The sequence below is a fragment of the Macaca fascicularis genome, chromosome X (genome assembly GCF_037993035.2).
Source record: "Macaca fascicularis isolate 582-1 chromosome X, T2T-MFA8v1.1".
Lineage (NCBI taxonomy): Eukaryota > Metazoa > Chordata > Mammalia > Primates > Cercopithecidae > Macaca > Macaca fascicularis.
In genome coordinates, this window is record NC_088395.1 from 55,878,147 (window position 1) to 55,939,094 (window position 60,948).

The 60,948-nt window shown below is 39.6% G+C and overlaps 1 protein-coding gene and 1 long non-coding RNA gene across 18 annotated transcripts; one reads left to right on the forward strand and one right to left on the reverse strand.

Annotated features, from left to right (window-relative positions):
- The first annotated feature begins 5,661 nt into the window (after positions 1-5,661).
- On the forward strand, positions 5,662-43,921 carry RRAGB (Ras related GTP binding B). Of its 17 annotated transcripts, none has more exons than XR_012430394.1 (12): positions 5,662-6,323; positions 7,231-7,264; positions 10,074-10,173; positions 15,162-15,245; positions 17,153-17,219; positions 19,413-19,635; positions 36,241-36,336; positions 37,383-37,538; positions 38,530-38,652; positions 40,984-41,075; positions 42,354-42,469; positions 43,393-43,921. XR_012430394.1 is itself a non-coding variant. In XM_015443267.2 (11 exons), the coding sequence occupies exons 1-11, from the start codon at positions 6,232-6,234 to the stop codon at positions 43,488-43,490; spliced, it is 1,125 nt and encodes a 374-aa protein (XP_015298753.1). In that variant the 5' UTR covers positions 5,662-6,231; the 3' UTR covers positions 43,491-43,921. The 17 variants fall into 17 exon arrangements, 7 of the variants coding, with proteins under 7 accessions (XP_015298753.1, XP_045240364.1, XP_045240363.1 ...); XR_012430395.1 differs by having other exon boundaries at positions 37,383-37,490; XR_012430401.1 differs by lacking the exon at positions 15,162-15,245 and having other exon boundaries at positions 37,378-37,538.
- Positions 43,922-51,664: 7,743 nt separating this feature from the next.
- LOC123571395 (uncharacterized) lies at positions 51,665-60,483 on the reverse strand. The gene is made up of 3 exons (XR_006695547.3): positions 60,354-60,483; positions 52,178-52,215; positions 51,665-51,801 (listed from the first exon to the last, which is right to left on the reverse strand). It is a non-coding gene; the product is annotated as an uncharacterized lncRNA (long non-coding RNA).
- Between the last annotated feature and the right edge of the window lie 465 nt (positions 60,484-60,948).

The following is a 60,948-nucleotide window of genomic DNA, read 5'->3' on the forward strand; positions in this document are numbered from 1 at the left end:
CACTGGTTGCCCATTTTTATGGTTATTTCTTGATGATATGCTAAACAAGGGGTGGATTATTCATGCATCCCCTGTTTAGACCTTATAGGGTAACTTCCTGACATTGCCATGACATTTGTAAGCTGTCATGGTGCTGGTGGGAGTGTAGCAGTGAGGGCAACCAGAGGTCACTCTCGTCACCATCTTTGTTTTGGTGAGTTTTAGCTGGCTTCTTTAATGCCACCTGTTTTATCAGCAAGGTCTTTATGACCCATATCTTGTGCTGACCTTGTATCTCATCCTGTAACTTAGAATGCCTTGTCTGGGAATGCAGCCCAGCAGGTCTCAGCCTTATTTTACCCAGCCCCTAGTAAAGATGGAGTTGCTGTGGTTCAAACACCTCTGACAGTTCAGGTTTTTCTACCTAGGTAATGGTTCCCAGGGAGGCTTCTGCTCTGGAAACTTGTCATTATCTGTATTTGCCTCTCTCCCCAATTCTGGCAGCAGCTGTTTGTCCTGTGGCCTCACTTCTCTAAAGGATTTAAGAATAATTGTTGATTTCTCAGTTTGTTCGGTTTTTTACTTATTGTTAACATGGAGTGTTGACTTCTAAGCTCCTTATACGTAGGATTGGAAACTGAAAGGCCCCACCTTAAGTTTTCATCAATCAAGTCCTTAAATCTTGTTAAATAGAACACTTTGTGACATTTTAAGCCATGATGTGGGAATGGGGAGAAAAGAGTTGCTAGCAGTATGTAGGCGTAAACTTAAGGTGCTCTGGGAAGTAGCAGTGAGCTATGGAAAAAGAGGAAGAAGGGAAGGGTGGAGTAGGAGAAGGGCAGGCAACTTACAAGTGACAGTTTGAGTACTGGAGACTCAGGAGCATGTTTGCAGATACAGGTAACTAGATTGAATTTAGGGCATAAAAGGAAAGTTATTAAAGGATTTGTCGGGGGCCTGTATTACTTTTTCTTGCTGAGATGGATGGTTAAAAAAATATACGTGTTGGGATCTAGACAAAGGGAATGCTGATGTTCGTGTGCATATAGTGGAGCTGAAGTGTTAAGACAGAAGCATCTGACAGGCAGTGGAACCTGAAATAGAGTGATGTTTGTATCCCTGTTGTCCAACACAGTTCCTGGCACTGAATGGTTGCTCAATAAACATTTGTTGAATGAATGTGTGAGTAATAGAGTTTAGTTCACTCTTTCTGAAAGGAACCTATAATTAAAAGTTTAAAAATTAATTCTACAAAAATAAAAAGTGACCTCTGCTTCCTGTGTATGTAAGGTTTCTTTTTTAAGAATAAAAACGTGAAAAATAAGTAGCCAAAGGTACCTGGGTAGAAACCAGAATCTTAACTGATAGACTACATAGTGTCAATAAAAAGAGTCAAACTCTGGAAAATATTTGATGAGATTTATTCTGAGCCAAATAGGAGTGACCATGGCCTGTGACAAAGTCCTCAGGAGATCCTGAGAACAAGTGCCCAAGGTGGTTGGGGAGCAGCTTGGTTTTATACATTTTAGGGATACAAGAGGCTTCAGTCAAATACATGTAAGAAATACATGGGTTTGGCCCAGAAAGGTGGGACAACTCCAAGTGGGGTAGGAGGGGGCCTTCCAGCTTATAGGTAGATTGAAAAAATTTCTGACTGATAATTGGTTGAGTTTAAAGAACTGGGATCAATAGAAAGGAATGTCTGGGTTAAGATAAGAGGTTGTGGAGACTAAAGTTTAAATCATGCAGATGAAGCCTGCAGGTTCCGAGAGAATAGAATGTAAATGCTTCTTATCAGATCTAAAGGTCTGTGTTGATGTTAAAGCTGGAGAAATATAATGAGGCATGTTCGATCCCTACTTCCTGTCATGGCCAGAAAGTCTCTCAGTTTACATTTTTAAAGAGCGCCCTGGCCGAGGTGAAAGTACATTCAAATGGTTGAGGAACCTTGGTATTTTATTTTTGATTTACAATAGGAATGCATTGCACATTGGCCCTATTCACCATTATTTGGAATCTATACTTATTTGATTTAGTTCCTCAATCTTTTTCCACTACCTTTCTTCCATTCCCCTCCTCCTATCCCTATTCCTCCTTTTTCCTCTTCTCCTTACCCCTCTATTCCTTTCCTCTTTCCAATCTCCCCACTTCTCCCCCTTTTCTTCTTCATCCCTCCCCTCCCCTCCCCTTCATCTGTTCCCTCCTCTTCTTACTTCTTGCCTCTTGGCACTTTGAGGCAACTACCAGCAGTTCCTTATGAGGCTTGTGAGGTAGTGAATGTGGGTAGAGAAATATAGCTGATGAGTTGCTATAGGCCAGATCTTGAAGGTCCTTGTGTTGACACACTTTTTCCTTAAGTTATGGGAGGATTTTAAAGTACAGAAGTAGTCTCCTCTGATTTGTGGTTTAAAAGAGTACTTAAGTTGAGGTTGCAGTGAGCCATGATTGTGCCACTACTCCAGCTTGGGTCATAGAGCAAAACCCTGTTTCAAAAACAACAACAACAACTACAAAGACGACAATAAGAAATTTTATCACACCTTTAATCCCAGCACCTTGGGAGGCCAAGGCGGGCAGATCCCTTGAGACCAGGAGTTTGAGTCTGGCAACAAAGTGAGACCCCAGTCTCAACAAAAACTAATTAATTAATTAATTAAAATAAAGGATCACTTGAGCAGCTTTTAGGGAGGATGGATGGTTTGAAGGAGGGGGAAAAGGATACTGGCAGCAACAGGGAGACAGTAAATTTGTTTTTAACTTGCTTTGTTGTGCAGGTTGGAGTGCAGTGGCACGATCTTGGCTCACTGCAACCTCCGCCTCCTGAGTTCAAGTGATTCTCCTGCCTCGGCCTCCTGAGTAGCTGGGATTATAGGTGCATGCCACCACATCTGGCTAATTTTTGTATTTTTAGTACAGATGAGGTTTCACTATGTTGGCCAGGCTGGTATCAAACTCCTGACCTCAGGTGATCACCCCACATCGGCTTCCCAAAGTGCTGGGAATACAGGCGTGAGCCACCATGCCTAGCCGAGACAGTAAATTTTTATAAAAGAGTGGTTTAAGGGACCAGTTTGGCTGGTGAAGCCTGGGGGCAGTAGGTGTTGGAAGACATATTTAAAAGCTGCCTTTAGAAAGCAAGCACATATTAATTACATCAAATTTTCGGGGGGATGAGATGATTAATGAAGATCAACTCACTCACTCCCAATCCCTTCGGAGCTGCCACTGTGGGAAAATCACTTAGCAGGCTATTGTGGATGTCTAGGCCAGAGATTATGATAGCTGGAACAAAAAGAGCAACAGTAAGAATAAGAGCAGGCAGACAGTAGAAAACAGACTGATCATGACCTGGTCTCATTGACACATATGGAGGATAGTGAATCTAAAGTGACTTCCTGATTTTGGCCTCAGGATCTTTCATCAGACAAGGAAAGCCAGATGGAAGCTTGTTTGGGGGTAGTTGGTTGGAAGGAAACAAAAAATTAGCTAGTGATAGAGTGAAGGATCACTAATCCGTGTAGAATAGCTTTTTTCTTGAGGCAAGGCAGTTGTGGAGAAAACGAATCACACAGGACCTCAAGTGGAAAGTGTGGGAGCAGACAGTGTAACTGCCCAACGGATTCACCTTGCCTGCCGCTTAGACAGAGCTGATTATCAAGACAGGGGAATTGCAATGGAGAAAGAGTAATTCATGCAGAGCCAGCTGTGTGTGAGACTGCAGTTTTATTATTCAAATCAGTCTCGGGGCATTGAAATTTTTAAGAATAATTTGGTGGGTAGGGGCTTGGGAAGTAGGGAGTGTTGACTGGTTGAGTTGGATATGGAATCATAGGGGGCTCTAACTGAGTTTTTCTTGCTATCCTCTGTTCCTGGGTGGGTTCACAGAACTGTCTGGGCCAGATTACTGGTCTGAGTGCTGTAAGTGAAATGGGGAAAGTTCCCCTATCCCCCTTGCAGGGCATGCCACAGGGGGAATGGCTCGCTTCTTCAGAACCTCTAGGGGGAGCATGCAGACAGGCAGGCTGTGGGGCTCTGACCCCATGGCAACATCTAGGGGTGAAAATAACATTTGGGTGGGAAGGCAGGAGTGCCTATCCTCACCTAGGTCCCTGGGCACAGACTCGAGGGTGGAGCCCTAGCCAGGGACCCGCCTTTCTCTGCCCAGCACTTCCCTACCCCGCTCGTGTATCACAAGCTGGTGCATCAGAATGCAGGGGCTGCAAAATATATCAAACAGTGATCTTAAGTTTTACAACAGTGATGTTATTCCCGGGAGCAATCTGGGGAGGTTCAGACCCTTGCAACTGGAGGCTGCATGGCCCCTAAACTGTAATTTCTAATCTTGTAGTTAATTTGTTAGTCCTGCAAAGGCTGACTGGTTCCCAGGTAAGAAGGTTTTTTTTTTTTTTTTTTTTTTTTTGGGTGGGAGGAGACTGAAGGGCTATTATCAATTTTGTATCAGAGTTAAACTATAAACTAAATTCCTTCCCAAGGTTAGTTCGGCCTATACACAGGCATGAACAAGGACACCTTAAAGGTTAGATGTAAGATAGAGTCGGTTAGGTCTGATCTCTTTCGCTGTCATAATTTCCTCAGTTACAGTTTTTGCAAAGGCAGTTTCAATAATAGTACCCTTCTCTTCCTTCCTTCCCATTTTTTCTTCTCAAAGTAATATATGTACACAGTTATGTATAAATAATACATGTAGTATATCATATATATTAATTATAAATAATATAATTAACAAACTACACATGTATTAAAAATAGCATCTATAACATATTAAGTATTAATTATATTAAATATAATTGTCATATTATCTTATTATATATCATTTATACATTATAGAAACATATATAGCACAGAAGGGCTTCAGATAAAAAATAATAGTCCCCTGATATATCACATCCTATCCCCTACCCCACTCTCCAAAAGCAACATCTTTGAACCCCTTTGGGCATTTTTCCTGGTGTGCATATCCCTACCAGTAGTCTTTCTGTTATCAATTCTAGACTTTACTTATTTATAGATGGGGTCTCGCTATGTTGGCCAGGTTGGTCTTGAACTCCTGGCCTCAAGTGATCCTCCCTCCTCAGCCTCTCAAAGTGCTGGGATTAAAGGCATGAACCACCACCCCCTGCCCTAGACTTTATTTATTGACTTCTTACTATGGTATTTTCTGTACTTCCTGTTTTAAACAAGTGGGAAGATGAATGCATGTGTTAAAATTCCTGATGAATCCCTGGTTTCAGCAATAACGATAATTTATACGGCACTTGCTATGTGGAAGACAGAGTTCTTAGCGCTTTGGATGTATTAATCATTTAATTACAAACTCGATTGCAAGAATTAATAAAAAGCGGGAAGGCAAAGAATGCTGAGTCTTCCCCGTCAAAAACCATTACCGGTAACCAGCAGTAAAAGAGAGAAGCTCAGAGGCACTGAAATTGCCAGCGGCTCCTTTAATTCTCCATAGCGGCTGAGTGGTGCCAGGCCCACCCACATGAAACAGGCTGAAGGCTCCCTGCGCCCTACCCCGCCCGAGGCGCGTAGCCTGAGCCAAGGCCACGTGACGATGACAGACGGCACTCTGGCTTTCCCGGAGCAGTCTCTATGGTATTCTTCCCAGCCCACCCATCCCTTTGGTAGCGTCAGTCACGTGACAGACTCCGGGTTTACGGCAGATGCCCACGTGATCCTGGCCTGCAGTGGGGTGGCTGCGGTGAGATACCTGGGTTCCTGAAGGGCGAGCGGTTAGGTCGTAACTACCGCCTCCGCTGGCCGACTCTCCGAGCGGCCGGGCTCGGAAGCAACGAGCCAGCTCAGGCTTTCACCGCTTAGTGCCTACGGCACGTGTCAGCTCTTTCTGCCTCCTCCGCCTTCGCGGTCTTCACCTCTTTGCGGGTGAAGTTACCTTTGGGTTGCCAGACCTTGGGGCCTGAGGCCCAAACTCGGGACGAACCCCAACCCACCTCTCTTTTCCTGTCATTCTCCAACTCTTACTTTGTACCACGGAATCACTTGGCCTTAGAGCTAGCCAGCTCGGCTGTGCCTTGAGGCCAGGTTTGGGGAGATAAAGGTAACCGTGGGGAAAGCGGCCCCCCAGTGGACAAAGGCGGAGGCAAGAATAGAGCAAGCCTGAGGGCCATAGGGATGAGAATACGCGGTTGAGGGGTGAAAAAGAAAACAAACAACAAAAAACCCTAAAGACTACTGAAGATTTAGAAGGGACTGGAAAGGACTTGTTGCGCAATGGAAGAATCTGACTCTGAGAAAACGATGGAGAAAGAAAATGTGGGGCCGAGAATGGATCCACCACTAGGGGAACCGGAAGGATCGCTTGGGTGGGTGAAGGGTATTATGTCAAACTTGGAAGTGGGGGTGTTCAAATTGAAGAGAGTATTGTGAATTAGAACACTTCTCCCCATCCCCCCCATGATAAATTGCTTTGATTTACCAGTAATGTTGATTGGTATTATGCTTTGGACGATAGGATAAACTGGAAAGCGAATTGGTGCTAACTGGGCAGAAACAACCCTTGGGAAGGGGCTGATACTCCTGGTGGTGGTGCTGGGGGAGTGTTCTAATTAAAGCAGTTCTGAGTTGCTTTGAATTATCAGTAAAGGAGATTTGCTGTCACCAGGTTGGGGATGGAAAGACTAGGAAGAAGATTTGCATTTCCAGGTCAGAGACCAGTGGCTTGAGGGTGCTTTCTGTGCCAATTTGTACCTGAATTTGAGACTTATGTTATGTCTACTTTGTGCCTGTGATGAGTGAAATAGGGCTTGGAAGGACAGCTGAAGGACTAAAAAGATACTTCCAGCTTTTAAAATTAGGAGGCTGAATGCTTTTTATAAATAGAGGATATTCAATATTCAGTCCTCAAATAGAGGATATCAATATACTCTATTTTTTAGAAATAGAAAATATTGTTTGATTAAGGCAGCTGCATTGTTTTGATTAATTTAAGATGATGAAAAATTGAATCTTGAATTTTAATGACTGATTTGTATTCCTAAATACATCTTCCTAGGAGTTCTCTCTTGAACTTCTACTTAGGAGATAGGGAGCATACACACAGTTTTATAATTTAGGAAAATGAGGCCTCTATTCATCTCAGGTCCCACACAGCTGTACTCAGCTGTTGTACTAAACATGCTCTTTTGTACCTCCATATTTATTTATATTTCATTAATTTCAATTTCTAAGGGAATTGGATCATAGAAACTGTTTTTTGGTTTATATCTGCAGGTGGGTGCTACCAAATACAGCCATGAAGAAAAAGGTAAGACGTGTTAGATACGCCAAAACCATGAAGGTAAAGGTAAGAAGTTGATATTCAGGAAGTTTGTGATATATATACACCATCTTTTCTGGACTATTGCAGGAGCCTTCTATGTGGTCTCTCTGACTCTCTTCCCCTTGTATGCTATTTGGTTTAATTTTTCTAATATGAAAATCTGACTGAGTCATCTACATACTTAAGAACCTTTAGTAACTTCTTTAAGCCCGTGGAATAAAATCCAAATGATTTCATGGTCCTTTAAAAATCTGTTCCTGACCAAACCCTCTGCCACACTTACGCACCCTTTCGCAGCCATACAGAATTTATTGTTCTCCAGATTTACAAATTAATTTGCACTTTGTGTAAGCCATATACCACACACCATACAGGCCTTTGTCTGCACATTTATTTTTAATCTAACTCAAATGTTACCACTATAAGGTCTTATGTGAGTTCTTCAGATGGAATTGGACACACCTTCCTTTGTGCTGTCATAGTACTGTGCCCTACGTTGGGATTTAGGCAGAATTGCTAAGAGTGCAGCTCAAGCTAATTTCTTAACCTTTTGGGGCTTCAGTTTCCTAATTTGTAAAATGGTAGTAATAATATTAACTGTATCATAGGATTGTTGTGACGTTTAAGTTAGTAAATGCCTGTAGAACACTTAGATCAGTACCTAACATGATTAGCCTTGGTAAGTCTTTCATAGGCAATTAAAAGAGGTACATTGTATAAATTAATAACTGAAGGAAATGTACCATATTTTGCCTTAGCTTCATCTAATAATTCAGTTCTGTAACTACAGTTTGCTAAGGGAGTGTTCTTGATGAGCCTGTCTCAAGTTGCTTTCATCGAGAATGCCTAAAAATACCAGAAATTTCTACATGATTAAGAACAAAAATCAGTTTGATTTAATCATTCTGCATTGTATACATGTATCAAAACATCGCGTTGTACCTCCTAAATATATTGTTTTTCAATTAACATTTTAAAGAACAAAAGCAAACTTTTTGTGGCAACTTTAGACTGGCTCAGCAGTGACATTTCCTTAGTGAGATAAAGTTATGTAGCTAAAATTGTTAGATGAAATCAAGCCTGAGTGTAGTATATTTCATCAATACTCCTTATATTTGTAATTAAAAAATTTAATAAAATATCTTAGGATTGAAGGTGGAATATAGATTCCCTTCATTTGAAAAGCAAGGTAAGGCTGAGCACGGTGGTTCATGCCTGTAATCCCTGCACTGTGGGAGACTGAGGCGGGTGCATTGCTTGAGGCCAGGAGTTCAAGATCAGCCTGGTCAACATGGCAAAACCCTGTCTGTACTAAATATACAAAAAAAACTAGCTGGACGTGATGGTGCGTGCCTGGAATCCCAGGCATGGGATGGCTGAAGTGGGGTGGCTGAGGCACGAGAATCACTTGAACCTGGGAGGCGGAGGTTGCAGTGAGCCGAGATCATGCCGCTGCACTCCAGCCTGGATGATAGAGCGAGGCTTGGTCTCAAAAAAAAATAAAAAGAAAGAAAGAAAAGGAAAGCAAGGTAATTGGAAGTATATTTCGTAAATTCTAGATTTGAAAGGACTCTCAAAAGTCACTTTACTAAATTTCCTTTTAGTATAAGAGTATACAGCATCTTTGACAAGTGCTCTCTGTGTGAGATGCTGACATTGACAGGAAGGCTGCTTACCTTCATGAGGCTACCCTTGCCCTTGGACAATTCTCACTGTCAGATACTCTCTTGCTTTATATATTTGTTTTGATAACTTGCTTGTCCTTTTGATGTACATACTTGGAGCATCTGTTGTATGTTAGGCACTGGAGGTATGAGGGGACTCTCTCTCCCCTTGCAGAGCTCAGAGTCTTCTGAGAGAGAGGGACAGACCCCCCCAAAATAAGTAACTGCAGTGCATTATAATCTTTGCAATGAAATAACAGTGCCATGGAAGGACAGAGGTAAGACACTTAAGTCAGCCTAGAGCATTGGACTCAGAATATCTTCTTGCAAAAATGATTACTGAACCAAGTCTTGAAGGGTAACTGCAATTTAGCTGAAGGAAGAAGGAGAATGGATAGTTTACTGGCAGATAGTACTGTGTGAAACAATGGCACAGATGCAGGACCTTCCAGAGGGTTGGGAGCAATCAGAGGGACTACCAGCAGTTCAATTAAGTGTGGCTGTAAGCTAAAACTTTCAGGCCAAGAGGGACAGGAGATGAGGGATGAGAAGTAGATAGACTAGATCAAGGAGGGTCTTATATGTAGTCTGAGGACTTCATCCTGCAGGCCATGGGAAGCTTTTGAAAAGAAAAAGGAGGGATAGTAATAAATGGAACAAGAGCATAGCGGTAAGTGGAAGGGATGAGATCAAAGGCAGAGGTGGAAAGATTGACCTTGAGCAGGAGGAGGAAGAACTTTCAGTTATATTGCAATCCTCTGCTAGGTAATTCAGATAACAAAACATTGGGTTATGATAGAACAGGGTTTAGTTTCCTCTAAACGTGGTATTTTTCTAATGTGTTTCTGAACATATTAACAGTGCATCTTAATAGCATAGAGTCAGTGTAATTCTGTCACCTAAAGGATGTGTGTCCTGTGACAGGTAAGTGTCTGGCTTCTGGAATTCTAAGTATCTCTGCATTCACCCTTGGTTGGGAAGAGTTTAGTTAGTTGTGAGTATCCACACCAGGTTGTTGGTACTGTCAGTTCAGGAAAATATCAAATCCAGGAGAGAAATAGATCCCTTTAGACTTGATTTGCTCTAGATTGCTAACTTTTTTCCTTTCCTTTTCCCTACTTTGTCCTTAGGTGCTGTTGATGGGTAAAAGTGGATCTGGTAAGACCAGCATGAGGTCTATTATCTTTGCAAATTATATTGCCAGAGACACACGTCGCCTTGGCGCAACAAGTAAGATGTTTTATCTTATCGTAAAGTCAGGTGATCTTAACTCTTAATAATCTGCATAACACACTTGTTTGCAGTAGCTTGGGGATGCAGAAAGGTTGGGGGATTTGTTATGGAGCATGTTTACCCTTTTTGCATTGGTTCTCAAAGAGGTATGGCCTAATTCCAGTTACTGCTGCTTGCTCTCTTCAGGGAGGTTCTTTTCTTTCTAGGTTGTTTATGAAGTGGATTGCCCTTATCCAACTTTTTGTTTATCCTGCTATTTCTTAAACAAGCATTGTTTGTTCGTCTTGTGGGGAGAGTGTTTTTAACTCTTATACAAAGGGAAATTCATAGGTATTAACAAGCATAACAGTAAAATATCCTAAGATTTTTCAAAGCAGTAGTTACACTTTGTCTTCGTTAAAAGGTAAATTACGGTGGTGGGAAGGAAAGAGGTTAACTTGATCTGTACTCTGCTACTTCTTTTCCTGGATACACATAGATGATCTCATTAGAGTTTTGGTTCTGATTTAGGGAATATGTTGTTGCCTTTTATAGTTTGAGTGTTAGTATGTACTAATTGGGCTGCCATGGACAGTGAATGTAGGATCCTGGGAGAGCCCTTCTGTCTCTGGGTTGTACTGCCATTTCCTTCTGCAGCATTCAAGCATTTCTGGATTCTGCTTGGTCCTTTATTTTTAGGGACAGGCCACCCACTACTCTATACAGTTCCTGAAGTTTCAAAAACAACAGCATTTTAAAAACACAGTATGTTTCAGACCCTAGGAAATAAAAGAGAAGGAAACCTCATTTCTGTTCTTATCGTGCTTGGAGTGTAAGTGTAGACTCTCATAATTGGGGCAGCTTTGATGACTAGAAAGCTGTTTCTTGAATGTATTTTTTGTTGTTGTTTAAGATGGAGTCTTGCACTCTCTTGCCCAGTCTGGAGTGCAGTGGTGCAGTCTTACCTCCTGGGTTCAAGTGATTCTTGTGCCTCAGCCTCACGAGTAGCTGGAATTACAGGCACCCACAACCACGCCCAGCTAATTTTATATTTTTACCAGAGACAAGGTTTCACCGTGTTGGCCAGGCTGATCTCTAACTCCTGACCTCAAGTGATCTGCTTGCCTCTGCTTCTCAAAGTGCTGGGATTACAGGTGTGAGCCACCGTGCCTGGCCTCTTTCTTTTTTTTTTTCTGTTAGCTTGTTCTCTTTCTGTTCTCTTAAGCCTCTACAAAAATTTGAGGATAGTCATTGTCTCAGTTTGTCCAAGCCATCTCTTGCCTCACAAATCTTTTTTTTTTTTTTTTTTTTCTTTTTGGAGACAGAGTCTTGCTCTATCATCCAGGCTGGAGTGCAGTGGCATGATCTCAGCTCACTGCAGCCTCCTCCTCCTGGTTCAAGGGATTCTCCTGAATCAGCCTCCCAAGTAGCTGGGACTACAGGTGTGTACCACCACATCCAGCTAATTTTTTTTATTTTTAGTAGAGATGGGGTTTCACCATGTTGGCCAAGCTAGTCTCGAACTCCTGACCTCAGGTGATCCTCCCGCCTTGGCCTCCCAAAGTGCTGGGACTACAGGTGTGAGCCACCATGCCTGGCCATCTTGCTTCACAAATCATGTCTTCCTTAAGTTAAAAATGTCCAGCTCTTCCATCTATTTCTCATTTGACATATTTTGAAACATTTTTAAGGACTTGTTCAAACTTGTCTACATTTTTCTTATGGTACTGAGACTTGGATGCAGGTGGAGTCTGATCAGGGCGGAGTGGGCCTATCACATCTGTTATTCTGGACATTACATTGCTGTTAGCACAGTCTAACATGTATCCTCCTTTTCTGGAGTAAGTTTTGTTATGAGGAGTCTTACCAAAAAACCCTTTCAAATATATTCAAATTCCCTTTCAAATATGTTGTTATTAAAACACATACCCTTCTGGCTTTTGGGCAATTAATATTTTAAACCAAAGAATAAATGCTTTCTTCTATTAAATTATTTAGTTTTGTTTGTTTTAGCCCATGATATGTTCCTGTACCCTTTGTTTGTTAACTGTGAAATTCAGAACAAGTCCAATCCCTTTTTTCTCATCCATGAAAAAAGGGATTGGATCCTATTTTCATTTTAGCTACTTATTCTCTTATCTGATATATTAGCTATATTTCCTAACTCCATGGAGTTTGTACATTTGATGAATATCTCCTCTAGTTTTCATCTAAGTCATTGGTCGAAAGTTTTGGTCAGGATAATGTCCCATGGCCTGTCATGCCTCTATAATTGACATCTGTAGCTCTGGCCTCTGGAAAGTCTACCTGTCCAAACTTCTCTCTGTCTTGATTTGATAGATTAAAACTTTTTTTTTTTCTTTCAAGTTAAATATTTGGGCCTAATTACCCTTATGGTTTCAGTAGATTAGAGGAAGCTAATGGTTACTGAACAACTGTTATTTGTCAGGCTTTTGTGTACTGTTTTATTTACTTTAGTTCTCATCTTAACTTCATTTTTATAGGGAATAAAGAAGGAGGTACAACTTAGAAGTTAATATCACTAAGCTAGGAAGTATCAGAGCTGGAATGTCAATCTATGCTCTTCCCTTATTCCTTATGCCACATTCTATCTAGCTTACCCTCTCCTAACAATTCCTGGCAGACGTATTTTTATTTCTGTTTTAAATTCTGCACACTTTGTTGAAGCACCTTTTTCTAGTCCAGTTGCTGTTGCTGTTTTTATATAGCTGATCAGAGTTGACTTATTACCCTGAATCCAGAGAACAGTCTTGCAACCAACATTTCAGAGCTATTCAAACTGCTTGAAATAGTTTTGATATAACCTAGCAGCCTTATTGTGAACAGAATTTTGCGAATTATATGAACCCTATACATTAAGGCAAACCATTTATTTAGCAAGTGCTTTTCTGGAACTTTTTATGTAGGAGGCACAGAGAACAGGACAGAGCTCTTGTCCTTAGAATATCTCAAGCAGAACCTTTATTACTAATACTTTGTTAGTAATCACTGTATCTCCTTACAGGTAGTGAAAGTATACTTTAAAATACTATGTTTTAGGATATCATCATTAGCTAGTTTGTCATTGCTAAAGAAATACCTGGGTTCTACTGCTAAACTTATAGACAAGTTCAAAATACATATATAGTGCATTACTTTTTACTTGATAGTCCTCTTTATGTAGTTGCTGATTTTCTTTAAAAGTAGTAAGAGTACTTTTAAAATATTACATTGATTTTAATGTTTTAGTGTTTTTCTAGTTTCTCATTGCTGAAAATAGTCCAGTTTTATTTTGTTAAACTTAGAGCCTACTGTGTTTTGAAATTTGAAGTAAGAGTACATGATTGTGATATTATTAATTTATTAGGGGGCTGCTAAAATGTATTTGTTGGAACAGTAAACTTGTCAATAAAAATGATTATGAAGTATTTTAGTCTCAAACACTGTTGACGGCTCCAAGATTTCCTACCTTCTCAAAATTCTCTGTTCCCTTGGCTTTTATTTAATGCTCTGTTACCCTGGTTTTCTTCCATTATCTTTAACCATCCCATCTCTCTTTAAAAAAAATCTTTATCATAGTATTTTCTTCTTTCTGCCCCGTAAGTGTGTGTCATTCCCCAAAGCTCTGTTCTTGGTTCTTTTTAGTTGTTCTTGTGATAATAGGGTAGGAAGACTAGGAGAGCCAGAAAGCCATATATGGAAGATATGAGACTAAAGAGGGAAGCAGGAAGTGGGTGGTTAGATCATAAAATGTCTTGTAAGCCAAGTTAGGTAGTAGGACCTGAGGGTAGAGAGAGTTTTAAACAGAAGAGCGATATTTTACAGGTCCCGGGGATTAGGGAAAATGTTAAAAAAAAAAAAAAAAAGCAACATGAGCAGATTTATATTTTATATTTTTAATTTTCAGTTTTAATTACAAAAGTAGTACTTGTGAAAAATTCAAACATTACAGACGTGTGAAAAGCCTCTTTTCTCCCTCTCAGGCCTGATTCCTAGGGACAACCACAATTAGTAGTTTTGAGGTTATCCTTCTGGCCCTTTCTTTTCTGGGTGTATACAATTGTGCATATGCAGAGAGACATGGTTTTTTTCTGTTTAAAGAAGAATGAAAATCTGCATTTTGGAGAGAGATCACTCTATCTGTAATATGGAGGATAGATTGGAGGGAGGCAAGGTTAGAAAGAGGTTGATAAGTTAGGAAACTATTTTAGTAGACCAGGTGAGAGATGATGGGGGCTTAGTTTGGGCTAGGGTGATGATAGTGGATATGGCGAGAAGCAAATGGATTTGAGATCTATTTAAGAGATAGAGTCAGCCAGACTTCCTGGTAGATTTAGGGAGAATGATGAGGAAAAAAGCGGACTGAAGGATGAAACTGAGGTTTTGGCTTAGGCAACTGGTTGAATTCACTGAGATAGAGAAGACTGAAAGAGGAATAGATTTGTAGGAAGAAAGGGGAGATGATGAGCTACATATACTTGGATACGTTGAGTTTGGGATACTTGTGTTTTATTCAAATGGAGATTTGTAATATATGTCAGAAAGGTAGGAGAGAAATCTGTCCTAGAGATACCTGTTTCTGAGTCATCAGTGTCTAAATGGCAAATAAAATAATACGAATAGACTAGCTTGCCTTGGGGAAGGTGGCCAAGGATGGAGTCCTGAAGAACTCCCAACATTTAAGGGACAGAAAGAAGAATAGGAATTGTAAGGGAGGATCTGCCAGAGAAGTTGTAGATATGATATCAGAGACCAAGAGAAGAGAATTTTTTGAGAAGAGAGTAGTCAACAGTGTCATGCTGCAGAAAGTAAGACAAGGACTAAAAGGTCCATTGGATTTGGTTATGGGGCCATTGGTCACTTGATGAGAATAATTTCTATGATATGGGAGTAGAAACCTGATTTCTATCCCATGTGCCCCATGTCTAAACAGTCACTGAATCCTGTCACTTCTTTTGTTATTGTCTTTCCCTTTCTCAGTAGCACTTCTTTCCATTTTTTTTTAGTACTAGACCGTATACATAGTCTTCAAATTAATAGCAGTTTGAGCACCTACTCTCTCGTAGACTCTGTTGGAAATACAAAGACATGTAAGATATGATTCCTTTTCCAAGGAGGGGGAAGTAAAGGGGAGAAGGGAAGTAGTTTGAGCACCTACTACGTGCCAGGCACTTTATGTATGATAATTCATTGAATCCTCATAGTAATCCTGTGAGGTCAATGCTATGCCCCGCGCCCCCCTGCCCACTTTCTTTTTTAATAGAAGAGGAAACTAATACTCAGAGCTTAAGTGACTTGCCCAAGGTCACACAGAGAGGTAGAGCCATGATATTTGAATGAAGATTTGTTCGACTCCAAAGCCCCTGCTTTTTAAAATAATGCTCTGCTGCTTACAATGTAGTTTATAAGAAGATAAAATTGCACAAAAGTTAGATAGCAGTCAATTTAAGCAACAGCTTTGAGATAGTCATAGGAGAAATATCACTGTGTGATTGATTATCACAAATTGTATAGATTATAATTCCTAGACTTTGATAAATTTTCAGGATAAAATCTTTCATTATTACTCCTTGGGATTTTTAGTGCCTGGCAGAGAGTAGATGCTTAATAAATGTTTGAATGAATTCAGAGGGAGAGATGACGGTAAGTGGGGGTAGCCAGGCAGGGCTTTTAGAGGAGGTGGGATTTAGGCTGGCTCTTAAAAGATGAATATAGTTTGAAAGAAAGATGGGGAGGGCTTTCCAGGCAGATGAACAGAGTAGGTGAAGAATAGAGGGGAGGGAAGTGTAACTCAGAGGTCGCAAACAGGCAGCCTGTATCCTGGATAAGACCTGTAGATGTGTTTTGTTTGGCTCATGTGATGTTTTCTAAAAATGGCAATTAGTTATCAACATGTAAAAGTTTTCATAAAAATATGGATTTCCCACTACTGCTGAAAAACTTAAAGGTCTGGTAACCCAGAGCCCCCATTCCTGCATGGCAAAGGAACCGGAGCTGAGTAACTGCTGCTCACTCTACTATCCCATTGGGTAGATGTTTACCCTCCATATGTGGCCAACTTTGCTCATATATGTTTACTGGCCTGGCCCCTGTTAGCAAGTTTGCGACCCCTGGTGTAAAGTATTTTGGGGGTTGGGGAGGTAGTGGGGTTTGGGAGGACTGTGAATAAACCAAATTGGGCTGGAGTGAAAGGCTTTATTAATGTGGATCATTGGGGAATGTATAGGTAGACTGGAAGCCAAATTGTGAAGGACCTTGAATGCCTCCCATAGGCATGGAGGAGCCATTGAAAGTGTTTTGAATGGGGAGTGACATGTTCAAAGTAGTGTTAAGAAGATGAGCCTGACAGTAGCCTGTAGGATGAAGTAAAAGTGAGTAAGGCTTTTTGGTGGGGAGGTCAGTTATGGAGCTATTGTAGTAGTGTAGACAGATGATAAGGGGCTTCCTTAGTGTTTGTGGTGGGTTATAAAATAAGGAATGGAATTAAGAGAGATTACAAAGGACTAGCAATGTATTGAATGTGGATAGAAGAGTCAAAAGTGGGAAAAAGTTAGGGTCATTAACTGGAAAGGAAATCAATAGCAGGAGTTCATTTGGTTATGTGTTATGTTTGTTTTTTGTTACTTTTTTTTAAATTTGTGTGTGTTTGTGAGGTTGGTGGGGGCAGGTGGGACAGGGAAGACTGATTAAATGGTATATATCTATTACATGTTGAAATTTTAACATAAGTATTGTAATTGGAGATTGTTTCTGCTCTAGGTATTAAACTACTAAAAAGTAAAATGACTTACATGAGAGCCAATTCTGTAGCTCAGGGTAGTTTAGGTGCCCACCTTGCCACTAAACCACACTACTCAGCTGAAAATCACCTTCTTGTTGTGGCTTTGAGCATTTCACTCCACTTTGGTCCTTCTAAATTTCATGGGTTAGTGCTTTGCTTATTTTGAATTTCACTTCACCTGCTATAATTACTAGATCTGTCATATTTGTCTTCCAGTTGATGTAGAACATTCTCATGTTCGATTTCTGGGAAACCTGGTATTGAACCTGTGGGATTGTGGTGGGTAAGTACCATCTGCTTACTTGTTTGTGAAGTTGATGTCAGTAATCATGGCATCTAGCATATCAGCATGGTGAATACACCTAGAGTAACTATCATTTGTAATAGATTAGATAGAAATTAGTTCAAAATTGACACTTGAGTCAATAAACATCTCTGACTTTTATGGAATTGTGAAAATGCCCTCTGTATGTGACATGTTTAAATAGCACTAATCCAAGCTCTATCTAGGTATCTGTAGTTTGGGATAGATTATCCCCTTTTGTGGAGGAATAAATTAGGTTTCTGTCTCAGGCATCCTGACACCAGTGCTGAGCTCTTAGCTGTCATACCATACTACTTTGTTCTTAGTAATAAAACATCAATAATTTTCTCCAGGCAGTCTCAATACTGTAGATCAGACACTGAGCACACATTCTCTAGCTAAATGACCTACTTTTTGGAAGAGTAGGAGTTAGCTCTTCCTCTTATGAGCAAAGTATTCACCACATATTCCATCACAAATGTACACACACTATGGATGTATGCTGATGTTGCTCCCTACCCTATGGCCATTGCATCTCTGTGCTGAAGGAGCAGTGTGCATTGCACAGTGGATAGGAGCATAGGTTTTGGAGTCAGATTGGGGTTTGCACCTCAGCTCTGTTAACTGTGTTATCTTGGGTAAATCATTTAAACTCTCTGAGCCACAGTTTCTTCATCTGTACAGTAGTGAAGGCAATGGTACCAGCTCATAGGGTTGTTTTGATGATTAAGATAATTTATACAAAGTTGCATAGCAGAGTGCCTCACAAAATGCATAGATATTGTTAGCTCAGTGTATCCCAGCTCTTAGCATAGAGCCAGCCATAGAGTGGGTGCTCAGTGAATATGTGTTGAAAGAATAATGCAATAGCTAAATACTCTATAAGAAAATGACTCCATTCCTGATAGCAGATGGATCACTTAACATCCTAGCACCTATCTCCATACAAATCCTTCCTCATTATCATTGGTTCTAATTTTCGAATCCGTGTTAAGACATTAGTCCCAAGTCCCTTGCTTTTAGGCACTAAGATGTGATGATCTTCGTTTTTACAGATAAGGCAGCTGAGGCCTGGGGAGATTATGATTCTGCTGAGTTCACACAGCTAATTAATAGCAAAGTGCAGGACTAGAACCTAGGTTGCTGATTTTTTTCTCCTACTACCGGATGCTACTGTTTTCTGCTGGCCAAGTGGTAATTGAGAGCTTCCTGGAAAGCAGCACTTAGCCTAAGGAGCAGAGAGCAACATCTACAAAAAAATACAAAAAAACTAGCTGGGCGAGGTGGCGGGCGCCTGTAGTCCCAGTTACTCGGGAGGCTGAGGCAGGAGAATGGCGTAAACCCGGGAGGTGGAGCTTGCAGTGAGCTGAGATCTGGCCACTGCACTCCAGCCTGGGCGACAGAGCGAGACTCCATCTCAAAAAAAAAAAAAAAAAGTTACCATTGGAGTAATTTTAATGTAGTTTAGAATATTTGACTGTTGAGTTATTCATTCAGCAAATTTTCATTGAGTACTTAACACTGTTAGAAGCTGGGAAACAATGAAGAATAGTAACATACATGGAACTTGCTGTCTAGGGAAGTGAATGGTATTAATGAAAAACTCTCACAAACAAGTGTAATAACTTGTGGTAAGTGTTAGAAGTAAGAGGAATGTATTGATATAAGAGCCTATGCTTAGTGGATTGACCTGTCAGGAGGCCATGGGCAGTTTCTGTGAGGAAATATGGATTGAACTGAAATCTAAAGAGACAAGCAGGGGTTAACTAGATGAAGAGGTGGGGGGTAGCATCTGAGACAGAGTGAACAGCATGTGTAAAGGCTACATAGTGGATAAACCATGTGTCACTTGAGGAATTGAGAAAAAGTCAGTGTGTTTAGAATATAAGGAGAGGGGCAGAGAAATGGATCTGGTACAGGAGAATCAGTGGGACCTGGTAAGAAACAGAAAAGGGGCTGCACCAAATGGTTGACATGCTTTGCAAACTTCTTTTGTTGGCTCAAGTTGTGCCTCAAGAGGTAAGAAGGTAAGGCCAGACTTATTTGTTATGATTTGCCCTTTAGATTGAAGCCTTAAGGTTATCTTTCACATTGATCAAGCCAACAAAAATAGGTCATAAGGAGGAGTGATTGAACTGCGGATTTGCTTACTATATATTTTTTTTCTACCAGGCAAGACACCTTCATGGAAAATTATTTTACTAGCCAACGGGACAACATCTTCCGAAATGTGGAGGTTCTGATTTATGTCTTTGATGTGGAGAGCCGCGAACTGGAAAAGGACATGCACTATTACCAATCATGCCTGGAGGCCATTCTGCAGAACTCTCCAGATGCCAAAATATTTTGCTTGGTACACAAAATGGATCTGGTACAGGAGGATCAACGGGACCTGGTAAGAAACAGAAAAAGCGCTGCACCAAATGCTTGACATGCTTTGCAAACTTATTTTGTAGAGGTATAGGTTAATTTGTACCATTTTTTTCAGGAATAAAAGGTCAGCAGAAGTTTTCAAAGTAAAGTTTTGTCATTTGCTTTGACAAAACACTCTTTTAAACACATTTTCAATGATAAGGGAAAGATATTATTTATTAGTAAATAATTTTCAGAATTAGGCAAGAAATCTGTCCAAGTGATCTCACTAAGCAGCATTTATTTATTTTTAAAATATATTTGCTGCCCCCCAGTTTTATTGTCCTTCAAAGCAGGGAGGTAGTGTCAAGGTTAAGACCCACTAGGAGTGAGATGAAGAGAGGTTGCTGATTTCATTAGATTGACTTAGGAAACTGGTATATACCAGTTCAAGTGCCAACCACAGTGTGTTAGGCACTATGCCAGGTCCCTCATAATTGCACTGATATAGTAAATTTCTCTTTCTGACGTGGGAGTTAGTACACACAAATTTAAACCAGAGAAGGCACAGTAGCAGGTGATGTCACCAAGATAGTGGAGTAGGAGATAACCAGTCTTCATTCCCCTACAAAAAAACAAATATAGATAGTTATCCACAAACCAAAATAGCCCCGAGAAGGCTCAAAGGCCCATTATAGAAAGACATAGTAAAATGGGTAAACTCCTGCTTAGCTGTGAGACTACAGGATTGGCAGGTCATATAGTCTAGCTTCAATATAGTCTGTCTAGTTTGCTCAATATAAAATAAGAGGATTGGATTTTAAGGTCTATGCTGAAAGAGAAGATCCTTCTCTATTTCTAAGGGTATGAAACTAAGGAAAGCAGTTTTGGGATATGCTGGTCATATAGAGGAATACAGTTACTCTTTGAGTTGGAGTATAAGAATCTAAGGAAATCCTTTAATGAAAGGATGTTTTGGTAATTGCTCTGGTAAGGAATACTTCTTTATATTACTAGTTACAGGATTGCCTCCACTGTTCTAGTGTTTTGATATTTATAGGTTAGCTTATAGGCTTTCAAAACCATTTGAAGGGTTCCATATTTGACTCAGAAAACTGCTTTTGATTAGTAGTCTTTTTAGCTCTTCCTCAACTTCTGTCATTAAGTATTAATTACTATTTAATACCTAATAATATGGTTTTAATTCAGCATAAAATCATGTGTGTAACTTGGGTCTTGAGTTTGTGAGGGCCTTGTTACTGCGCTTGCTGTTTTGTTCTCGTTTGCTTTTAAAAATCACTTTATTTCCTAGCCAAAATTGCAGTAGAAAAATTTACAGCATTCCAATAAATGAGCTCCTTTAAACATTTAGAAGTGTTTTTTTCACTTGTAATTTTGTGTTTTTTTTAGTATTTTTATTTATTTTATTATTTCAGTAGCTTTATGGTTATGTGTGGTTTTTGGTTACATGGATGAATTGTGCTATGGTCAAGTCTGGGCTTTTAGTGCATTCATCACTTGAATAGTGTACATTATACCCAGTAGATAATTTTTCTTCCCTCACCCCCCACAACCTCCCCGTTTCTGTGTCTCCAGTGTCCATTATACCACTCTGTATGCCTTTGTGTACCCATAGCTTAGCTCCCACTTACAAGCGAGAATGTGCAGTATTTGGTTTTCCATTCCTGAGTTATAAACAAGAGATAGTTTGACTTCCTTTTTTCAATTTGGATCACCTTTATTTCTTTGTCTTGCCTGATTGCTCTGGCTAGGACTTCTAGTGCTATGTTGAATAGAAGTGGTGAAAGTGAGTATAATTGTCTTTTTCCAGTTCTTAAGGGGAATGCTTTAAACTTTTCTCCATTCATTTTGATGTTGGCTGTGGGTTTCTCATAAAAGGCTCTTAATATTTTGAGGTATGTTTCTTCTGTACCTAGTTTGTTGGAGGTTTTTCATCATAAAGGGATGCTCTGTTTTGTTGAATGCTTTTTCTGCATCTATTAAGATGACCATATGGTTTTTGTTTCTAATTCTGTTTATATAGTGAATCACATTTATTGACTTGTGTATATTGAACCATGCTTGCATCCCTGGGATGAAACCGACTTGATCTTGGTGAATGATCTCTTTGATGTGCTGGTAGATTAGGTTTGCTAATATTTAGTTGAAGATTTTTGCATTTATGTTCATTGAGTATATTGATTTGTAGCTTTCTTTTTTTATGTCCTTTTGTGGCTTTGGTATCAGGATGACACTGGCTTTGTAGAATGAGTTAAGGAGGATTCCCTTATTGTCAATCTTTTGGGGCAGTTTCAGTTGGATTGGCATCAGTTCTTTGTCTCATAGAATTTGGCTGTGAATCCATCTGGTCCTGGGTGTTTCGTTTGTTTGTTTGTTTTGTTTTGATTTTTTGGTTGGGAGATTTTGGGCTTTTTTTTTTTTTTTTTTTTAACTGATTCAGTCTCACTAATTGTTAGTGCTCTGTTCAGGATTTCTATTTTTTTTTTTTTCCCTGATTCAAACTTGTGTGGTTGTGTATTTCCAAGAATTTATCCATTTCCTCTAGATTTTGTACTTTGAGTGCATAGAAGTGTTCATAGTAGTCTCAGTCATCCTTTGTATTTCTGTGTTATCAGTATGATGTTTCCATTTTCATTTCTGATAGAGCTTATTTGAATCTTCTTTTCTTACTTTATCTAGCTAGTGGTTTATTAATTTAATTTATCTTTTCAAAGAACCAACTTTTTGTTTCATTGACCATTGTATTTTTTTAATTTATTTTCAGTTTTCTTGAGTTCTACTCTAACCTTTGTTATTTCTTATTTATTTTCTTCTGCTAGCTTTGGGTTTGGCTTGTTTTTGTTTCTCCAGTTCATTGAGGTGTGATGTTAGGTTGTAAATTTGTGATCTTTTTGTCCTTTTGATGTAGGCATTTAGTGCAATAAACTTTGATCTTAGCACTGCTTTTGCTGTATCCCGGAAATTTTGATAACTTGTGTCAGTATTTTCACTCAGTTCAAAAACATTTTTAATCTCCATCTTGATTTTATTTTTGACCCAAAGATCATTCAAGAGTAGACTATTTAATTTCCATATATTTGTATGGTTTTGAGAGTTCCTCTTGGAAATGATTTATGGTTTTATTCTGCTTTGGGTTGATTCGATACTTGATATGCTTTTGATTTTTTAAAATTTATTAAGTATTGTTTTGTGGCCTGGCATATGGTCTATCTTGAAAAAGTCCCATGTGCTGACAATAAGAATGTCTATTCTGCAGTTTTTGGGTAGAATTTTCTGTAAATGTCTGTTAAATCCACATGTTCTAGAGTCCAGTTTAAGTCCAGTGTTTGTTTGTTGACTTTCCGTCACAGTGATCTATCCAGTGCTGTCCATGGGGTGTTGTAGTCCTCCACTATAATTGTATTGCTTTCTATCTCTTTTTCTTAGGTATAATAGTTTCTGTTTTATTAATCTGGGAGCTCTGGAGTTAGGCGTGCATATATTTTGGGTTGTATCTTCTTGTTGAATTGATTTCTTTATCATTGTATAGTGACATTTTTTGTCTTTTTTACTGTTGTTGATTTAAAGTCTGTTTTATCTAAGAATAGTTATTCCCACTCACTTTTGGTTTCCATTAACATGGAATATTTTTCCTCCCCATTTACCTTAAGTCTATAAGCATCTTTACAAGTTAACTGGGTATCTTGCAGACAGCAGATATTTGGTTTGTGTTTTTTTCCATTCTGTCCATCTGTATCTTTTAAGTGACACATTTAGACCATTTACATTCAATGTTAATATTGACATGTGATGTACTGTTGCAGTCATCGTGCTGCTACCTAGTTGCTTGATTTTCTTCAATGTGTTACAGTTTTATAAGTCCTGTGAAATTTTTGCATTCAAGTGTTTTCATACTGGTGCATATGACCTTTCATTTTGATATTTAGAACTCCTTTTGCATTTCTTATAGTTCTGGTCTAGTGGAGACAAATTCCATCAGCATTTGCTTGTCTGGGAGAGACTTCATTTCTCTTTCATTTATGAAACTTGGTTTTGATAGATAGAGAATTCTTGGCTGACAGTTATTCCATTTGAGGAGACTAAAGATAGGACTCAATCCCTTTTGGCTTGTAAGATTTCTGCTGAGAAGTCTGCTGTTAGTCTGATAAGTTTTTCCTTTATAAGTTATCCAATACTTTTGTCTCACTCTTCTTAGAATTCTTTCCTTCATGTTGACTTTAGATAGCCTGATGATTTGGTAATGTCCTTTTTATAATGAATCTGCTGTGAGTTCTTTGAGCTGCTTGTATTTGGATGTCTAAATTTCTAGCAAGACCAGGAAAATTTTCCTCAAATATTTCCTCAAATGGGTTTTCCAAGTTTTTTGCTTTTTCTTCTCCCTCAGGAACACCTGTGATTCTTAGATTTGGATGTTTTGTACCTAAACCCATATTTACTGGAGACTTTGTTCATTTCTTTTAATTCCTTTTTAAAAATTTTTATCTGATTGTGTTAATTTGAAAGCCTTGTCTTCAAGCTCTGAAATTCTTCTTCTGCTTGGTCCAGTTATTTCTTTATGTTGGTTTTTAACTTTCTCTTAGATATCATTTAGCAACCTAATAATTAACATTTTGAATTCTTTATCTGATATTTCAAATATTTCATTTTGGTTTGGATCCATCACTGGAGAGTTCGTGTGATCTTTTTGGGGGTGTTGTAGAACTCTGTTTTTGCACATTGCCAGAATCATTTTTCTGGTTCCTTCTCATTTGAGTAGATAATTTCCTCTTATTATTTTTAAATTTATTTCTGATTTTACTGGGTTTTTAAATTTTTTTCTCCCCTTGAGGATGTGACTTTAATGGGTGTAGTGTATGGTCACCTAGCTTTGGCTCTGGGTGCTTTCAGTGTCAAAGACTGTGTATGAGCTCTTTGGTTGTACAGAATCTTTGTGCAATGGCTTTCTTAGCTGCTGGTTATAGTAGCAGTGTGCTGGGTGTGTGAGAAGGCTTACTGTCTCCCATGGGCCAGTATGGCAGGGGTCTCATGAAGCTTATCTCATTTCCCCATGGTGTACATTTTGTTATTTTTGTGAGAAGTATACTGGGGAAAAAATAACAAAGTACATACCACTGGGGAATGAGATAAGCTTCATGAGACCTCTGCCATTGAATAGTTCAGCCTTCATGCTAGTACAGGCACCCACAGGTGAAAACCAGCTGCAGCTGAAGCAGGTGGGTATATGCAGTATCCCGTTTGTGGGCAGAAGGCCCAGCCTTGACTAAGCTGGCTGGGGGAGCTCTCTGAAATGTACTGAGGTCTTTGCAAGGGGACAGAAGGGAGCCATCTCAGCTCCTCTCCCAGGCCAGCAGGAAAGCCATCTGCTTCCTCATCATGCCCTTGTCCCAGTGTTCTGGATATTCAGATCAGACAAGCACCTCTGTCCATCTGCTGGAATGCTGGCATTCCGTGTAAAGAGGAGTTGTGACTTTACTTCTTATGCAAGCCTGAACCCAGAAGGCACTCCTCTTGTGGAGATGTAGTCACCCTGAAGTGCTCCAGAAAGACTGTCTATAGGCACACTCATGCTGAGTTCCTGGAAGAGAAGCCCCACCTGTATCTGCAAGTGCTGGGCAAGGGGGAGAAGTTTCCTTCTCTAGGTCCCTTCGTGAGCCCTGGAGCTGCCTGACTGCTGGGGTAGAACTGCAGTTTTTCACCACTGAGCATGGCCTTGCACCTGTGCCTCTGCTGAAGGAAACTTCCCACAAGTGGAAACTTCTGGGACTCAAGGCCTGCAGTCTGGTTTCTTTTGTCCCACAGGGTGCTCCCTTGATGTGGTGCACTCCCTGCTCCCATAGGTGTGGCAGTCCCTGAGGGCCAAACAGCTGTGAATCCTGCTGCTCATCTGGTCTAGCCACCTTGTGGGGCTTCCACACTCTAAGCTGTTGCTGGGGGAATATGTGCAAATCATCCAGTGATGTGAAGACACAAGGATTGAAGGTCCCTGAGCAAAACAAAGTCTCACAATGGGTGCACATCCAGCATGGCACCCACTGCTATAGCTCCGGTCCAGAGGGAAAGTGAAGGGACCTTGTGCTAGCAAGGTAATGCCCTTGAGGAGTCCGTAAATCACAGCTCACTCTGGTACTTGTGCTCACGAGTGCAGAGAAGCCCTCTTTGAGCTTGGATACCAGCAGTCTGCTGCAAGGGCCAGAGAGGCCAAGAGCACTCCCATCTCCCCTGTCCACAGATTACTAAGTCTCTCAGGGTTTGATCTCTGCCAGCTTCTTGTTACTTTCTTTTTTCTTTTTTGGTGAGTCACAGATTCTTCCAGTGAACTCTCTGATAAGCTCCAACACTCTCCGCTTAACATTCCGTTTGGGCTACGATTATTCACCTGTAATTTTCGTTCTTCCTTCTGAGGAGAATTGGTCATTGATGCTGCTTATCAGCCAAGTGGAGAAGCTGTCTGATGCCTCAGGCTGTGGACAGGTCTGCAGGATGTGCAGTGGCTTAGGCTCTGCTCTGAGCTTCAGAGGGGGACAGTGTTGGGTGGATCTGGACCAAGCTGCCCTGCCCTCTGGTCTCCCAGCAGCAGGTGTAAGCACAAGCTATGATAAGGTTAGCAGGGGAATGACATAGACTCTGAAAGATTTCCCTGGCTAAAAATAGCATTACTGTGATGGCTTTCTCAAATCCCAGCTATAGTAGTAATGTACTGGGCAGATGAATAGGCTCAAGACCTCCTGATTAGCTGGGATGGTGTGGGTAAATGATGTTAGCTGAGGTCATGCAGAAGTTTTCTCCTTCTCAAGTGGTGTGTTGTTGTGTCAGCAGATGTTGTAATGGGCTGCACCAATTAGTCTCTAGCCAGGAGGTGGTGTTTGCAGGAGAGAGCCAATTGCTATGGTGGCCATGGGATTTGTGCCTGACTTATGATACCCACGGGAAGTACTTGTGTCTCAGGCGATGGGCAAGGCCATGAAACTCCCAAAAGTCCCTGTCTGTTGTGTTATGCTACCAAGGCAGGTGGAGGGGCAAACCCAGGTTTGGACTGGGTCAAACAGATTTGCATTCTGGCTCCTCATGTGTAAGCACAAGCAGTGGTCCCAATGGGGCTTGGAGGGCAGTTCCCTGGCCACTAGGGTAATGTTCCAGGGAGAAGCACAACTGACTCTGCTGCACAAAAGAATCCACATTGGGAGAAGGAGTAGCAGGTGTCAGTGAGACCCACCCAACTCCCACACTCTTGACAAGGTGGGTCTCACACCCACAGTCTTCTGCTGGCAACGGCTAGCTGGGTCCCAGGCAGTCTGTGTTCAGAATGCAAAACTGCCCCAGGCCATAAGCCTTCCTGCTGCCTGAGACAGAAACCACACCTTTCAGGCCTCACTTCTCCTTGTTTGTTCACAAAGCTGGGACACTTGGCTGCTGCTCCTGTGGCAAGAGCATACTTCCCACTCGCCCCTCAGTTCTGGCCAAGGGAGTTTGTCCCCACTGGAGAGATTAAGAGTGCAAATCTCAGTTGGGAGCTTCTCGCATCCTGTGACCACTGCCTGAGTTAGCTGTAAGGTTCCTCTATCAGGAATGGTTTCCTTCTGTCCCCACTGGGGTTTCAGGGTACATGCAAAGTACTGCTGTTTTTCATATACTTCCCACTGCTCACCAGATCAACTCCAGTGCTGGGTAGGGTTAAGGTGCTCCCCTGTGGCCTGGCTTGCTCAACTCCTCAGTAGGAATGTGTATCAAGGAGACATTCTCTCCCCCTTTCATGCTCTGGAGACTCACAGTGGTCTGCCTGGCTCATGGTGTAGGTTGCTGCCCACCACTTCTTTCAAAGTGTCTGAAGTTTCTTTCAGTTTTTCTATTGAGTTCCTGTGTTCCTTCTTGGATAAAAGTTTAGACTGTGAATCTCTACACACCACTCTGCTGTTTCCAAGCAGGTGAGGCCCGCTGACAAAGCCTTCAGTCTATCATCTTGGAAAAAAAAAATCACTTGTAATTTTGATTAATCATCTTATTATTTTCTAAATGCGTATATAAAGATTTCCAAAGATAGATTAATATTCTTCAAGATACTTTAAGCTTAGTTAAGAAAAGTATGTTCTTTATTTTATTAAAAATATAGACTTAGAAGTTTTAGGTAAAATGGTTAGTGTACTTCCCTAAATATCCATTTCAGCTAAGGTTGCTGCAAAAATAATTGTGATTTTGAACCATGAATTTTAAATCATAACTAGGCTCAAACACATCTTTCTTAATGAAAATAGGAACCATTACAATTAGCACATTTTTGCCAACAAGAAACACATTTGTTTATTCCTGTAGCACAAAAATTCGTGCTTCGGGATTCAACAAACTCTTGGAAAGCATTTTCTGCATCCTGCTGGCTGTGGAAGTGTTTTCCCTGCAAAAGGTTGTCAAGATGCTTGAAGTGGTAGTTGGTTGGCAAGAGGTAAGGTGAATATGATGAATGAGGCAAAACTTCGTGCCCAATTCCTTCTACTTTTGAAGTGTTGGTTGTGCAATGTGCGGTCGGGTGTTGTCATGGAGAATTGTACCCTTTCTGTGACTGGTGCTGGCAGCAGGTGTTGCAGTTTTTGGTGCATCTCGTTGATAATGCTGAGCATATTTATCATATGTAATGGTTCCCCCGCGATTCAGAAAGCTGTAGTGGATCAGACCGGCAGCAGACCAACAAACAGTGACCATGAGTTTTTTTGTGCAAGTTTGGCTTTGGGAAGTGCTTTGGAGCTTCTTAGTCCATCCACTGAGCCAATTGTCACCAGTTGTCATATAAAATCCACTTTTTGGTGCACACCGCAATCCAACTGAGAGAATCATTTGTTGTTGTTGCATGGAATGAGAGAAGACAACACTTCAAAATAATGATTTTTTTTTTTTTTTTTTTTTGCTCAGCTCATGAGCAAACCTGTTGAGCTTTTTTACCTTTCCAATTTGCTTCAAATGCTGAACAACCATAGAATGGTCGACGTTAATTTCTTTGGCAACTTCTCGTGTAGTTGTAAGATGATCAGGTTTGATGATTGCTCTCAATTGATCGTTTTCAGCTTCTGATGGCTAGCACTATGCTCTTCATCTTCAAGGCTCGTGTTTCCTTTGCAAAATATCTTGAACCACCACTGCACCATAGGTTCGTTAGCAGTTCCTGAGCCAAATGCATTGTTGATGTTGTGAGTTGTCTCCGCTGCTTTATGACCCATTTGAACTCGAATAAGAAAATCGCTCAAATTAGCTTTTTGTCTAACATCATTTCCATAGTCTAAAATAAATATAAAATAAACAGCAAGTAATAAGTCATTAGCAAAAACACATAAAGCGAGAAATGGACATTAAAATGATGTCTCACATAACCACATTTACTTAAGAATGTATTCCAATGTCAAATGGCAAATTTCAACAATACAAAAACCGCACCTAGTTATTTTCTTCTATGTGTGTATCTTAGGGTTCTCCAGGGAAACAGAACTAATTGTGTGTGTATGTGTGTTTATGTGTGCGCTTGCACTCCCACATGCACCCATGCGTAGAAAGACAGGAAGAGACACATGCAGAGAGAGGGGTATTTATTTTAAGACCTTCAACTGATTAAATAAGGCCCACTTACGTTATAGGTTGTAATCTTTACCCAAAGTCTCCTGATTTCAATGTTACTCTCATCTGAAAAATACCTTCACAGTGATATCTAGACTGCTGTTTGACTAAATGTCTGGATACTGTGGCCTAGCCAAGTTAACATGTAAAACTAAATATTACAGTCACACCCCTTGTCAACTTGGCACTCATACACATCTATGAAACCATACTTAATCTTCAAATAAAAACAATAACAAGGTCATACTTCCACTTAACATGATACAGTAATCCTGCATACAACCAAAAATGCACTAATCATTTTCCCAGAAGAGGATGTAAAGTTATTGACTAATGTTTACTCTTCTTTTACATTATAATATAAAGTTAACAATACTTAAATATTATATATCATATGATATGTTCATGATAAGGGATTAAAAGGGAAAAAATAGACATTTACTTTATATACATAGATACATGTTCATAACAAAATCAAGATGAAGTACTCTTGACAATTGCAATTCTCATTTGTATATCTGGTCATGTGATTTTTAGCTGGTATTTATAACTGCCTTATTCAGTTCCTTATTACCTTTGCCCACAGCAATCACCTCAGCTTGTTGTATTCTCTGGTGGGGTGACCCAAAGACCATTAGTGGACCTTCCTGAATTGGGCATTGTCGTTTTCCATTGAGTTTAATTACAGAACATGGTATTACTAAGAGACATCCTGAGAGCTCTCCTATATTCCAGAAATACTCTTCTTCCTTACCTCTGTTGTGGAGGAGCAATCCAGCTTCCCCATGGTAGTCAGGATCAGTCAGTCCAGTCAGCATAGTAACTTCTTTCTTTGCCTGTTGATTCAGAGGCTTCAGGGACCCAAGGTGGCTGGTTGGTAGTCTTAACTTCCAGTTCAGTGGAATCACTATGTCTCCTGGTATACACATTTCTGCCTTTGGAACTGAGACCTCTAGTTTAGCAGAGCATAAGGTCACAGGGGCAAGAAACAAAAATTTTGCTAGTGGGTCACTGGAGTGAGTGGTGGCACAGTTTCCACCCCATGAATCCTCACTATGAAATAAAAAGCACCATTTACTGAACGCTGATTCAGAGCACATACAGCCTCCTAGAGAACCTTGCCTAGCTCTGCAAAGTATTGCAACATAGTTGGCACTGTGCATCTTCAAAAGGCCATTCGAACCAGGTATGATGGCTCATGCTTGTAGTCCTATCTCCTTGGGGGAGGGTAAGGCAAAAGGGTTGCGTAGCCTCGTTGAAATCCAGCCTAGGAACATAGTGAGATGCATCTCTAATTAAAACAAAACAAAAAGGCCATTCTGCCATTCTGTCAAGCCAGCTGCTTTAGGATGGTGGGGAACATGGTAAGACCAGTGAATTTCATGAGGATGAGCCCATTGCCTCACTTTATTTGCTGTGAAGTGAGTTCCTTGATCAGAAGCAGTGCTGCGTACAATACTGTGATGGTGGATGAGGCATTCTGTAAATCCATGTATGGTAGTTTTGGCAGAAGAAATGCATGCAGGGAAGGCAAATCCCTATCCAGAATGTGTAATTCAGTAATCATGTCCCTTCCATGATGGGAGCAGATGAGTGTAATCAACCTGCCACCAGGTACTTAGGTGATCAGCTTGGGAGATAGCGCCATATCAGGGACTCAGTGTTGGTCTCTGTTGCTAACAGATTGAACACTCAGTCGTGGCTGTAGTCAGATCAGCCTCGGTGAGTGGAAGTCCATGATGCAGAGACCATACATAACAACCCTGCCACCATGGCCACTTTATTCATGAGCTCATTGGGCAGTTACCTGCATGGTTGGAGAAAGAGGCTGAACAGGTCATCCTATCTACTTGGTTATTAAAATTCTCTTCTGCTGAAGTCATTCTTTGGTGGCATTCATATGAGACACAAATATCTTTACATTTTTCACCCATTGAGAAAGATCTGTTTATATACCTCTTCCACAGACCTTTTTGTCACCCATTTTCCAGTCATGTTCCTTCTAAGTCCCTGACCATCCAGCAAACCAGTGGCCATAGCTCATGAATTGGTAACTAATTGTATGTATGGCCATTTCTTCTTCCTAGCAAAATGAACAACCAGGTGGTCAAAGTTCTGCCCATTGGGAGGATTTCCCTTTACCACTTTCTTTTAGGGCTGTCCCATAAAGGGCCTGTAGTATTGCAGTTGTCCACTTCCAGATGGCACCTGTGTATCATGCAGAACTATCTGTAAACCAGTCCTGAGTTTTCTTTCTCTGTCAGCTGATTGTGGGGAACTCCCCATAAGGCCATAGTTGCAGGCTGGAAAAGAGAGGGTAGTATAGGCCAGGCATGGTGGCTCATGCCTGTAATCCCAGCTTTTTGGGAGGCCGAGGTGGGCAAATCACTTGAGGTCAGAAATTCGAGACCAGCCTGGCCAACATGGCAAAACCCCATCTCTACTAAAAATACACTAATTAGCCAGGTGTGGTGGTGTGTGCCATGCGCCTGTAGTCTGAGCTACTCAGGAGGCTGAGGCACAAGAATCGCTTGAACCTGGGAGGTGGAAGTTGCAGTGAGCCGAGACTGTGCCACTGCACTCCAGCTTGAGTGACAGAGTGACTCAAAAATAAAAAAAAAATAAAAAAAATAAAGAGTAGTATAGCAGGAATGGGGACTGTGGCCATGTTCCTTACTTGTTCATCCAAGGCCTACTTGAGCCTGATCTCATATATACCACTTTAATTTAGTGATGGAGTCCTACTGTGTATGCACAACTTTATGGCTTGGTAGGTCAAGTAATACCCAGTTCATGATCGGTAGCTCAGGTCTCATGGTAACTTAGTGGCCCATGATTAAGTGCTCAGTCTATACTAAGACCTACTAGCAAACTAAGAACTGTTTCCCAAAAGGGGTATAGTTATCTGTGAACAATAGCTGGGGTTTGCTTCAATATGCTGAAGGCATGTGCTGCAATTCACGTATGAGGGCTTGCCAGTGACTCCAAATGGCATCCCTATCTGCCATTGACACTTCAAGCACCATTGGATGTGCTGGATCATATGGCCCAAGTGGAAAGCAGCTTGAATAGCAGCCTGAACCTTCTGTTCTGGGACCTACTCAAAACTATCAGGTTTTTGGGTCACTTGGTAAATGGGCCAGAATAACACAGCCAATTGAAGACTGTGTTGCCTCCAAAATTCAAAGAGGCTTACTAGATGTCGTGCCTCTTTCTGGGTTGTAGGAGGGGCCAGATGCAACAACTTATCCTTCACCTTAGGAGGGATATCTCTCCATACCACTGCACCCCTCAAAATTTCACTGAGGTAGAAGGCCCCTGAATTTTTGTCAGATTTCCCATCCCCTGACGTGCAGCTATCTTAACAGTAAGTCTAATGTAGTTGTTGCTTCTTGCTCATTAGGTCCCATCAGCATAATGTCATCAATGCAATGGACCTGCCTAATATCTTATAAAAGGGTGGTCAAGATTCTTGTGAAGGTGGTCAAGATTCTTGTGAAGCAAATTATGACATAGGACTAGAGAGCTGATATACCCCTGCAGCAGGACAGTGAAGTGTATTGCTGGCCTTGCCTGCTGAAAGCAAACAACTTACAGTGTACTTATGGTGGACCTTAATAAAGACAGGTATGGAGAAAAGAGCATTTGTTAGAAAACCAGCTGCATATGTTAATTTGCTCAAGCCATGAAACCACATTTGGCACAGCAGCTACAATTGTAGTCACCATCTAGTTAAGTTTATGACAATCCACTGTCCAGGAGTCATCTTTCTTCTACACAGGCTGAATAGGAGATTTGAAGGAGGATGTGGTGGTAATCACCAACTATGCATCTTTCAAGTCTGATGATGGCACTAGCTCTGCAATCCTTCCAAGAATATGCAATATTGCTTTTGGTTACCATTTACCTAGGTAGAGGCCATTCTAATGGGTTCCACCTGGCTTTTCCACCACAACAGCCTACACTACACAGGTCCAGAGACCAATGAGGGATTCTGCCAGTTGTTGAGCATGTCTGCTTCAATTATGTACTCTGGAACAGGAAAAATAACCCACAAGAAGGTTGCAAGGACCCACTGGGCCTACATGAGACAGACCTGAGCTAAAACTCCATTGATTACTTAATCTTTATAAGGCCCTACTTTGACTGCTGGATCACAGTTACATTTTAGGTCTCCCTGGAATTAGGGTCAATTCAGAGCTAATGCTCAGTAGTAGATTATTTCCTTTTCCCTAACGCACAGTCACCCTGGTAAAAGGCCACATAGGTCCATTTGCAGGAGGCTGGGAGGAAGATTAACAGTATAAATACTTGGCAGTGTCCTTCCTCAAAGGGACCCAGGCTCCCCTTCATTCAAGGGGTCTGAGTTTGTAAACTGGTACAAGTCTGGGTATTGATTGAGAAGCTGTGACTCTCCAATTTAATAATTCAAATTAAATTTTTTATCACTTGACCTAGAATTCTTCCACGTATACAGATCAAGTAAAAATTTAGTAGACTTCCCATCCATTTCACTTCTAGGAACATCATGATAACTAGCCAACACCATAGGTCTCTACGAGTCAGACTATTCTGATTAATGCTTTGACTCTGCCTCAGTTATGGTACTATGCTCACCTTGTCTTTGGTGATTAAGTGCCCCCACTTGGTTCCTGCCATTCTAGGATCCAACTACTCCCATTGCATTTAGGTTTCCCAATTCAGTGGCAGCAGTTCCCACTGAAAGTTCTAGCCTGCAGAGAAGAATGATCACATAACTGGGGAAAGAAGCTGGGGCTGCCCTTACAACTTTATTTTTCATAGTCATGATAAAAGAAAGGTGTGTCTTCTGGAACCTCGCAGGTTTGGTGAGTAGGCCTTAAATAAATCTGTTAATACTTGAACATTACAGTGTCCCTAAAGTCTCTTTTTTTATGGATCTCTTCTTCTAGAGTATACCAAATCACTTCTGGCATTTTAACTTCATGTCGTTTAGGCCACCTTTTGGTCCATGTTTCATCCAACCGTCCAAACAAACTGTTAAAGCTCTTTCTTACCCCATGGGCTGCAACATTAAGTGTGGAACCTCTGCTTAATGAGCTCCTATCGGTAAATTTAGCCTGATTCAACTTTATATTTTTTCCACTGTTATCCCATACCTTTAATACCTATTCCCATACATATTTCCTTGGTTTTTGTCTGTAAATTGGAAAAATTATGTAGTTCTTTGGAGTATAGCATAATTCCTCATGGGTCATACTTCACACCTCACCTATAGGAGCCTGCTGAGACTTGAACTAGTTATAGGTCTAGAAGCAAAGAGGGGTAGTGGGGGTGAATCAGTAGTGTCTTGCATGGCAGATACCTCAGAGGAGACCATTGCAGTTTTCTCAGGCCAAATAGAGTTAATCTAAGATATGGATGAGTGGCTGCTTCTACTGGCAAAGAAGACTGAGAATTTAAGGGTTCAATTTTGCCAGCTTCATTAGGATCTTCCCAAATAACCTCCATTCCAAAATTTAGAATCCTACTTCTTCTTGGTCAGTGCCCTCACTTTATTAGCAGATGCCCTGTGAGGTTGTGAATTCAGTTTGCATTGTAATTCATCCACTTAAAGGATGAGATTCTGAGTTTGGTTTTCATCAGTCTCAGCTCTGCAGCTATAGGGGTTAAGAGGTTTTTTTCAGGGCAGTCATAGAAACTTTCTGGTCATTTACAAAGTACTTACACTGATAATTCAGATCTCTGAGCTCATCCTTTCTCTCCTTTGTTCAGCACACTTAGGATTAGCCAGCCAATCTCATATTTGTTATTTTGACAAAAATGTTCAAAATTTTGTGTGTGGTCACCTGGAACCTTGCCTCTTAAAACTGTTTTATTAGGAATATCCAGTGGTGGTATTTTGTGTATCTCTGCTGCCACATCACACTATAGATTATCAGTACTCTGTTTTCTACTGGAAAGAGAGTCATTAGGGCCTTTAAATCTAATCAGATTAGAGAACCAACCCCAGAACCAATTTAGAAAACTCATCCTTAACATTATTCTCTAGAATCACTCTCAGTACTAAAGTCTGGGTTAGGGTTCTCCAGAATAACAGAATTAATAGAATATGTGAATATACATATACATACATACATATGTGTGTACGTGTGTGTGTGTGTGTGTGTTTAGGGAGAGAGATTGAGAAAGACTGAGATTGATTTTAAGAAACTTTCTCAACTAATTGTAGAGACTAGCAAGTCCAAAATTTGCAGGGCAGGCTGACAGACTGGAGACCCGTGGAAGAGTTAATGTGGAGTTAATTTTGTGGTTCAGGTTAGAAAGCAATCTGGAAGCAAAATTCTTTTTTCTTGGGGAAATGTCAGGCTTTTTCTCTTAAGGCCTTCATCTGATTAGATGAGGCCCACCCACATTATACAGAATGAACTACTTTACTCAGAGTCTACTGATTCAAATGTTAATCTTAACTAAAAACTGCCTTTGCAACAACATACAGATTGGTGTTTAACCAAATGTCTGGGTATCATGGCCTAGCTAACTTGACACATAAAATTAGCCATCCCAGTGTGTATGTACATATTTAACAATAATCCACTGACTCCTGGGAAAATATCAGTGTATATATGTTTATATAGATATTTTTCCATATGTATATATGTGTCTGAGAAAGATATATACAAGGGTTAAAATATTTTCATTTATATATTCTTGGTATGTGTATAACTATCTTAAAATGACCCAGATTTGGTGATTTGGAGTGTTCGATGTATTTTATTAAGACTCCTCTGTATGATAAGCTTTATTTATAAACATAGTGCTCATAGTGAGTATTCAGCATAAGCAGGATAGGCCTGAAGAATTCTAGCTATTGCACTTTCAGACCTGACCTGAAACAATTTCTGCCATCCTAGTTTGTGAAATAGACATACTTAAAATTCCTCTTAGAAAGGAACAAAAAGCTCCTGGTTAAAATATGATAAAATAACTACATCTTAGCTTGAAAGATGAGAACTATTATATGTTGATCAGTATGTTGGGCTTTTTAATTTAGATTTTTAAAGAGCGAGAAGAAGATTTGAGGCGTTTGTCTCGCCCATTGGAATGTTCTTGTTTCCGAACATCTATCTGGGATGAAACCCTCTATAAGGTGTGTATGTCTCCCTGAGTTCCCTCATTTTAAGAGCATGAAAAAAAACCTAGAAGGATGTTAACAACACTGAAAGATTTTAAACTATTTCATAGCCATCTAGATTTGTTGTACTAAAAAGAAAAATAATCTGCAACAAATTGTTTGAAGAATATCAAACTTAATATTAAGAGACTTGGGTTTTGATCTTAGATTGGGTCGACATAGCTACTGAGTCACACTGAATTAGCCAGTTTGGTTATGATTAATTTGGTACTGGTCTTTGTGATAGCAAAGGTTTCACTTACTGGCCATCATCCATTTTGACCTGTTGTGGTCTCAATGCTGATTGGAGTTGTATCTAGTATTCAGGTACTTCTACATGATATAAGCTAGTCTGCCTAAGTTTGGATGGCAATAAAATGACAATATTTAGGAAAGAGATTGGAGAAGGAATCTTAGAATCAGACATGTTATGCCTAGCATATGGTATAATAGCTTCAACTTTCATGCCAAATTGGAGACGAGCATTCTTTCAACCAGAAGTACTGTTCCCATTTCTGGAATGGATACCACACTGCTTACACTTATTATGGAGGTTACAACAATAGCTTTGTTATGGATGAAGCTGAAATTACCTTATTGGCACATAGGCTCCTTATTCTGATTCCTCCCTTTCTCCTACTGATCTGGTTATTTGAAGGACTAGGTCCTTTTGGATCCTCCTATAGTTAGCCCTTTCCTTCAGACTGCTTCTGGTATCCATTGACAAGTCTGACTCTGGGTAGGAAAGCACCCTTCTCTGTCACTGGTAGCTAGAGCCTCAGTATCAACGGCATCTGACAAGTATCTACAACCAGAAGCACAGAAACCTGACGTGGCAAGGAGAAAAACCATTGGACTTTAAAATAGCCATTGCTTTTTTTTTTAACTAATTCATTTTCCCCAATATTATGTTGACCTAGCCTCACTCTAATAACAGATCATTTTGAGATACCTGTCTAGGAAATACTGTTCTAGATTAATATGGGCCGAATTTCTCTCAAAGCCTTATTCCCATAGAACAGGTAACCGTGAATAAGGATGGACATGACGCACTGATAAGAACCAACTGCGGTGTGAAGGATGGCAATACATAACACGACCAAAGACAATTGGCTAATCACAACACTGCTGTGAGTGACAATGTCTCTGCTGTGGTTAGCTTTGGTGCCTTCTCCAAGGTAAATTCAGCAGTGACATTAACACCGACCTGGGAACTTGGAACCTGAACCCTCATGCCTAAGTAATAAAACTAATTGGAACAGAGACATGGCACTTCTATCTCTTACATCAATGTTGCATAGAGCTGACTTAAATTTTTATATTAAGTTTTATTCAACAAGCACTCATTACATACCTGCTTGATGCTGTTGGATACACAAATGACTAAGACCAGGTTCCTGCCCTCTTGTAGGGGAGAGAAGAACAAAGTACACCTTACCAGACAAATTGGAGTCAGAGTGAAGGAAGTATTATAATGAAAATACAAATAAAAGAGCCTATAAGAATAGAGGGAGAGTGTGGTTAATTTCAACTGCTTACATTAGTCATACTCCTGGATGAAGTCAGTTTTAGGCAAAAACACAGTAGACCATTTTGAATTCAATTGGATCAATAACTTATGCAGATAACAACAAACCTTTGGGAATGATAATGCCACTAGTTTCTCTTTTAATGGTATATTATTCTATTGAGGGGAGGGGCCATTTGTCTATGTGGCTCTGCTACTTTCATTAAATTGATTCTTAGGTATATGTTAAATATAGCATAATTAGGTTCTGATCTTTAGAGAAATCTACACTGTTGGGCTTAAATATTTGTGACTAGATTAGGAGCTTTTTAACAGAGTAGATCATATTTTTCAACTTTTTTCCTAAGGCAACATGATGGCATTAAATATTTGTTTGCTTTCAATTATCAATGGAAATAAGTTTCTCCAGCATTTTACAAAAGTGTTTGAACTTAAAAAAAAATTCAACTCAAGGATAAAAATCAGATGCTAGCTTCATTTTCTCATTTCATTTGTTTTATATCATATTTAATGTCAGTATTTGTTTGGGACTGGATTATCATCATATTTTGCTGTCCACATGTTATAGTGTACTTACTAATTTCAAAGGTCTGGGACTGACTAGCTGTTAATAATAGTACACTGTGTTTCTGTTCTGTTAGGCTTGGTCCAGCATAGTTTATCAGCTGATTCCCAATGTTCAGCAGCTGGAAATGAACCTAAGGAACTTTGCTGAAATTATCGAAGCTGATGAAGTACTTCTGTTTGAGAGAGCTACTTTTCTGGTAAGAACTTTCTGCTTTGCAGATGTACTTCACACTGTACCTTCTTTGTTTTCAGCAACAGAGAACAGCATGACACTACTTTCACGAAGAACCTTTTTCCCTCTTGTCAACTTCAGCATGTACAGCCTTATTTATAAAATAGTATTGTCAGCAAGTGACCTGAAAGAAGGAAGCCCTTTGGTGTGTAGCTCTTTAGAAGTTAATGAAATTAGATTTTTGCAGGTATTTCTTATTAGTGAGTTCAGATTATTGGCTGGGTGTGGTGGCTCACACCTGTAATCCCATCACTTTGGGAGGCCGAGGTGGGTGGATCACCTGAGGTCAGGATTTTGAGACCAGCCTGACCAACATGGAGAAACCCCATCTCTACTAAAAAATACAAAATTAGCCAGGTGTGGTGGCACAGGCCTGTAATCCCAGCTATTCAGGAGGCTGAGGCAGGATGGAGGTTGTGGTGAGCCGAGATCGTGCCATTGCACTCCAGCCTGGGCAACAAGAGTGAAACTCTGTCTCAAAAAAAAAAAAAAAAAAAAGAGTTCAGATTATTTATGCTAATAACTGTTCATTTATGTTAAAGGATTCCTATTTCCTGTGGACTTTTATTATGAAATGTGGCATATTTTCCTTTTGAGAAAACTCACATCCTATCCTTTTCTCTAAAAGACTCATTGAAAAGTTTTAATGTAGAAGAAACATTATGGTCATCTCAGTGACATAATTAGGAGTTCACATGAAGAAGTGGAGAGGGAAAGAAGCATGTTGGTATTTCTATTTTTCTTGTAAATTGAGCTTAGCAACTATATTAGAGCCTACTGTTTGTATAACCCTGAAAGGGGGATGCAAAAACCAATATTGTATTTGTAAATACATTTTAAAAATAGCAATAACAGAAACTAATTTAAGATGTCACAACACACTGCATAAGTAATTGCTAATTAGCCTTGGTAAATGTAACTCTAAGAGCCTTTCCCAGTAAATAATTTGTTTCTGGACCCTGCCAATACTTGGTGATGTTAGAAACAATACTTAATCTCTAGGGGCTTGTTTTCCTTCTACGAATATCTAGATCGTAGATTTATTGTGCAGATGAAAATGGGACACAGGAACATTGAGCACCTAGCAAGCCTTGGCATTTAGCTGGCAAACTATTAAATATTGATTCCTTTTGCTACTATAGCAACAGGGCAGAGAATCTAAAGTACAATTTTCCCCTCTTCCTTTGTGGAAATATTATTTGTAACCCTGAGAGTATTTGGGAGCCATCCTTCTAGCTGGTATAGATGGGGCAAGGAGTCCTAATTAGAGTATCTTTCTGTCTCAGCCCACTGACAGAGGTCACTTGCTTGGAATTGTGCTACCCTGAGCCTGTTTTTCCTGCTAGTGTGAGTAACCATGAGCAAGAAAGCTATTCTGTCTTGATGTACGTGGCAGGACCGAAACCTGCTTCAGCAGTATTCCCCTACTATGTCTGCCACACATGGTTGTAGAGGTTAACCTAATATAAGCTCCCTGTTCCTCACTAATAGTAACAGGTAGTTTTTGTTTCTCTTGAGACCAAGTTTAGATGTGACTGAACATTTTCACTGAGCGGGGTGAAGTCAAGCAAGGGGGATTTGTTCTTCCACTGGTATAGAAATTATGTTTTGAAATTTTCACATTGTCTCATGGAATTTCCCTGTGAGTTTTCTTCTGGTGAGTGACTCAGTTTTGCTTCCTACTAGACACTCTGCATCTGTATATTCAGCCTATAGGTAATACTTGTGTGGTTTTATTAAAATCTGAAAAAGTTAGAAAAAGTATTTTCAGCTGGTGTGGATGTCCATCCTGCATAAGTTCATTTGTAAATAGTCCTCAGGGATTGGAATCAACCAGTTAAGCTTTTAAAATATAATTCCAAAAGCTATTTGGTTAGCTTGGGCTTTTTAAAAATTAAACACGTGAAGTATACCTCAAGAAAAGCTAGGAATTTTTATGTTTTTCTTTTTGATTTGTACTTTTTAAAAATCGAAGACTATCATGTGAAATATTGAAATAAAATGAATATTTAGTGATTAAAGTTAGAAAAAATAGCAGTGAACCAAAATAGGCAATACGTAAATGATTTAATAAAATTATAACCAAACGGTACTAGATGGGCCATCTGAATGGACGTTGAAATCACACAGAATGTTGGTAAGATACAGGACAGAGGAAAAGAGACAAGCCAGGTGCCAAGTCTACTCTACCCTAAAAACCAGTGACCAAGGGACTGACAAATGTCTGCTTTGAGGAGTAGCAGAGGATGATGTGACTATTTTGCATGGATTCAAAGGACAATATTCTTTTTCATAGGTAATTTCTCACTATCAGTGTAAAGAGCAGCGTGATGCCCATAGATTTGAGAAAATAAGCAACATTATTAAGCAGTTCAAGCTGAGCTGCAGGTAAGAGATCTTGTATGAATGATCTGTTTATCTCTTGAAAAAATTATTGTCATTTTTTAGAAGTTCAAGTAACTATAGTTAACTGTACTTCTATATTCAGAATAGTTCCTTCAATCAAAGAGAAAGCTAAATTCTAAGGGGCCTCCAGTTGACCGAAGTGCAGGTCCTTGTCCTTTAATGCAAACTCAGCTAGTACAGAAGCATATGAAAAATATCCAAACAGAGTATCTTTTTGAGATGATTGATACTATTTGGGAAGAAACAGAATATCCAAGAGAGTTTTGAAAAAGAAGAAGGAAGGAGCATTTGCCTTACTGAATACCAAAATTTAGTCTAAAACTACTACTTTAAGTATTTACTATTTAACTGAATTAAAATAGTGAAGTACTGATTCAGAAATGGTACAGAAAAGACAGTCTAGAAATGTTTAATCATGTTGTATCAGCCATTGTTAAATAAAATTTGAATCATAGCATTGCGAATCTAGGAAAAAGGAATGGCTGAACACCATAATTTAGCAAAGATTTAATAATCAAAATCCTTACCCTGATAAAAGTTTGATTCCAGAACAGCAGGAGTAAGCTTACTCTCTATGCCTTAGCACACTTTGAGACTTTCTGGAATGTTTATGCTAACATTTTGAAGAAGAAATAGCCAATGACAAGCAAATATAGTTGCCTTGTTTGTTTTCAAAGAAAAAAGGTCATTTCTTGAATTTAAATGTAACACTGAAAAGATGTAGGCTTTAATCTCAATGATAAGGAAATTTCAACTTAAGATGCTTATTAAATGTTGAAGAAGTCTTCTGAAAATGATTTTAAACATGGATCTAGGTCTAAGCCAATTTTCATTTCACAGTCAGTTTCAAGTGCTTTAGGCAGATGTGGTGGCATGCACCTTTGTAGTCGCAGCTATTTGGGAGGCTTAGGCAGGAGCCTAAGACTTGAGCCAGGATTTCAAGGCTGCAGTGAGCCATGATGGCACCACTGCACTCCAGCCTGGGTGACAGAGCGAGACTCTGACTCATAAAAAAATAAATTGAAATTGAAAAAATTTTAAAAATCAAGTCCTAGCCCACTTTTGTCCCAGTTACTTTTCAAAACATGTTAAATTCAGTATAAGAGTTTCCTTGGAAAAAATAGAGTTAGTGATTAACAATCTTAATGAAGTGGTGAATTGAGGTATAATGCTATAAAAAAGATGTTTAACATAAATGATAAGAGCTTGTTACAGTGTTATTATTTCATTCTTTAACCACTTTTCTTCTTTTTCCTATAGCAAGCTGGCTGCCTCTTTCCAGAGTATGGAAGTCAGGAACTCTAACTTCGCTGCTTTCATTGACATCTTTACATCCAACACTTATGTGATGGTTGTGATGTCTGATCCATCCATTCGTAAGTTTAAACTTAGCTGACCTAGCTTCAAAGCCACATATTCTTTAAACAATTGTCCCAGAGGTAGTACCTTATTAGATACTTAAAAGCTATTTTATAGTGGAGATGATTGCACAACAATGTGAGGGCACTTAATCCCAATGAACTGTATGCTTAAAAATAATTTAAATGATAAACTTTGTGTTATGTATACTTTACCACAATAAAAAAAAAACTATTTTAGTACTAGTGGTAAATAGTTTTTATTTAATAGACTTATATTTTAAAGCTTAAAAATAATTTACCCTCTAGTGTATTACGTTTTTCTTCATGGGAACTTCAAAAAGCAAGTCACTAAATCCAAGAATTTTAAAGAAAAGAGAACCCAAATACATGATTTATGCTGCATCTGGTATAGATTTTTAAAAGACTAGTCAATCTAAGCTCTTAAACTATTAAATGACAAACTATTTTATATGTCATTGCATATTCCTATGTACCATATTCTCATATGTCTGTTATGGGCATGAAGGGGTGTTTGATGCTTCCATACCATAATAACCATGACTATCACAACCATTGAAATAAAGGTTCTTGCAGTAGTTTTCAGGATGGTCCCAGAGTTTAAATTAATTTCTCATCCATTGGCTTTTGCTACTTTAAGTTAATATTAAAATATAACATAAATTTATGGGTTTTATGTTGTTAGCTCCAAACCAAAAGATTTTGGAAATTTATTTTGGGAATTTTGTGTTTAGAATATGAATAAATCTTCTGCTTATTCAGAAAAATTAAACCTTGATAACTTGGGACCTCCTATTCCTGTATGTTCTCTGACATACATTGAGGGATTTGGCTCTCTTTTGTTTATTTGTTTTACTAGTCAGACATTCCTTTGGCTGCCCATACTTAATTCTGTTGGGTGTTTCCGCCCCCACCCTCAGCTTCTGCAGCTACTCTGATCAACATCCGCAATGCCAGAAAACACTTTGAAAAGCTGGAAAGAGTGGATGGACCAAAGCAGTGTCTTCTCATGCGCTAAACATTGATGAATGTTGTTTCACACAAAAATTAAAAGTTTCCTAATTAATGTTGTATTCATATATGTAGGCTCTGAAATGTTGTGATGCTTATTGCTTCTGTATTTCTTCTCTACTCCCTAGTCTTAATGTTAAACCTTGAATGCTATTAACTTAAATAGCCATTGAGGAGTTAGAAGATGAATTGTTCATGAAGTTGGTGTTACATAAAAGTAGGTGATATGTAAGTTTTCTGATAACAAGGTTCTAATAGTGTTTAAATGTACTGGCAACCTGGTTCCAATAGTTGTGTTTGCCAAAGCCTTTCTCAGCATCATCTTGTATTCCTTATCAGACAGTAAGTAACCTGTAAGTTTGGAGTATTACTGTTTTCTCAGCATGCATTAAAAATATTCCTTAACTTCAATTGTAAATAAACTTTTGCTGTTAGGGATTTCAGTGTCTATTTTTCTTTTCCCTGTTTCTTCAACTTTGTCCTAAGAAACAGTAAAGGAATTTCACAGTTATCCTAGGTGAAAGGGACCTTCTGGTTGGGAAGGCACAAAATAAAGTTGGATGGGAAGAATGTAGCCAGATTATGGCCTTAAAGCGAGCCAGAAAAATTCAGATATAAGACATCTAAATGTGATAGGATATAGGAAAGCATTGTGGGCCTTTGAGCAAGGGAATTATGTGAAAGCAATTTTGAAAGAAAGTTAAGCCAGACCATATGTACTGACTGATGGCAGCTGGGGAAACTCTGGTAGTAATCCATGCCTGAAGTGTATTGAAAGTCTATTCAGGATGCAGCTGGAGAAGGAATGCATAAAAAGTGGGGGGGAAATAGGATTTATGAGGTCCAGGAGTGGTTAATTAGGTGTAATTTCCATAACACTTAATGAGATGTACCTTCATTATTCTATCAAGCAGTATTAAAACCTTTTTCAAGCTGGCAGTTGACTTTAATTTTGTCCCCTAAGGAAAAAATGAAACACGGTGAACTGTGAGAAATAGAGTTTGATATCACAAAGCCCTAACCTTTTTAGTTTCCATTTGCAGGAAAATAGAAGACAGAACCATTTAGGGAATGTACAGCACCGTTGACAGTAGACTCATCCCATTTCTCCTTCTCCATGTCATAAAGGAACTTCTTCTAAACCACTGGTCTCTCACCTTTTCTCACCTTAGTTTAATAGTCCCAGTTGAGGGATAAGTAGAGTTTTCACTGAGCAGCAAAAAACATGTTTTTTTTTTGTTTTTTTTTTTGTTTTTTTTTTTTGCTACATGACCTGCATTATGTAGACTAAAATTCTCAACTTGTAAAACAATTTTATGGGAGTATTTCTATCAACAGCTGTGTTAATCTTCTGCAGAAGGAGAGATTTAAGTATTCCAGAGTCTTTATCCTATTAGCATCTAGGAAAATGAAAAGAGTTCAGGAAAGTGAAAAGAGTCATTGAACAGGGGTATATTCTGTGACTAGTAATGAAGTGGGATTCACTTCTAAATCAGACATTCACACTACTTGAATGTGTTCTTTTTAAGGTGGATAGATATTGATACATATAGAGACATTAAATTAGATGAGCCCAGAAAAATCATAAAGTTATATCTTTATCCTATTTGCCCTTAGTTCATTCAATCCCTGCTCAGATTATAGTTATAACTTGGACATGGATGTTTTGAAAGTTTAGACAAATGAGGTTCTGATTAGACTTAATCCTTCTTATGGTGATGGCCAGATAGCTGTCTTTGTCACTGAAGGCAAAAAAGTTTTGAGATATATATTTATCCAAAGATGCAGTCACTTTGAAACAGAAGTAGAATCAGGTGGATGGTGAAGGCATGCACACAGAAACAGATGGAGAATAGAAATCAAAATTAGAGATGAAATGAAATGATACAATGAAATAATGCTTTTTATAGGCCGTGTTAACTATGTCAGTAGGATAGGGCAGTGGGTCTCAAACTTGAGCATGCATCAGAATCACTTGGAGGGGGGCTTATTAAAACAGATTGCTGCCCCACCCCAAAAGTGTCAGATTCAGCAGGTCTGGGGTGAGGCTCATGAATCTACACTACTCACATGTTGCCAGATGATGCTGATCCTGCTGGTCCAGGGATTACACTTTGGAAACCACTGCTTTAGGGAAGAAAAGAGGAAATGTAGACATGGAAACAAGTATGGGAAAAACATGTGTTCACCACTTTGGCAATAATGAAGTGAAGGCATTATACCAAGTATGATATATATGTTTTAAACCACTGATTCTCAAAGTGATCTGTAAGTTTGAGAAGCACTGTTGTAGACAAAAGCAATGCCTGGGAAGCTTGTGTTTCATAAGTAATATGTTCATGTGGAAACCCTTGCTAGTATAAAGAGACTATGGGTACTGATTTGTATCGGGACAACCTAGCTTGTTGCAGTTTCATCCAGCTTTATTTGCTAACTCAATAGGATACCAAGAAGAGTTAGGTGGATTGCCAAATGAAAACGGTGCTATCCTTTAGTTGAGTACTTACCAAGTGTCAGTGCTTTATAAGGATTATTTCAGTTAATCTTCACAAGAACCCCATGGCATAAGTACTATCACTGTCTCCATTTTGAAGATGGGGAAACTGGTCTCAGAGAGAATAAGAAACTTGCTAATAGTTACTGTAGTAATGGCAAAGCTGGGATTTGAATTCAGTGTAACTCCGGAGCTCATATACTTAATCTTAACCTTGAAGTTATATGGCCTTCCTGAATGTAAGGGCCTATTCAGAGTAGAGAGTATGAGGTGCACCCAGATGTGGTACCTCACTGTGATATTACCACTATTTGGCTACTTTGAAATAGTAAAGCAAATGCTCGTGAACCTATCTTACTCCTGGTTTTACTGGAGCATAGGAAGCCTTACCACAGTAGGCAGTACAAAGCAGTCACCAGGAAAACAAAGCAAAAACCCCTCCAGCTTGAAGGATTTAGGTCAAACCTAAACAGTTTTTTAATATTTAGAAGTTTTGTCCCTGAATTAGGTTTCTGTAAGCAGTTATAGCCTCTACTTCTCTGGGGCCATTTATTAATAAAAATAGGAGGGAGAAAGTGTGTAACTTTATAACATTTTTAGGTCTCTCCCGACAGTGCCTTGCATAGGCCAGTTTAATATTTCCTGCTCAAATTCCTGACTCTTCATTATAAAGCAAGAAGTGGTTAGGGCCCTCCTGTAGCCCTCACTAACAAAATTTCTGGCCTCATTAATTTAGTCAAAAGATATTTTTTCAATACTTACTATGTTTCAGACACTGTTTTTGAAGCCCAGGATATGAGAGTGAACAAAATAAAGCCCTTGTACTCATGGAGTTCATATTCTAGGAAGAGGAGACAGACAACCAATTAAGTAAACATAATATATTAGGAAAGAGATATATGAAGAAAACTTAAGCAGTAATGTGGGAAGGGGCTGGGGCAGGCAGAATAATGGCCCCATGGAGGATTACATCCTAATCCCTGGACCTATGAATATGTTGCATGGCAATGAGGAAGTCAGGTTGCAGATGGAATTTAGGCTACTAATCAGCTGCCCCCAACATAAGGAGATCATCCAGGTTTATCCAAATGGTCTAATGTAATCATAAGGGCCCTTTAAATGTGGGAGAGGGAGGTAAGAGAGTCAATGTCAGAATGACTTGCTGTGAGAAAGACTCAATTTGCTGTTCTTTGCTTTGAAGATGGAGGTAGGGGGCCATGAGCCAAGAAATGTGAGCAATCACACTAAAGCTGGAAAAGGCAAGGAAACTGATTCTTACCTAGAGTCTCAAGAAAGAAACAGAGCCCTGCTGACGTCTAGATTTTAGCCCAGTGAAACCCACATCAGACTTCTGATATCCAGAACTATAACATAATACATTTTTATTGTTTTAAGCCACTAAGTTTGTGGTAATTTGTTAGAGAAGCAATAGGAAACTATATTAATCAGGGTTCTCCAGTGAAACAGAACCAATAGGGTGTGTGTGTGTGTGTGTGTGTGTGTGTGTGTGTGTGTGTGTAAAAATGTATTAGAAATTGGCTGACATGATTCTGGAGGCTGAGAAGTCCAAAGATCTGCAGTCAGCAAGTTAAAGACCCAGGAGAGCCAATGATGTAGTTACAGTCTGAGTCCAATGGCCAGAGAACCAGGAGAACTGATAATATAAGTTCCAGTTCAAAACCTGGCAGGCTTGAGACTCAGAAGGAACCAGTGTTTCAGTTCAAGTCTGAATGCAGGAAAAGACTGATGTCCTGGCTCAAGGCAGTCAGGCAGGAGAAATTCCCTCTTACTAATGGGAGAGTCAGCCTTTTTGTTTATTCAGGCCTTCAGCTGATTGGATAAGGCCCACCCACATTAGAGAGGGCAATTGCTTTACTCGGTCTACCGATTCAAATGTTAGTCTCATCTAAAAACACCCTGACAGACATACCTAAAATAATATTTCACTAGATATTTAATCTGGGCACCTTGCAGCCTAGTCAAGTCAACATGTAAAATTAACCATCAGAGAAACTAAAACAGGGATTTATTTAGTTAGGGAGATCAGAGATAGCCTCTAACATGAAATGACATCTGAACAAAGAACTGAATAAAATGTGAGAGCCATGTGTATAGCACGTTAAAAAAAAAAAAAAAAAAAAAGACATTTTAGGCAGAGAAAACAGCAAGTACAAAGTCCCTGAGGTGGGAGGATTCTCAGAATATTAGAGAGGCAGCAGCAAAGCCAATGTGGAGGTAAGAGTGGTAAGAAGAATAGGAGATTAAGGTGAGGAATTAGATAGACATGGGGTGGGAGAGAAGACTGTGTAGGACCCTTTAATCAATTGTAAGGATGTTTGTGTTTACTACCAGTAAGACGGGAAAGCCACTAGAAAGTTATGAGCAGAGGGGTGATGTGATCAGACTTACTTTTTAAAAAAGATCACAGCTAAAGAATAGACAATTTGGAGATAAGAGTAAAAGCAGGGAGACCAGTGAAGAAGCTATTGTGATACGTAATATTAGGTATCAACTTGACTGGATTGAGGGATGCCTAGCTATCTGGTAAAGTATTGTTTCTGGGTGTGTCTGTGAGGGTGTTGCCAGGAGAGATTGACACTTGAGTCAGTGGACTGGGAGAGGAAGACACCTTCAGTGTGGGTGGGCACCATGCAGTCGGCTGCCAGTACTGCTAGAACAAAGCAGGCGGAAGAAGGGGGATAAAAGCAGCTGGTTTACTGAATCTGCTTGTTCTCTTGCTTCCCATGCTATGCCCGATGCTTGGCTTCCTTTCCTCCTGCCCTGGGACATCAGACTCCAGGTTCTTTGGCCTTTGGACTCTAGAACTTGCACCAGCAGCTTCCCAGGGGGCTCTTGACCCTTTGGCCTTAGGCTGAGGGCTGCACTGTCAGCTTCCCTGGTTTTGAGGCTTTCAGACTTAGACTGAGCCATGCTCCTGGCTTCTGTCTTTCCCCACCTTGCAGATAGCCTATTGTGAGACTTTACCTTGTAACTGTGTGAGCCAATTTTCCCTAATGTGCTCCCCCATGTGTGGGGGGAGCATATATACACACATGAGGGAGCATATGTATGTGTGTATACACATATACACAGGGGAGTACGTGTGTGTGTATCTCCTCTGGATATACATGTGTGTGTTTCTGTCCCTCTGGAGAACCTTGACTAATACAACTATTAAAGTAATAAGTGAGAGATGATGGTGGCTTGGCTTGGGTCAGAATGGTACCAGAGGAAGTGATGAGAAGTGGTAGGATTCTTGCTAAGTTTCTAATGCCACATCAACAGGGTTTCTTAATGAAGTGTATAGGAGAAAGAGGAATCAGATAACTTCAACGTTTTTGGCTAGAGCAACTGGATTAATGAAGCTGCCTGAAACTGAGAATGTTGAGGGAGAACCTGGCTTAAGGAAGAAAACAAGGCTTGGGAGTTTTGCACATGGTATGGTAAGCTTGAGATACCTGCAATACACAGATGGAGTTGCTGAGTATGAGTATGAATATGAGTATGATGCATGAGTGTCAAACTCAGAGGAGAGGTTGAGCTACAGATTCAAATTTAGTTTTGACATTGGATGAGATCAACTCAATGGTGAGTGTAGATAAAGAAAATAATTAAATAGTTATTTAAAATTTATAAAGAAAGGAGGAAATAGCTTGCCACAAGCATTAGAATAGATAGCTGATGTAGAATCTCAGACTCTTGAACATATACAGTTGTGCGCCACATAATGACATTTTGGTTAAACAGATCACATATATGATGGTAGCTTCCTAAGACTATAATGGAGCTGATGGTAGCTTCCTAAGACTATAATGGAGCTGAAAAATTCCTATATCCTAGTGGAATTGTAGCCATCTAACATTGTAGCATGACACATTACCTGCCATTGTGTTATAATTGCCTACAATATTGAGTACAGTCACATGCTGTACAGGTTTGTAGCCTAGGAGTGATAGGCTATATTATATAGCCTAGGTGTGTACTAGGCTATACCACCTAGGTTTGTATAAGTATACTCTATGATGTTTGCACAATAACAAAATTGTCTGACGACCCATTTCCCAGAACATATCATCATTAAGCAATGCAAAACTATATTGTCATTTTCTGAAAAAGTGAGGGATTGAAATGGATAACTCCTTAAGCTTACTTTCAGGCCTGTATATGTCCTTAATATTGAGTGGCTGAATGCCTACAACAAGAATAGCAAATAATATTTACTGATCTGTTAAGACGTGCCAGGCATAGGATCTAATTGTTGTGACATGTATTCACTCACTTAACTGTCACAGCAGCCCTATGAAATGGGTATTGTTATTTCTTTATTTTGTATGAAGAGACCAATTTGTACTTTAATCAAAAATCTCTCTAAACTTATAATAATTCTGTCTTGTGAATATATTTTATAGTTCTCACATTAGTTTCTCATACATTGTCTTTTATGTTCTTCCCAAGAATCTTGTGAAATGGATAGGAAAGGTAGTAGCACAGTTTTATAGATAAGGCAACTGAGCATCAACAAGGTTGTGATTTATCCAGTGTCACAAATTAGTGAAGAGCGTAGTTGGCACTTAAACCCAGTTCTGATTCCAAGCCAGCCTCACCTATACTTTCCATACAAACTTGCTCTAAGACAGCACTGTCCAATAGAGGTCTCTGTGATGATGGAAATGGAAATTTTCTAATCTGTGCTGTTCACTATGGTAGCCACTCAGCACATGTGGCTATTGAACACTTGAAATGTGGCTAACAAAACTAAGCAAATAATTTTTTATTTAATTTTAATTAAATTTAAATTAATATAGCCAGATGTGACTAGTGGCTGCCATGTTGGACACTGCAGCTGAAGAATATGAATAATCATTAGCAAATGAAGATTATATGAAAATGTTACTAAGGAATTTCACATCTCTTTGTGTCACAAATAGACCCTGATGAATTTTTTCCAACTGTTTCAAGAAGAGTTAATCCTGTATTGTACTATTTCAAAATACAGAAAAGGATGCTGTGCTGTCTAGCTTGATGAGACAAATAAGGTTTGATCCCCAAACCTCAAAATAACTTTACCACAAATGAAAATTTCAGGCTGATCATAACTTATGAACATCAGTCATTCTAAATAGACTTGGCAGACCACACATTGCAAGTATTCCACATGATCATCAAGTAGAAATTTCAACTTAAAATTGTTATAACAGAGTGGTTATTTAAAATATATAATAAATATATTTATTAAAATAAATTTATATAGGAAAAAAACACCAAAAGGACAAATAATGTATGACACATGTAAAAGTTAGAGTAGGTAAACAATCTAAATGATCACCTCTGTTTAATATCCAAATTTTACTTGACAGTTTACAAATTAAAACAAATGCTTACTCCAGGACCCTCAGTAGTTGTGATAGGCAGTCTCCATGCATTTGTATTTTCCCTTCCCCTTAAGTGTAGACTGGATTAATGACTCTCTTCTGACAAACAGAATTTTGCAAAAATGATGAGATGTCACTTAGATTAGGTTACAAAAAGACTGTGGCTTCTGTCTAGCTTACCTTTTCTTGCATGTTCAGCATTGAGAACTGAGGAACTGAGGATGGCCTCTGACCAACAACTAGCAAGAAGCTGAGACCCTCGGTCCAGTAGCTCACAAGGTTGTTGAATTCTTCCAATAACCACATAAGTGAGCTTGGAAGCAGATCCTCCCTCAGTATAACCTTCAGATGAGACCAGAGCCCCAGCCAACACCTTGATTGCCAGGAAGGTCTTGAATCCTTGAGGCAGAGACACTCAGCTAAGCCTCACCTAGTTTCTTGACCTGCAGAAACTGTGAAATGATAAATGCTTATTGTTTTAAGCCATTCAGTTTTAGTGTAATTTGTTACACAGAAATAAAAACTAATATACTAGGGAAATCAAAGATGCACTGGCTTTGCTTCAGCCTCATTAGAGAGCTTCCTTTCAAGTAGGGGAGAATGCATGAGGTGATACACAAAGTAGATCCTGAAGTAGAAAAAAATGCATTGCCTGTGCAGCTATCAAAAATACATTTTAAGGTACTATTATGTACCATTCAAATGCAAAAAATGACAGGGCTATTGTCAGCATATTGCTGAAATATACTTTGCATATTGCTGAAAGCTCCAAATCGGTCCTTTCTGACAAGGGATCTGGCAAAAATAATACTACAAAATTTTTCTTACCCTTTGATGTGGTGATGATTCCTTTGTGGCAAGATATCCTAAGAAAATACCAAAAGTATATGTGGTTTTAGAGGGAAAATTTTAAAAATATGACTAATGCTGCATTATAAATAATAGCAAACAATAGGAACATTTCAAATACCTAACAGTGGATTAAAGATGTACATCTGATGCAGCAACTTAATGAAATACAGTAGAGTATCATATTGTCTAGGATTAAACCCAAAATGGAGTAGCTTAAATAAGACTTTTTTTTTTTTTCCTCAAATAATAGAAGTTTGGAGATAGATCCTCTAAGACTTGGCTGTATGGTAAAATCAGAGACTCAGGCTCCTTCTAGCTTGTTGCTTTGTTATCTTTAAAAGGTTACCTCATGGTCCAATATGGCTATTTAAACTCTAGCCATCACATCCACATTTCAGCCAACAGAATATTTTAGCAGACTTCCTGAAAACCACATACAGCACTCATTCATATCTCACTGTCCAGAATCTAGTCACACAATCATATGTACCTACAAGGGAGATTCAGAAATGTCATCTTTTATTTTATTTATGTATTTATTGAGACGGAGTCTCACTCTGTCGCCCAGGCTGGAGTGCAGTGGCGCAGTCTCGGCTCACTGCAACCTTCACCTCCTGGGTTCAAGTGATTCTCATGCCTCAGCCTCTGAAGTAGCTGGGACTACAGGCACGCGCCACCACACCCAGCTAATTTTTGTATTTTAGTAGGGGTGGGGTTTCACTATGTTGGCCAGGCTGGTCTCAAACTCCTGACTTCAAGTGATCCACCTGCCTCGGCTTCCCAGAGTATTGGGATTACAGGAGTAAGCCGCTGTGCCCGGCTGCCATCTTTTAGTTAGGTACATTGCCTCCGCAAATGAAATAATGTTTTGTTACTAAGGAGCAAGGGAAGAATGGATGTTGTTGTAGGAAAATAGATTTTGCCACAAGCGGCTGCTTATAATTATGTCTATGGATTGAGTTGATAAATGGAGATACGCATAGCTGACTCTTGGCATTTATGAGGGGGTGTCATCAGAGATCTTAAAAATTCTAGAACTGTAAAAGTGAAAATGTTGATTTAAGTGCCTGGCTATTTTCTGGAATCATTTCTGTTGAGTTATGTATTTCCTATGCTTTGTCTCACAACACAAGTTAATCCCTTTCAATTTTGTTAAGTTTCCTTGATAACTGTTTTTCACAAAGAATTCTTTTTCTCACTTGATAAGAGTGCTGCCTATATAACAACAAGTACAGAGAAAAAAAAAAGATTAGGGATGCTGATTATTTTTAAGAGGGGAGGGTGACTTGCTTTTGTATAATTCAAATTTGTACCAGAGGAAAATGACCAGTTACTAAGTCTTAGACTTTCAGGGAGTTGAAAGTACTAATTACACCTAAGTGTATACACTGAAAAAGATCAAAAGATAACTTGCATAATTATTTTTAAAAGCCGTCGTTATAAGTTGCTAACTTATTTATAGTTTTATTAAAAAACAATTCTGTTTCCTCAACTCTCATTCATTCCTCTACCTACTCCATTCTGGCTTCTGTCCTCACCATTCCACCAAAATAGCTCTTGTTAAGATCACCAGTGCCATCCATACCATGAAATTCAATGGACACGTTTTAGTATTCATCTTTGACTATTAAAGCCATATCTGGCTCTGGTGAGCATTCACTTTTTCTTTTTTTTTAATGTTTTTTTTTTAATAGTTTGTAGGGTACATGTGCACAACATGCAAGTTTGTTACATATATATACATGTGCCATGTTGGTATGCTGTACTCATTAATTCATCATTTACATTAGGTATTTCTCCTAATGCTATCCCTCCCCCATTCCCCCAACCCACGAAAGGCCCCAGTGTATGATGTTCCCCACCCTGTGTGCAAGTGTTCTCATTGTTCATTTCCTACCTATGAGTGAGAACATGTGGTGTTTGGTTTCTGTATGCTCAGAATGATTTCCAGCTTCATCCATGTCCCTGCAAAGGACATGAACTCATCCTTGTTTATGGCTGCATAGTATTCCAGGGTGTATATGTGCGACATTTTCTTAATCCAGTCTATCATTGATGGACATTTGGGTTGGTTCCAAGTCTTTACTATTGTGAATAGTGCCACAATAAACATACGTGTGCATGTGTCTTTATAGTAGCATGATTTATAATCCTTTGTGTATGTACCCAGTAATGGAATTGCAGGGTCAAATGGTATTTCTAGTTGTAGATCCTTGAGGAATCACCACACACAGTGGTTGAACTAGTTTATACTCCCACCAGCAGTGTAAAAGCATTCCTATTTCTCCACATCCTCTCCAGCACCTGTTGTTTCCTGACTTTTTAATGATTGCCATTCTAACTGGTGTGAGATGGTATCTCATTGTGGTTTTAATTTGCATTTCTCTGATGACCGTGATGATGAACTTTTTTTTCACGTTTGTTGGCCATGTAAATGTCTTCTTTTGAGAAGTGTCTGTTCAGATCCTTTGCCCACTTTTTGATAGGGTTGTTTGATTTTTTCTTGTAAATTTGTTTAAGTTCTTTGTAGATTCTGTATATTAGCCCTTTGTCAAATGGGTAGATTGCAAAAACTTTCTCCCATTCTGTAGGTTGCCTGTTCACTCTGATGGCAGTTTCTTTTGCTGTGCAGAAGCTCTTCAGTTTAATTAGATCTCATTTGTGGCTTTTGTTCTTTTGTTGCCATTGCTTTTGGTGTTTTAGTCATGAAGTCCTTGCCCATGCCTATGTCCTGAATGGTATTACCTAGGTTTTCTTCTAGGGTTTTTTATGGTTTCAGGTCTAACATTTAAGTCTTTAATCCATCTTAAATTAATTTTTGTATAAGGTGTAAGGAAGGGATCCAGTTTCAGCTTTCTACATATGGCTAGCCAGTTTTCCCAGCACCATTTATTAAATAGGGAATCCTTTCCCCATTTCTTGTTTTTGTCAGATTTGTCAAAGATCAGATGGTTGTAGATGTGTGGTGTTATTTCTGAGGCCTCTGTTCTGTCCCATTGGTATCTATCTCTGTTTTGGTACCAGTACCATGATGTTTTGATTACTATAGCTTTGTAGTATAGTTTGAAGTCAGGTAGCATGATGCCTCCAGCTTTGTTCTTGTTGCTTAGGATTGTCTTGACAATGTGGGCTCTTTTTTGGTTCCATATGAACTTTAAAATAGTTGTTTCCAATTCTATGAAGAAAGTCATTGGCAGCTTGATGGGGATGGCTTTGAATCTACAAATTACCTTGGGCAATATGGCCGTTTTCATAATATTGATTCTTCCTATCCATGAGCATGGATTCTTCCTATCCATGAGCATGGAATGTTCTTCCATTTGTTTGTGTCCTCTTTTATTTCGTCAAGCAGTGGTTTGTAGTTCTCCTTGAAGAGGTCCTTCACTTCCCTTGTAAGTTGGATTCCTAGGTGTTTTATTCTCTTTGAAGCAATTGTGAATGGGAGTTCACTCATGATTTGGTTCTCTGTTTGTCTGTTACTGGTGTATAGGAATGCTTGTGATTTTTGCACATTGATTTTGTATCCTGAGACTTTGCTGAAGTTGCTTATCAGCTTAAGGAGATTTTGGGCTGAGATGATGGCATTTTCTAAATATACAATCACGTCATCTGCAAACAGGGACAATTTAACTTCCTCTTTTCCTGATTGAATACCCTTTATTTCTTTCTTCTGCCTGATTGCCCTGGCCAGAACTTCCAATACTATGTTGAATAGGAGTGGTGAGAGAGGGCATCCCTATCTTGTGCCAGTTTTCAAAGGTAATGCTTACAGTTTTTGCCCATTCAGTATGATATTGGCTGTGGGTTTGTCATAAATAGCTCTTATTATTTTGAGATACGTCCCATCACTACCTAGTTCATTGAGAATTTTTAGCATGAAGGGCTGTCGAATTTTGTCAAAGGCCTTTTCTGCATCTATTGAGATAATCAGGTGGTTTTTGTCTTTTTTTTATTATTATACTTTAAGTTCTAGGGTACATGTGCATAACGTGCAGGTTTGTTACATATATATACTTGTGCCATGTTGGTGTGCTGCACCCATCAACTCGTCAGCACCCATCAACTCGTCCTTTACATCAGGTATAACTCCCAATGCAATCCCTCCCCGCTTCCCCCTCCCCATAATAGGCCCCGGTGTGTGATGTCCCCCTTCCCGAGTCCAAGTGATCTCATTGTTCAGTTCCCACCTATGAGTGAGAACATGCAGTGTTTGGTTTTCTGTTCTTGCGATAGTTTGCTGAGAATGATGGTTTCCAGCTGCATCCATTTCCCTACAAAGGACACAAACTCATCCTTTTTTATGGCTGCATAGTATTCCATGGTGTATATGTGCCACATTTTCTTAATCCAGTCTGTCACTGATGGACGTTTGGGTTGGAAGGTTTTTGTCTTTGGTTCTGTTTATATGATGCATTGTTTATTGATTTGCATATGTTGAACCAGCCTTGCATCCCAGGGATGAAGCCAACTTAATCATAGTGGATAAGCTTTTTGATGTGCTGCTGGATTTGGTTTGCCAGTATTTTATTGAGGATTTTTGCATTGATGTTCATGAGGGATATTGGACTAAAATTCTCTTTTTTTGTTGTGTCTCTGCCAGGCTTTGGTGTCAGGATGATGCTGGCCTCATAAAATGAGTTAGGGAGGATTCCCTCTTTTTCTGTTGATTGGAATAGTTTCAGAAGGAATGATATCAGCTCCTCTTTGTACCTCTGCTAGAGTTTGGCTGTGAATCCATCTGGTCCTGGACTTTTTTTGGTTGGTAGGCTATTAATTATTGCCTCAACTTCAGAGCCTGTTATTGGTCTATTCAGGGATTCAACTTCTTCCTGGTTTAGTCTTGGGAGGGTGTATGTGTCTAGGAATTCATCCATTTCTTCTAGATTTTCTAGTTTATTTGCACAGAGGTGTTAGTAGTATTCTCTGATGGTAGTTTGTATTTCTGTGGCATCAATTGTGATACCCCCTTTATCATTTTTTATTGCATCTATTTGATTCTTCTCTTTTTTCTTCATTATTAGTCTTGCTAGCAGTCTATCTATTTTGTTGATCTTTTCAAAAAACCAGCTTCTGGATTCATAGATTTTTTGAAGGGTTTTTTTGTGTCTCTATCTCCTTCAGTTCTGCTCTTAGTTATTTCTTGCCTTCTGCTAGCTTTTGAATTTGTTTGCTTTTGCTTCCCTAGTTCTTTTAATTGTAATGTTAGGGTGTTGATTTTAGATCTTTCCTGCTTTCTCTTATGGGCACTAAGTGCTATAAATTTCCCTCTACACACTGTCCCAGAGATTCTGGTATGTTGTGTCTTTGTTCTCATTGGTTTCAAAGAACATCTTTATTTAGGCCTTCATTTCTTTATGTACCCAGTAGTCATTCTGGAGCAGGTTGTTCAGTTTCCATGTATTTGTGTGGTTTTGAGTGAGTTTCTTAATCCTGAGTTCTAATTTGATTGCACTGTGGTCTGAGAGATAGTTTGTTGTGATTTCTGTTCTTTTACATTTGCTGAGGAGTACTTTACTTCCAACTATGTGGTCAGTTTTGGAATAAATGTGATGTCGTGCTTAGAAGAATGTATATATTCTGTTAATTTGGGGTGGAGAGTTCTATAGATGTCCATTAGGTCTGCTTGGTGCTGAACTGAGTTCAGTTCCTGGATATCCTTGTTAACCTTCTATCTCATTGATCTGTCAAATATTGACAGTGGGGTGTTAAAGTCTCCCATTATTTTTGTGTGAGAGTCTAAGTCTCTTTGTAGGTATCTAAGGACTTGCTTTATGAATCTGGGTGCTCCTATATTGGGTGCATATATATTTAGGATAGTTAGCTCTTCTTGTTGAATTGATCCCTTTCCCATTATGTAATGGCCTTGTCTCTTTTGATCTTTGTTGGTTTAAAGTCTGTTTTATCATAGACTGGGATTGCAGTCCCTACTTTTTTTTTTGCTTTCCATTTCCTTGATAGATCTTCCTGTATCCCTTTATTTTGAGCCTATGTGTGTCTCTGCACGTGAGATGGGTCTCCTGAATACAGCACACTGATGGGTCTTGACTATCCAATTTACCAGTCTGTGTCTTCTAATTGGGGCATTTATCCCATTTACATTTAAGGTTAATATTGTTATGTGTGAATTTTATCCTGTCATTATGATGTTAACTGGTTATTTTGCCCATTAGCTGATGCAGTTTCTTCCTAGCATTGACAGTCTTTACAGTTTGGCAAGTTTTTCAGTGGCTGGTACTGCTTGTCCCGTTCCATGTTTAGTGCTTCCTTCAGGAGCTCTTGTAAGGCAGGCCAGATGGTGACAAAATCTCTCAGCATTTGCTTGTCTGTAAAGGATTTTATTTCTCCTTCACTTATGAAGCTTAGTTTGGCTGGATATGAAATTCTGGGTTGAAAATTCTTTTCTTTAAGAATGTTGAATATTGACCCCCACTCTCTTCTGGTTTGGAGAGTTTCTGCCGAGAGATCTGCTGTTAGTGTGACGGGCTTCCCTTTGTGGGTAACCTGACCTTTCTCTCTGGCTGCCCTTAACATTTTTTCCTTCGTTGCAACCTTCGTGAATCTGACAATTAGGTGTCTTGGGGTTGCTCTTCTCGAGAAGTATCTTTGTGGTATTCTCTGTATTTCCCGAATGTGAATGTTGGCCTGCCTTGGTAGGTTGGGAAAGTTCTCCTGGATAATATCCTGAAGAGTGTTTTCCAGCTTGGTTCCATACTCCCTGTCACTTTCAGGTACACCAGTCAAATGTAGATTTGGTCTTTTCACCTAGTCCCATATTTCTTGGAGGCTTTGATTCGTTTCTTTTTACTCTTTTTTCTCTAAACTTCTCTTCTCACTTCATTTCATTAATTTGATCTTCAGTCATTGATACCCTTTCTTCAACTTGGTTGAATCAGCTACTGAAGCTTGTGTATGCGTCATGTAGTTCTTGTGCCATGGTTTTCAGTTCCATCTGGTCATTTAAGGTCCTCTGTACACTGTTTATTCTAGTTAGCCATTGTCTAACCTTTTCTCAAGGTTTTTAGCTTCCTTGCGATGGGTTTGGACATCCTCTTTTAGCTCAGAGAAGTTTGTTGTTACTGACCTTCTGAAGCCTACTTCTGTCAAGTCGTCAAAGTCATTCTCAGTCCAGCTTTCTTCCGTTGCTGCCAAGGAGCTGCTATTCTTTGGAGGAGAAGAGGCTCTCTGGTTTTTAGAATTTTCAGCTTTTCTGCTCTGATTTCTCCCCATCTTTGTGGTTGTATCTACCTTTGGTCTTTGATGATGGTGACCTACAGATAGGGTTTTGGTATGGATGACCTTTTTGTTGATGTTGATGCTATTCCTTTCTGTTTGTTAGTTTTCCTTCCAGCAGTCAGGTCCCTCTGCTGCAGGTCTGTTGGAGTTTGCTGGAGGTCCACTGTAGACCCTGTTTGCCTTAGTATCACCAGTGGAGGCTGAAGAACAGCAAATATTGCTGCCTGATCCTTCCTCTGGAAGCTTTGTCTGAGAGGGGCACCTGGTTGTATGAGGTGTCTGTCAGCCCCTACTGGGAGGTGTCTCCCAGTTAGGCTACACAGGGGTCAGGGACCCACTTGAGGAGGCAGTCTGTCCATTCTCAGAGCTCAAACACTGTGCTGGGATAACCACTGCTCTCTTCAGAGCTGTCAGACAGGGACGTTTAAGTCTGCAGAAGTTTCTGCTGCCTTTTGTTCAGCTATGCCCTGCTCCCAGAGGTGGAGTCTACAGAGGCAGGCAGGCCTCATTGTGCTGCCATGGGCTCCACCCAGTTTGAGCTTCCCAGCCACTTTTTTTACCTACTCAAGCTTCAGCAATGGCAGATGCCCCTCCCACAGCCAGGCTGCCACCTCACAGTTCCATCTTGGACTGCTGCACTAGCAGTGAGCAAGGCTCTGTGGGTATGGGAGCTGGTAAGCCAGGTGCAGGAAATAATCTCCTCATGTGCTGTTTGTTAAGACCATTGAAAAAGCGTGGTATTAAGGCGGGAGTGTCCCAGTTTTCCCAGTACAGTCTGTCACGGTTTCCCTTGGCTAGGAAAGGGAAATCCCCCGACCCCTTGTGCTTCCCGGATGAGATGATGTCCCGCCCTGCTTTGGCTTGCCGTCCTTGGGCTGCACCCACTGTCCAACCAGTCCCAATGAGATGAGCCACGTACCTCAGTTGGAAATGCAGAAATCACCCATCTTCTGCGTTGATCACGCTGGGAGCTGCAGACTGTAGCTGTTCCTATTCAGCCAACTGAGCACTCACTTCTTTTTGGAACACTCTGTTCCCTTTCTTGATAGCATAGTTGCCCCCACCTCTTTGGCTGCTCTTGTCAGTATCCTTCGCAAAAAAGAAAAGGCCTGTCTCAGCTGTACTGTTTACCTAGACAAGTTTATATGCTTCAAATTCCATTATATGCTAAGCCTTCCAAATGCCTATATGATCTCTACAACTGCCTATGTAATATGTGCAAATGCTTACATGATATCTCCACTAGGATTATCTTCAGGGCACCTCAAATTTTCCAAGTCTGGAAACAAATCCATGATCATTCCCTAAAATGTTAATATCAAGTGATCATACAGGTTTACCATTATGGAACAGAGTCTAGCAGGGGCTTTGTTAATGTGCATTAGGAGGCTGAATTAATTAATTAAAGGTGTATTATACCTTTATGCAATGCTGAAGAAGGAGAGCATGGAATGTAGATGAGGTGCATTACTAATGATTTGTGTTGATGTTCCTACCAGTTTGATAGGATGGGG

Coding starts and splice junctions, on each gene's coding strand:
- RRAGB (XM_015443267.2), top strand. CDS start 6,232: ATGGAAGAATCTGACTCTGAGAAAACGATGGAGAAAGAAAATGTGGGG. Junction 38,653..40,983: donor TTGAGAGAGCTACTTTTCTG/GTAAGAACTTTC, acceptor TCTTTTTCATAG/GTAATTTCTCACTATCAGTG. Junction 41,076..42,353: donor CAGTTCAAGCTGAGCTGCAG/GTAAGAGATCTT, acceptor TTTTTCCTATAG/CAAGCTGGCTGCCTCTTTCC.